Raw genomic sequence first — 72,089 nt, forward strand, 5'->3', positions numbered from 1 at the left:
ATATGGTAATGTAAGTTTCCATGTTCCTCTTTCCATACATCTCCCCCTCTCCTCCCCTCTCCCCATGTCCATAAGTCTGTTCTCTATGTCTGTTTCTCCACTGCTGCCCTGGAAGTAAATTCTTTGGTACCATTTTTCTAGATTCTGTATATATGCATTAGAATACAATATTTATCTTTCTCTTTCTGACTTCACTCTGTATAATAGCTTCTAGGTTCATCCACCTCATTAGAACTGACTCAAACAGGTTCCTTTTTATGGCTGAGTAATATTCCACTGTGTATATGTACCACAGCTTCTTTATCCGTTCATCTGTAGATGGAGATCTAGGTTGCTTTTGTGTCCTAGCTACTGTAAATAGTACTGTAATGAACAATGGGATACATGTGTCTTTTTCAATTTTGGTTGCCTCAGGGTATATGCCTAGGAGTGGGATTGCTGGGTCATCAGTTCAGTTCAGTTCAGTGGCTCAGTCGTGTCCGACTCTTCGCGACCCCATGAATCGCAGCACGCCAGGCCTCCCTGTCCATCACCAACTCCCAGAGTTCACTCAGACTCACGTCCATCGAGTCAGTGATGCCATCCAGCCATCTCATCCTCTGTCGTCCCCTTCTCCTCCTGCCCCCAATCCCTCCCAGCATCAGAGTCGGCTACTCCATTTCTTCTGAGTCATATGATGGTTTTATTCCTAGCTTTTTAAGGAATCTCCATACTGTCTTCCATAGTGGCTGTATCAATTTACATTCCCACCAACAGTGAAAGAGGGTTCCCTTTTCTTCACACTCTCTCCAGCATTTATTGTTTGTAGACTTTTTAATGATGGCCATTCTGACCGGTGTGAGCTGATGTCTCACTGCAGTTTTGACAATCAGACATTTTTATCTGAAAAATTATTCCCCTCTATAAAATCTTGATTTATTTCTTGCTTATTTTGAAAACTAGCTGAAGTTGAAATTATAATAGAAATGTCACTAGGTGTAATATTAAAAACATTTATTTAATTTCATTTTCCAGATAAAATTTCAACCCAAACCTTTTTTTCCCCATTATTTCCTTGGTACCAATAATCCTCAGACAACAAGGACTATTTTCCATGATGTTGGGATGGGAAAAATCTTTCTAACCAAGACACAAAATGCCAAAGAAAAAGACTGTCAGAGTTGACTGCTAAAAATGTGATATTTTATATGACAGACTAATAACAAAACCAACTAAAAATAGAAAAATCTTTGTGACATGTAATCTGCAGATGATTAATAGCCATTATATAAATTATGTTGGACAAAAAATTCATTTGGGGTTTATAAGATGGTATGGAAAGACTCAAATGAACTTTTTGGTCAACCCAATAGAAAGCAAATACAAATCAATAAGAAAAAGAAAAGTGACCCACTGGAAAACAGGCAAAAACCATAGCTGGTGGATTCATGGGAGAAGAAACAGGGGATAGGGTGAGACAAATCTGTGAAAGAATTCTTGCCGTTAATGGTAACTGCTGCTGCTGCTAAGTCGCTTCAGTCGTGTCCGACTCTGTGCGACCCCATAAACGGCAGCCCACCAGGCCCCCTTGTCCCTGGGATTCTCCAGGCAAGAACACTGGAGTGGGTTGCCATTTCCTCCTCCAATGCATGAAAGTGAAAAGTGAAAGTGAAGTTTCTTAGTCGTGTCTGACTCTTAGCGACCCCATGCACTGCAGCCTAACAGGCTCCTCCGTCCATGGGATTTTCCAGGCAATAGTACTGGAGTGGGATGCCGTTGCCTTCTAGCAAGATGCAAATAAAACATCAAAACTCCACTTCAACCATGGATTGCCAAAGTCTCAGAAATAACATGCAATATTGGTACGTGCATGCTAAACAGCTTCAGTCATGTCCGACTTTTTGCGACCCTGTGGATAGTAGCCCTCCAGGCTCCTCTGTCCATGGGATTCTCCAGGCAAGAATACCGGAGTGGGTTGTCATGCCCTCCTCCAGGGAATCTTCTTGACCCAGGGATTGAACCCCAATCTCTTACGTTTCCTGCATTGGCAGGCAGGTTCTTTACCACTAGCACTGCCTGGGAAGCCCTTTGCAGGTGCAAATAAATACCCCCTCTTGCATATATTTTCTCCCGTTTGGAGACACAATTTAGTAGAGTCAAACAAAATTATTATGTGTCTGTCTTTAAACATAGCAATTGCTCTTCTAGAAGAGAAATCTGTCCCCTAGAAATATACAGAATGGTCTACAAGTTGTTTGCAGGACTTAACTGGCAGTTAAGATTCTGTGCTTTCATTGCAGAGAGCACGGGTTTGATTCCTGGTCAGGGAACTAAGATTCCACATGCCATACAGCATAGTTAACAATATCAATAAACACATTAATTAAAATACAAGTCATTTGCTAAAATATTATCATTGCAAAATTGGAAATATTGTAGTTACTGGGTATAACGGCTAATACTTAGATAAGGCTCACTTTGGGCTGGTGGTTTTCTAAGCACTTTACATAAACCTCCGTGACACCCCACTAAGTGCTCTTATTACCCCCATTATATGGATGAAGGACCAGAGACACACACAGTGAGGAAGCCCCACAGCTTCCAGGAGGCAGAATTGTGGTGTGATCTGACTCCAGGTGGTCTGGCATGAGTCTGCTCAACATCACTTGCTATTCAACCTGCATTCCATGGAGGATTGATTAACTAAATTACGGGACATCCTTCCAAGGAACACGGAGACATACTGTAAGATGAAATGAATGGGTGGCCATGTACTCCATTTATGAAATACACAAACCGTGGATGTGTGTGTGTGTGGTGTGCGTAGCGTGTGTGTTGTGTGTAGTATGTGTGGTATGTGTGAAGTGTGTGTTTATGTGTGGTCTGCGTAGGTGTGTTGTGCATGAGTAAATGCATGGATGAGAACAGACTGGAAGGAACACCCAGACCCGTCTCAGAAGTGGCATCTGTGAAGGGACATGCGACTAGGGGCAGGTGATGAGGGGGTGCTGGTGTAGGGAGACTTTTCATTTCTACTCCACAAGTCTTTGAGTCATTGATTTTGTAGGAGAATATATTTAGGACTTGGATAGCTTTGAGATGTAGAAAGCAGACACTGAGGGGTTGCAGGTACGTCTGACTGGCCCATGAGTGGCTGAGATGGTGACCGCTGGCCAGCTTGCCGGGAGGCTGGGGCGGCGGGCAGGGAGTGACGCCTCCGAGGCTGGGGAGGAGGGCTGGGGGTGCGGTGGGCTGAGGGGTGTGGTGGGCTGGCGGCTGTCTGCCCCACGGGGCCCCCAGCCCAGGGCCTGGGGTGAGAAGGGACAGAGGGGCGTCTCTCACCTGTCACGTCCACACCACTGCTTATGAGAGGCCTTTCCTAACCATAACATTCTCACAGCCGGCCGTGCCACTGGGCTTGTTCTTCACTGATTTCTTGCTCATTTTGAAAATTAGCTGAAGTTGAAATTATAACGGAAATGTTGTCATGTGCGTCAAGTAAGGTCCCTATTGATTTAAGCAACTGTTTAGGATTTATTTTGTTTTATTTTTTAAAACATTTATTGGCCTACATCCGCTTTACCATGTTGTGTTAGTTTCTGCTGTTCAGCAAAGTGAGTCGTTTATGTGCACACGCGTTGCTGTTCGTCACTCAGTCGTGTTCGACTCTTTGTGACCCCATGGATTGTAGCCCGCCAGGTTCCCCTGTCCATGGAATTTCCCAAGCAAGAATAGTGGGAAGTATACATATATCCCCTCTTCTTTGGATTTCCTTCCCATTTGGGTCACCAAAGAATATTGAGAACCGTTCCCTGTGCTACTCAGGAGGTTCTCATCAGCGATCTATTTTATACATTGTGTGTGCTTAGTCACTCAGTTGTGTCTGATTCTTTGGGGCCCCGCCAGGCTCCTCTGTTCATGGAATTCTCCAGGCAAGAGTACTGGAGTGGGTTGCCATGCCTTCCTCCAGGGGATCTTCCCAACCCAGGGATCAAATCCAGGTCTTCCTCATTGCAGGTGGATTCTTTATTGTCTGAGCCACCAGGGAAGCATTTTATACATAGTAGTGTGTATGTGTCAATCCCAGTCTCCCAATTCATCCTCCCCCAGCCCCATGTAGGATTTATTTTGGTTGCAAATAAACTATCCCGAATGGATATATTCCTAGTTATATGGAATATATGGTCATTCATGACCAAATATATGGTCATTCAAAAAATAGCCATATCTATTCATTTGTGTATCCATCCATCCATCCATAATCCATCTTGACAACCAATTTTTGGAAAGTACCTATAGTATTCTGGGCAGGGAGCCAGGTGATGTCTTACTCAGAGTTGGATCTGGCACAGAGAGTGCACAGTAATTATTAGGTGCATGCTTGGAAGACGGGTTCCTTGCTTTCACGCACCTCAGAGTTTAGAGGACACACAAAAATAGTCAGTGGCCATGCAGAGGCAGACTCGATGGCGGGGCTTGTTCCTGGCTCTGGCGCGGGACACAAAGGAGGCTTCCTGGTGACAAAGGTGGTGGGAGACGCATGGATGCTGAAGAGAGTGTGATACATTGAAGAAAGTGAGAAGAGGTTTACCGTGACTGACCCCTGCAGGGTGGTGCTGAAGGGGGAGGGACGCAGAGAGGGAGAAGGAGAGACTCGTGTGCATGCGTGCGCGTGTGTGTGTGCGTGTGTGTGTGTGCACGTGTGTGTGTGTGTGTGAAGGGCAGTGTGGCTACAGTCATGAGTGGGAACACTTGGGACCACCCTTTCAGATTGGAACCTGTGTTGCTAAGATCAGTGGTCTGCAGTCTTTGGCGCCAGGGACTGGTTTCATGGAAGACAATTTTTCCACGAACTGGGGGTAGGGGCATGCTTTGGGGATGATTCAAGAGCATTACATGTATTGTGCATGTTCTTTCTATTATTATTATTACATCAGCTCCCCTCAGATCATCAAGCATTAGATCCTGGAAGCTGGGGACCCCTGGCTAAGATGGTGAATGTGGAAGGTGACCTTACCTACTTCCATGTTTTGGGAGGCGAGGGTCCGTCAGTGGGATGCCTTTTAATTTTCATGTGTGTCGCCAGTCAGAATGGCTGCTATCGAAAAGTCTACAAACAATAAATGCTGGAGAGGGTGTGGAGAAGAGGGGCCCCTCTTACACTGTTGGTGGGAATGCAAACTAGTACAGCCACTATGGAGAACAGTGTGGAGATTCCTTAAAAAACTGAAAATGGAACTGCCATGCGACACAGCAATCCCACTGTTGGGTATACACACTGAGGAAACCAGAAGGGAAAGAGACACATGTACCCCAGTGTTCATCGCAGCACTGTTTATAATAGCCAGGACATGGAAGCAACCTAGATGTCCATTGGCAGACAAATGGATAAGAAAGCTGTGGTACATATACACAATGGAGTATTACTCAGCCATTAAAAAGAATGCATTTCAATCCATTCTAATGAGGTGGATGAAACTGGAGCCTATTATACAGAGTGAAGTAAGTCAGAAAGAAAAAAAATACAGTATATTAGTGCATGTATATGGAATTTAGAAAGATGGTAACGATGACCCTATATGTGAGACAGCGAAAGAGACACAGATGTATAGAACAGACTTTTGGACTCTGGGAGAAGGTGAGGGTGGGATGATTTGAGAGAATAGCACTGAAACATGTATATTATCACATGTGAAATAGATCCCCAGTCCAAGTTCGATGCATGAGACAGGGTGCTCAGGGCTGGTGCACTGGGATGACCCAGAGGGATGAGATGGGGAGGGAGATAGGAGCGGGTTCAGGATGGGGAACACATGTACACCCATGGCTGACTCATGTCAGTGTACAGCAAAACCCACCACAATATTGTAAAGTAATTAGCCTCCAATTAAAGTAAATTAATTAAATAAAAAATTTTCATGGGTGTTTTAAATTAAATTTATTTATTTTATTTCTGGCTGCACCGAGTCTGCATTGCTTTGCACAGGCTTTCTCTGTGCGGCGCTTAGCCTTCTCACTGCAGTGGTTTCTGTGGTGGTGGAGCCCTGGCTCTAGGCACATGGGCTTTAGTAGCTGCCGCTGGCGAGCTCTAGAGAGCGGCCTTAGTAGTCATGGTGCATGGGCTTCATTGAACCTCGGCAAGTGGGATCTTCCCGGACCAGGGATAAAACCCATGTCCCCTGTATTGGTAGGTGGATTCTTATTCACTGCGTCAGCAGGGAAATCCCGTTTTTCACTTTTTAAGTTACCTGACTGATATGACAATATGTATAATGCATAGCAGAGGACACAGGACCTTAGGATGCAAACATTATCTGTTGTGTAGCTCGGCCCCACTCTGGTAGACTCTTGTGTGTTGGGTCAGTAGAGGATGAACGCTCCTGTTCCACAATGTCTGTGGCTCATGTTAACACTTCAGGGACGTTTCCAGTAGGTCTTGCCTTCACATCGTCCTTGTGCATCTGTGTTTTCTGGATGAGACCGTGGAGGTCTGGGTTATGCCAAATGCTCATTCCCAGCACCCAGATTCTCATCTTATGTCTTGTTTACCAAGACAACAGGCAGAAACAGCTTTCGCTTTCATGGGCTTCTTTTCCGGCATCGCTAAAACTGACCTTCCAAAAACTTCATCAAAAAACAAAAATAAAATCAGTGATGCCTTGCACATGGCAAACAGCTATTGGAGAAGGGGATCCTCCTGGGGAAGACACCTTCCTGTGATGCCAGGCCCTGAGAAAGCAGATCAGAATCAAAGCGTCTTGAGATGGAGGGAATAGAACATGATTACCTTGAGCTGGCAAGTCAGTAATGACTGTGGTTGTCTGGCTTCGGATGCTTTGAGGGGAAAAAACGTCAGGAGGGCTTCCCTGGTGGCTCAGTGGTAAAGCATCCACCTGCTGGAGCAGGGGACATGGGTTCGTTCCTGATCCAGGGAGATCTCTCACGTTGCAGGGCAGTTAAGCCCGGTAGCACAGCTATTGAGCCTGTGCTCCACAACTATTGAGCCCACACTCCACAACAAGAGAAGCTCCCACAATGAGCAGCTCGGGAAAGGCAACTAGAGAGGAGCCCTCTCTCGCCATAACTTAGAGAAAAGCCCATGCGGCAGTGAAGACCCAGCACAGGCAACTGGAAAAAGAAAAACAAAAGCTTAAAGAATTAACTTCAGTTCAGTTCAGTTCAGTCGCTCAGTCATGTCCGACTCTTTGCGACCCCATGAATCGCAGCACGCCAGGCCTCCCTGTACATCACCAACTCCCGGAGTTCACTCAGACTCACGTCCATTGAGTCAGTGATGCCATCCAGCCATCTCATCCTCTGTCGTCCCCTTCTCCTCCTGCCCCCAATCCCTCCCAGCATCAGACTCTTTTCTAATGAGTCAACTCTTCGCATGAGGTGGCCAAAGCTTTAGCATCATTCCTTCCAAAGAAATCCCAGGGCTGATCTCCTTCAGAATGGACTGGTTGGATCTCCTTGCAGTCCAAGGGACTCTCAAGAGTCTTCTCCAACACCACAGTTCAAAAGCATCAATTCTTCTGCGCTCAGCTTTCTTCACAGTCCAACTCTCACATCCATACATGACCACTGGAAAAACCATAGCCTTGACTAGACGAACCTTTGTTGGCAAAGTAATGTCTCTGCTTTTGAATATGCTATCTAGGTTCGTCATAACTTTTCTTCCAAGGAGTAAGTGTCTTTTAATTTCATGGCTACAGTCACCATCTGCAGTGATTTTGGAGCCCCAAAAATAAAGTCTGACATTGTTTCCACTGTTTCCCCATCTATTTCCCATGAAGTGATGGGACCAGATGCCATGATCTTCGTTTTCTGAATGTTGAGTTTTAAGCCAACTTTTTCACTCTCCTTATTCACTTTCATCAAGAGGCTTTTTAGTTCCTCTTCACTTTCTGCCATAAGGGTGGTGTCATCTGCATATCTGAGGTTATTGGTATTTCTCCCGGCAATCTTGATTCCAGCTTGTGCTTCTTCCAGCCCAGCATTTCTCGTGATGTACTCTGCATAGAAGTTCAATAAGCAGGTTGACAATATACAGCCTTGACAGTACTCCTTTTCCTATTTGGAACCAGTCTGTTGTTCCATGTCCAGTTCTAACTGTTGCTTCCTGACCTGCATACAGATTTCTCAAGAGGCAGGTCAGGTGGTCTGGTATTCCCATCTCTTTCAGAATTTTCCACAATTTATTGTGATCCACACAGTCAAAGGCTTTGGCATAGTCAATAAAGCAGAAATAGATGTTTTTCTGGAACTCTCTTGCTTTTTCCATGATCCAGCGGATGTTGGCAATTTGGTCTCTGGTTCCTCTGCCTTTTCTAAAACCAGCTTGAACAACTGGAAATTCACGTTTCACGTATTGCTGAAGCCTGGCTTAGAGAATTTTGAGCATTACTTTACTAGCGTGTAAATTGTATCATAAATAGGATCCTGAGAGCATTATGTACTTGCAGCATTCAATATGTTCTTTTAAAAAAAAAATTTGTTTTATTTCTGGCTGTGCTGGGTCTCAGTTACAGTATGTGGGATTTAGTTCCCTGACCAGGGATTGAACCTGGGCCCCCTGCACTGGGAGCATGGTGTCTTAGCCACTGGACCACCAGGGAAGTCCCTCAATATGTTCTTAATGACAGTCTACGAAATGATGGTGTGCAAGAAAGGAGGTGCTTTCTGCACCCAAGAGATGCTTCCAGCTTCAGCACAAGGCGGTTCGAACGGACTTTGCCATCTCATCCTCAGTGGTAATCTTTTTCCAGTTAATTCTCAGGAAGACAGATGTTCTCAATTTAGCCTTGAAAAGTACACAGTAATAAAATAATCTTCAAATTAGCATGGCGGTAGGGCCCACTGTTTACAACCTGTTTTGAAAAAAAAAGACTCTGGCTTTGCTTGAGTTTGTTCTAGTTCTCTGGCTTTGTTCGCGTTTCCGTCAGGAAGATGGGATTGCCAAGAGAGCATTATCATGCTGTCTTCTGAACTTTCATGTTGAGACTGTGATTTAGACGTGGCATTCTTTCTTTGAAGCGCTCTGCAGAATCTGACCCAGTATTTATATATTTGTCAAACATGAAGTTCCTTGTACTTTTATTTTTTTTGTGGTCAAAAAATCTGCCTTTCTGATGAGACCTCATTACATCTTTTTTGAATATTGGGCAAGATTTTTTGAAGACACTGGAGACCTGCTCCACTGGTTAAGCCTCTAAGGGATGAAAGATTCCAGGAGTGAGTCATGATTTAACTCAGAGAGAATTTGAATGAGCAGTGAGAAATGACAGACGCAGCACAAGGATAAGAATCTGCCTGATCATTTACTTTTAATTCTTGACTGATGTGGAGTTGGGTTACAGTGATCCAGGTGTCCGTCAAAGTGATTCAGAGATAGATAGATAACAGATTCTTTTTCAGAGTCTTTCCCATTATAGGTTATTAAAGGATATGAAGTGTAGTTCCCTGTGCTATACAGTAGGTCTTTGTTGTTTACCTATTTTATGTATAGTAGTGTATAGCTGTTAACCCCAAATTCCTAATTTATCCACCGCCCAACCTTTCCTCTTTGGCAATCATAAGTTTGTTTTCTATGTGACTCTATCTCTGTTTTGCAAATAAGTTTATTTGTATCATTTTTTAAATTCCACATATGAGGGATATGATACGATATTTGTCTTTGTCGGACTTATTTCACTTTGTATGATAATCTCTAGGTCCATTCGTGTTGCTGCAAATGGCATAGTTCATTCTTTGTAAAGACGGAGTCATGTTGCTTTGTACACATGTGTGTGTGCACATACACGCCGCGTCTTTACCCATGCCTCTGCTGGTGGACACTTGGGTTGCTCCCACCTCCTGGCTTTTGTAAACAGTGCTGCAGTGAGCTCTGGGGCGCATGTGATGTTTGAATTAAGAGTTTTCTCCTGATACCTGCCCGGGAATAGGATCGCTGGGTCATATGATAATTCTAGTTTTCGTTTTTTTAAGGACTGGCCATACTGCTCTCCACAGTGGCTGCACCAATTTACCTCCCACCCATAGTACAGGGGGGTCCGCTTTCCCCACACCCTGCTCAGCATTTGCTCTCTGTAGACGTCTTTCATGATGGCCATTCTGACTGGTGGGGGGTGGCGCCTCACTGTTGCTTGGATCATTCAGAGTATGTGACCGAGAGCCACAGACCTGGCTGAGGTCAGCCACCCTGGCTTCTCAGGGAAAGATCGAGCTCAGTTTTCGCCCCATCCCTGGTAACCCTGAGCTTGGATTTGCTTGCGCTCAGTCTTCATCCAGTCTCCCGGTCGTGCTGTGCAGCGAGGGAGAGAGTTGTGACAGGTGCCGTTTCTTCGGGACTTCTATCGGGGCGCAGCATCCAGTTCCCCCCGCTCCTCCAATCTGGGCTGGCCTGTGGCTGCTCCCACAGCCGAGGATGGTAGGGGTGAGGCCTCCGCAGCCCCCAGGTCTGGGCTTTGAAAGGGGGCAGCGTCCACTCTGGTTCCGCGGGAGCAGAGCTGCCAGGTGAGAAGTCCCCCCATTCTGTGGGAAGAACCACAAGGAAAGGCCCTGGGGCTCCCTGGAAGGCAGAGGGATCCGGCTGAGCCCAGGCTTTCGGACATTTCTAGCAAGACACCAGGCATATGAGTGATGCCTTCTCAGGCCTTCCAGACCCAGACCAGCCCCCAGCTGAACAGCATCTCTTGACCCAAGGCAGCAGCACAAGAATGTAAAAGAATTGCCCAGCTGAGTCCTGCGCACATTCCTAACTCACAGAATTGTGAGCAACCATTAGCTGATTCAATAATTAATTCAAGCCACCACATTTTGGATAGTTTATTGATATGGCAACGGAAAACTTGGGGTAGCGCAATTGTGTGTATTTGTTGTCCAGTTGTATCCAGCTCTTTGCGACCCCATGGACCACAGCCTGCCAGGCTCCTCTGTCCATGGGGATTCTCCAGGCAACAATACTGGAGTGGGTTGCCATTCCCTTCTCCAGGCGGTCTTCCTGACCCAGGGATTGAACACGGGTCTCCTGCACTGCAGGCAGATTCTTTCCTGCCTGAGCCAGGCAGAAAATTCAGACATGGTCCTGGTGCATCTTGACGGAATCTATTCCTGGGGGTTGCACTGTAAGAAAAACCCAGGAAGAAGGATCCTCTAAACATTTCTTCTTTCTCCAGAGGGGAATCACAGACACTCCGAGAGGCCCAAATTTGACCAGTGCCGGGTTACCTCTCTTCCTAAGTCTCTGTGCTTTTTGCTAAGTCTCAGCACCTGCTGAAAAAGGTTTCCAATGGCGAGGCTCTACCAGTCCATCCCCTGTGCAGGTTTGAATCTTCCTGGTCATGCGGCCTTGGCTCAAGGCAGGACCTGCTGCCAGAACAGTGTCTTTTACTTGTGTGCGTGCTTTCTCAGTCGCTCAGTCACATCTGACTCTCTGCAGCTCCCTGGACTTAGCCCACCAGGCTTCTCTGTCCATGGAATTTTCCAGGCAAGAATACTGGATTTGTTTGGGTTGCCATTTCCACCTCCAAGGGGTCTTCTCGACCCAGGGATTGAACCTAAGTCTCTTGCATCTCTGGCATCAACAAGCAAATCCTTGACCACTGTGCCACCTATATAATGGGGTTCCCTGATGGCTCAGCAGTAAAGAACCTGCTTGTCAATGCAGGAGACATGAGTTCTATCTCTAGGTTGGGAAGCTCCCCTGGAGAAGGAATGGTAACCCACTCCAGTATTCTTGCCTGGAGAATCCCATGGACAGAGGAGCCTGGCGGGTTATAGCCCATGGGTTCACAAACGAGTCAGACATGACTTAGTGACTAAACAACAATGACGTCTGTATAACATCATCTTACTTGTACCCCAGGTCACACCTCAATGCTCCTAAATGATTACATCTCTCCTTCTCCCTTACAATGTGGATAAATGAGTGACGGGTGAGGTTTCTGCTGCTGCTAAGTCACTTCATTCATGTCCGACTCTGTGCGACCCCATAGACGGTAGCCCACCAGGCTCCTCAGTCTTTGGGATTTTCCAGGCAAGAGTACTGGAGTGGGTTGCCATTTCCTTCTCCAGATGGGTGAGGTTGGTCTCCCATCAAATGTCAACCTAATCTATATCACAATTGTTTTAAACTGGGCGTTTTCACCAGGAGACTTCTCATAACAAGTACAACTATAGTTGGGGAAAAAAAACACAGCGGAATGCAGCTTTGTAGACAAGGATAAAAATATCATAGGTTACAGAATTTACCAGCTGCTCGAGCCTCAGTATATAGCACACAGGTGATTAAATAAAACAGCATTATTTACTCAGCATGAATAACTCCTGGCTGTAGAACTGTAGACTATCACTGAATTCAATTCAACCATCATTGAATTTAAGCTGCCTCTGGCTGAACTGTGTTGGCCACATAGTCCTCTGAACGTAATGGCTTATTATGAAACTATGTGAAAAAAATCTAAAACGCCAATTTTATTTCGTATCTTACAAAGGAAAATGGCTATTAAATTGATTAGTATAATGAATTCTATTTAAGGATTTTCACAACTCTTTTTCTGTTTTTAGGAGATGTACCCTGAAATTGAATATTCTCTCAATCGATATTTTGAAGTTCACTTTTTTGAGACTTTTTCTGTACTAAATTTTGATATGGGTAATTTCTGGATAGAAATTTAAAAATCCAACTGGTTTAATTTCCCCAGAACCAATTTCGAATCACATTTGTTATGCTTCTTCATTCAGTAGGAATGCCCTCGATGTGTATTGAATTGACATTTTGGTTTCTGTTAGGGTCATGTGTATGTTCTAGGAGACACATGAGTTCTTGATGAAGATTTTGTGTTTTCTGTTTTAATTTCTATGACATTTTAAGACAATATTAACATATTTTAGATCGTCTGAATGGCCACATTGTAATTAAATACTGTCACACAATTTCAATTTCTCTGCTTGATTCAAATTTAATTTATGAGCTTGTGTTTAATTTATAGTTGCATAGGAACTGTATCTATCACTTCGGTTCTAGCTTTGTGTTTACATACATGTTACTTTGTTAAGCTTGTTTCTTTGTGCCAGGCACTGATCAAAAAACTGCATGAATTATTGCCTTTGCTCCCCACAGATCAGTGAGTTATGCCCATACTGTATATGGGGAAACGGAGGCACAGGGGATAAAACTGAAGTAACAGAAGAGTCAATTCAAAAAACTTTAAGTAATATTAGAGATTTGTCAACTTACATAATTGAAAAATCCGGAGGACACAACTTAGTGACTAAACAACAAGGACACAAAAAGATCAAGCTTGCTTCAGGCATGGTTTGGTCAGGGTGCCGACTCAGTGCCTCTGTAATCTCTTTGGCTCAACCCTTTCTGTGTGTTGGCTTCATTTTCTGGTTGGCTTCTCTAAGGATCACCAGAGGGCTGCCTTCTTCTGCCAGGGCCACAAGTTTCCTCATTTATGTCTGGGGAGAAAGACTCATTTCCACCACACTGCCACAGCAAGAATGAAAAATCCCATATCATAACATTAGTTACAAAAAACAAAGAAAAAATTTTGCATGCTCATTATCTGTCATAAAGAAAACAACAAGTATTTCCCTAAAACCGGAAAAAAGGATATTGTGAAAGAGCTAGAGAGCGATGAATGAAACTTCATAGTAGGAAACCATTACTGAAGATTTCATATGTATACAATGTCATCAGTAAATTACAAAGAAAACTACCACGCCTGCCTGCCTGCTAAGTTGCTTCAGGCGTGTCCAGCTCTTTGCAACCCCATGGACTGTAGCCCACCCGGCTCCTTTTCCATGGGATTCTCCAGACAAGAATACTGGAGTGGGTAGCCATGCCTTCCTCCAAGGAATCTTCCCATCCCAGGATCAAACCTCCGTCTCCTGCATTGCAGGTGGATTCTTTACCGAAGAGCCACCAGAGAAGTCCAAAACTACCCTAGGATCCAGCAATCCCGCTTCAGGGTATTTCTCCAAAAGAACTGAAATCAGGATCTGGGAAAGACTGTTTCATTCCCATGGGTATTGTAGCATTAGTCACTATAGCTAAGAGGTGGAAACATCAGGAGCTGAATGGATTAAAAAAATTCTGATATATACACACTTTGGAATATTACTCATCTTCAAAAAGGAAGAAAATTCTGATACATGGTTCAACATATATGAATCTTGTTGAACCGTGTAAAACCATAATAATTATGCTACGTGAAATAAGCCAGTTACATAAGAATAAATAGTGTCTGATTCCACTTGCATGGAGTTCCTGAAAGTAGTCAAATTCAGAGAGACAGAAAGTGGAACGGTGGTTTCCAGGGACTGGGGCAGGGGGATCAGGGAAATGGGAAGTTGCTGTTCAGTGGATGCAGAGTTTCAGATTCTCGAGACAAAGTGTTTAGAGCTCTGCTCTACCACCATGATGCCCATAGTTAACAATACCGTATACTTAAAAATTTATTCAGAGGGTAGATCTCATGTGATGGGTTTTTAGCCACAGTAAAAAATACCATCATCACCATTGGTAATTAATTTACTTCTAATGTTGTTGCTTGGCTTAAATTTTGTGAATATAAATTAAAAAAAAATTTAAATTTATGTATATGTTTTTGTCTGTGCTGGGTCTTTGTTGCTGCCCAGGGCCTTCTCTAGTTGCGGTGTGTGGGTTCTCATCACAGTCGCTTCTCCTGTTGTGGGGCATGGGCTCTAGGTTTTTGGGCGTCAGTAGCTGGGCACACAGGCTTAGCTGCCCTGCAGCACGGGAGATCTTCCTGGACCAGGGAGGGAACCTGCGTCCCCTGCACTGGCAGGTGGATTCTTAACTACCGGGCCACCACGGAAATCCTACAAAATGTGATTATAATGGCATTCATATATTTACTAGCAGTTTCTGTCTTCCCACCTTATGTTTGCCGTTAGCGTCTCTCCAAATTAAAATGTGCCCTGGACTCTTAGAAAACTAGCTCTCACGGGTGGGGGTGAGGCGCGGCGTGATGCCAGCATCTTAGGGTAACTCTCTGTGGTTGCAGTTTTCTTAAATTAAGATTTAACTAATGGTGCCTCTGAGTTCATAATGTGAGCAATTTTCCAAACGTGTTTTCCTGTAGGAAATGTGCAACTAAATGGGAAGTCTCTTAATGAATTGCTTTCACGGTTGGTTACCCCTCCGTGGCTTGTGTTTACAACCAATTCTCAGAAATAATTTTTGCACTTCCAAATGAGCACTCAAGGTTGGAGAGTGACTCAAGCTATAAGCTTGTAAGGACCAGCTATCCATATCATTCTAATCATTTCACGTCTTACAGGAAGTTGGTTTTTTTTTCTACTTTTTAAATTTAAATATATATCTTTTAAAGTTTTACAATGTTTTGTTGGTTTCTGCCATACAACAAGGCAAATAAGCAGTATTTATACACACATCCTCTCCCTCCTCGCCTCCCTCCCCTCCCCCCATTCCATTCTGTGGACACAGTCAGGGGGCGAGAGGGGGGCAAATGGAGAAAGTGGCATCAACGTATACACACCCCCCGGAGCAAGATGGACAGCTGGTTAAAGGAAGACTTTTAACTAAAGTGATTTGTTCATGCCTTAGTAGTTAATGAATTATTTTTTTAAATCAACCTCCCACTTCTCCATAATAGAATAAAAAACATCCTTTTGGAATCTAAGGTAGTATTTTGATAGGTTCTGAAAAGACCAGGGACCAGCAACTTTCTGAACCAGGAGGTTGTGTCTCTAATTTTATAGGTTTTTCTTTTTCCATGAAAATGGATCTTGTCTATAGCAATGTTTCTTATTTTTTTATAAATCTAATTTCTCACGTTATTATCTGGGTCAAGAATTATTGATAAGAAGGCCCTGAGGACTCAGAGTTCTATACAGATGTGTCTCAGGGTTCTACAAAGACCTTCCCAGGTGACCACGTTCAGACCCTCAAGGACAGTCCATCTGCATCTGCTTCCTTTCTGACATGAAGAAGAGGGGGCGTGTAGCCTGGGTGTCACCTGACAACGTGAAAACGCAGCCTCCTGGAGTACAGACTGGACGTTAGGGAACCTGGGACATACAGTTGCCCTGTGACCTTGACCCCTGTGTTTGTCAGCCTCGCCACCGAAGAGAGTCCCAGACAGGGTGGCTCAAACAGCAGACATTTACATCTTGCAGTTCTGGGGGCTGGAAGTCCCAAATCAAAGTGCCAGTCAACCAAGTTCCTGATGAGAACTCTCCAGCTTGCAGATAGGAGGCCTTGTTGGATTGTCCTTAGACTGCAGAGAGAGGGGGCAAGAGAGAAAGAGGGATATTTACTTCCTGTTCTTAGTCACTTTAGTTGTGTCCAACTCTTTGCAGCCTCATGGACGGTAGCCCTCCAGGCTCATCTGTCCGTGGGGATTCTCCAGCAAGAATACGTCACTGGGTTACCATGTCCTTCTTTCTTACAAGGGCACTAATCCCATAGTGAAGGCTCCAGCCTCATAACCTCCTTTAACCCTAGATACATCCCAAAGGGGCTTCCCTGGTGGCTCAGTTTGTAAAGAATCCACCTGCAATGCAGGAGACTCAGGTTCAGTCCCTGGTTCAGGAAGATCCCCTGGAGAAGGGAATGGCAACCCACTCCCGTATTCTTGCCTGAAGAATCCCATGGACAGAGGAGCCTGACCGGCTCAAGTCCATGGAGTTGCAAGAGTCAGACATGACTTACCAACTAAACCCTCACCATCACTCCCCAAAACCCCATTTCCACATACCATCATGTTGGGGGTTATGGTTTCAGCACACAAATTTGGGGAGGGGCATAACTCAGTCCACAGTAGCCTCCCTCTTGACCTTTCTTCTGTAATAGAATCTGAGCTCTGATTTTCTGGGACACATTCAAGAAGAGACTGGTATCTTGATTTTAATATGTAAAAGGCAATTCTTATTAGCAAGTTCTCAGGAATGTCAAATTTTACTGCACTGATAATTGCGTGTTATAAAACTCAAAATCTACTCTGATGCCTTCAATGTAGAAAGTTAACCTGAAGTATATGTTAAGATTGTTATCACTTTCTCGGAGAAATTATTACTGTAAACACACATTCTCATTACTACCCAAAATTCCTTTGTACTTGTGGGGTCCACTGGGGTCACGGAAAGAGTTCTAGTCTAGACATCCCAAAGCTTGTATTCTAATTCTGCCTCTGGAGCCTGAAGATGTAAACTGCCCATTTTTCTATCTTTAAAAAGTCTCTTCCCTCCATAATATTTGGGAGAGGTGGATGTCTCCCACCTGCTCCCAAGGGGTTCATTTGACTTTTTAAAGCTACCTTGCCATCTTTTCTACTTTAGGCTCTAGTTACTTCACTACTGGTCTCAGATAATCCATTGCCTGTCGTGTGCCTGTGTGTGTGTGCATGCAGGCACGCAAGCATGAGTACATGTCATGTAAAGGACACTGATTGAACAAGATCTTTACTTTCAAGTGATAATTATTCAAGACCAACCAGCCGAGGAAAAGGAGACTGTACCGACTCATATAAGCAAATGATAGAAAGAGCAGGGATGCCCAGAACGAGGGCATGCTCTCTTTCTTGCCTCTTTCTACATTGCTTCATTCTCCTAAATTATTTTGCTCCTTAGGGTTAGAATCACAGTTGCTGTGATCCCAGGGCACACATCTTCCCATCTTTTCCCTCTGAGAGGAAAGGGCTTCTTGTAGCTTCTGCTGATCAAAACTGGAGGAGATTCCTGATTGGCCTGGCTTGCACCCTGGGCCAGCTGCAAGAGACTCAATGGGGCCCAGGGCTTCCCCTGGACTCCTGCGACTTGGAGGTGATGCCCTGCAACCCACACACGGACCACCTGTTAGAGTAAAGCAACACCCCCAAAGAAGAAAGGAGGGCCAACATGCCCACGGTGGGAACCGGGAGCTGGGCACTGATCTCATTTCTCCTGTTTCTACTCTAGTGAGGCAGGCTCACCCCTCTCTTTGCAGCTCCAGGGAGCATCTCTTTACTTCCACACATTGCTATCTGGGGAGATCAACTTTCATTGAACAACTGCAGAAAACAAAAGGGAATGACAACATGCAGTGAAGAGAATAGCAGACCGTGTGCGGACGTTGCTCAGGGTCTAAGGACAAGCTTGCAAGGTAGTCAGCCTCTCACGGGGGACGCTGTTCTGATGCGTCCAGTTTCTGCCCTCAGGCCCCCAAGCCCTCTGGGTCTCCTTCCTCCAAGCTCCACCTTGACTTTCTGCCTGATATTTGGGAAACCCTTTTGATAGTAGGGCTTATTACACCCCCAGGGTATAGCTTTCTCCTCCCCCAGTACTTTCCCAAAGTCTTATTAAGTCAGTCTAGAAATAGCATCCGAGGAGCACTGGCTCTTCACTACTCCAAGTTCCCCAGACTTGTCCAGGCTATAGCCTTTGGTACCATGGTTTCAAAATACCCTGTGTCAGACTCTTCCATGAGGCTGTCCTGGCAGACTATCCAGGGCTGTTCTTTATGCCCTGCTGCCGATGTGAGTTGCAGCAGTGTGTATTTATTTTCCTAATTGTCTTGTAGAAAGAGAGAGATGAATACTGACCTCAAGGTTTTGTAATTGCAAGGCCTCCTTATTCACAGGGGAGTTATGTTCACTTCGGATTTCAGATTGTCTCCTAGGGCGTCTGCTGGCGATAATAAACAGGCCCATTACTCAGCTGTGCTCAGTGGCCGCTCCCTTGGCTACTAAAAAGACCTTGCCAATATGATGAATTTTCTGCTTAGAGAGGCTGGATTAACTCCTTAGATAAGGATCACGCTTCCTAACCTCTGTCCGGGAAAAAGGATTTTTTTTTCTCTCTCCATTATGCAAGTTATTTTCCTTTGAGTACTCACAGCAAGCTTGAAAATGTCTTTGACATGTTATCAGTTCAGTCACTCAGTCCTGTCCGACTCTTTGCGACCACATGGACCGCAGTACGCCTGGCTTCCCTGTCCATCACCAGCTTTTGAAGCTTGCTCAAACTCATGTCCATTGAGTTGGTGATGCTGATGTTATATTATGTTATGACATGTTATGGGTGATCTAAAAATGAACGTAAAATTTGCATTCTCCTCCTTTATATATCTGTTTATTACATAAGTAATGCTTTAAATTGTTTTCCATTGAGCAAAATGTATTTTCTGAAAAGATGTGTCGTATTCTCTGTATTATGTTGTTCTCTAGCTTTGGGTAATTCTTAGCAACGAGTTAGAGAAGTCAGGGGAAGTGGAAGTACAGCCTTTCCAACCCCCTCACCTCCAATCCCCAATCTTCTGAGCAACTTTGAGGAGCCCAGCCTTCACAAAACTGAGCCTTAGGGACATCTAACCTGAACCAGATCTCAGGAGGTGATGAGTGAAACACTGTCCAGACAAGCTCAGGATAGAAGGCAGGCCCTCTGGAATTTGAAAAGCCCACACCTTCTTTCAACAACTTCTTGACTTGGGAGTTGAGCTTCATGTACTTCCTGGCCTCTTATGAATCACTGACTCAGATCTTTCTCGGCACACCACTGATCCCCGACCGCTCCTGGAGACCCTGGGCTGGGTGTGCACGTGAGTTGGGACCTCCATACTCCTCTGCATCCGGGGACGAGCGCTGTCGCTCAGTCTCCATTCACTCTTCTCCGACAGCCACGCCCCAGGACCACTCTGGGGAGTCCCGTAATCCACTCTCATTCCATCGGCTTCTGGTGGTTTTGGCCCCTTTGAGGTACAGAACATATGACTCAAGTCTGGCCAATCAGGGTGGCTCTGTTCCCTGGCTGGGGACCCGATATGACTCAATCAAAGTAAATAAAATGAAATCCTATTGGGCTGAGCGCCTGGAAGATATACAGTCTAGATCTTCTGTAGACATCGTGTGATCAGGAAGAAAGGGACTGTCTGAAAATAAGGCCAAAACATAGAAGAGACCATGGCCAGTGACCAGGTGATGAAGAGAAACCAGGTCCTGGAAATGCTGGCATTTACTCCACACTTGAGGCCACTGCTGCCCCCGAGCTTTTCAGTTATCTTAGCGAATCAGTTCCTTTTCTTTTCCTCATATGCCTGGGCTGTGCTGTTTAATCGCTCAGCTGTGTCCTACTCTTTGTCACCCCATGGACTGTAGCCCACCAGGCTCCTCTGTCCATGAGGATTCTCCAGGCAAAAATACTGGAGTGGGTTGCCATGCCCTCCTCCATGGGATCTTTCCAACCCAGGGGTCGAACCCAGGTCTCCCGCATTGCAGGCAGATTCTTTATCATCTAAGCCACCAGAAAAGACCAAGAATAGTGGATTGGGTATCCTATCCCTTCTCCAGGGGATCTCCCCGACCCAGGGATTGAACCCATGTCTCCACATTGCAGGCGGAGGATTCTTCACCAGCTGAACTACCAGGGACGCCTACTTGTATACCTATTTGGGTTGAGTTTTTGGCCTTTTAGAACTGAATGAAGTCTAACTATATATTCCATGTAAGCAGGAATCTTGCCTGCCCAACTTTCTGCTGTATCCAAGAGCTGAGAACAGATGGTTGTCACATAATAGGTACTCAAGAAATATTTGTTGATGGGACTTCCCTGGTAGTCCAGTGGTTAAGAACAGCTGCCAATGCAGGGAACATGGGTTTGATCCCTGGTCCAGGAAGATCCCACATGCCGTGGAGTAACCAAGCCCCTGTGCCACAACCACTGAGCCTTAGAGCCTGGGAGCTGCAACAAGAGAAGCCGCTGCGATGAGAAGGCCGTGCATGATCACTAGAGAGTAGCCACCGCTCGGCAACTAGAGAAAGCCCATGCGCAGCAACGAAGACTCAGCACAGCCGAAAGTAAAAGAAAGAAATAAATTCTTTAAAAACAGGAATAGTTATTGAAAAAGTGAGCTTCCCAGGTGGCGCAAATGGTAAAGAATCTGCCTGCCATGCAGGAGTTCGATCCTGCATGCCGACGTGAGTTCGATCCCTGGGTTGGAAAGATCTCCTGGAGAAGGGAATGGCAACCCACTCCAGTATTCTTGCCTGGGAAACCCCATGGACAGAGGAGCCTGGGGGACTACAGTCCGTGGGGTCACAAAGAGTTGGACATTACTGAATGACTAAGCACACGAAGCTGAAGAATCGTGAGGGAGGGAGGGGACCTTGTGCTCAGGTAGGGCAAGTGCCTGGTCCCAGCTCCCTATTTCCTGACGCCCCAGCCCTCAGCTTCCACCCTGGTCTTTTCATGGAAGCAGAGAGACGATGGAGGAGAGAAACCGCAGACCCTCCTCCAACCCTAGAATGACAACTGCAGGCTCAGAGCCAGCCTAGACAAGGCTAGTATGATTACTGTGATATCAGAAAAAAACCCTCAAAAAAACAAAATCCCTCCCCATCATCTGAGACTTAGAGTCCAACACAACCGAGTACATGGCACATCAGATTATGAGGTAGGATATTCTGCTTAGCTGATAAGATGGCATGTCTTCCAGAGATCCTAGGCTTGGGGCAGGATTCGATTTAGAGAATCTTCTTGTGAAGAAGTGGTGAATGCATTTTAAGTTGACGGGGCAACTTTTCTAGGTGTGGGAGGAAGGGTGTGTGTGTGTGTGTGTGTGTGTGTGTGTGTGGTGGGCAGCCCAGAGGAGTGAACTGCAATAGATTTTGGTTGCTCTTTGCCAGCCGGTGACCATGTCTCTTTATTCTGACGGCCACGTGTGACTGCCTCCTGGGAGGGCACCCCTGCCCCGTTCCCTTGATCACACACCCACATTCAGAGTTGGGGTGTCAGTTTCCCATGTACCCACGACCCAGGCAAAGCAAAGGAAGCGCGTTGAGACTTCTGAAATCTGTGGGAAAGATATTCTTGCTGTGTCCAGCTGGAATTGAAGCTTAAATACAAGAAAGCCTGGAACTGTGATAGCCACCTTCTGACCACGGAAGGAGAGCTTATCTGAGGATAAAGCCAACACACAGAGGACAGCAGAACCGAGCAAAAAGCTAGCGATGCCGGACCTTAATGTTGTACTTTTAATCTGCATCACAGTGCCTGAAGTCAACTCTAGCCATAGTTTTCAGGTAAATGAGCCAATACGTTCCAATCTATCAAAATATATGTTTTGTTGGATTTCCTGCCAATTTCAGCCAGAGGAGTCTCAGCTGATACCCTGAACAATTGCCACACTCCGGGAGATGTCTGGAGGTGAAGACTCAAAAGACAACCTGAGTCAAGGACTTGCTTGGGCGTATGTCGTTTATTCAGGAGCGGATTCCTGGAAGCAGAAATGAGGGAGTGAGGTGGGTGAGACAGGAAGGGTCAATCCCACCGGGGACAGCTGAGGAATTGTGTGAAACAACTCAAAGCTGTCCCACCAGGAGACGGTGGTGGGGGTGGTCTGGGCCATTGAGATACTGGTCCCAGTCCTCTCTTATTTGGCAATGTGACTGTTCCTGCATCTGTCTAATGCCTCACCTGGTTGAAGGGCACCAGAGCAATAAGGACTTGCTCTCAAGAGAGTGTCTGGGAGTCACATACAAATCTATGCTCACCTTCCTGAGGATTCCTGAAGGATGAACTGATAAAGTCCTCATTCTCCACTTGGAAGCAGCTCATTCTGCATCATGTGACAAGGACTCTAGATTGGTCAAGCTCTTTGTTTAAAATGTATTTTATTGAAGCACAGTTTACAATGTTGTGTTAATTTCTGCTGTAAAGTGACTCGCATACATATATATGTATTCTTTTTCATGTTCCTTCCATTATGGTTTATTGCAGGATACTGAATATAGCTCCCTGTGCTCTACAGTGGGACCTTGTTTATCCATCATATATATAATAGTTTGCATCCGCTCCTCCCAAACTCCCAACCCACCGCCACCCCACCCCCCGCTCTTCCCCTTGGCAGCCACAAGCCTTTCTCCATGTCTGTGAGTCTTTCTATTTCACAGAGAAGCTTGTGCCTTATTTTAGACTCCACATGTAAGTGCTGTCATATGAGCTTTGTCTTTCTCTTTTTGACTTCACTTAGTGTGATAATCTCTAGTTGCATCCATGTTGCTGCAAATGGCGTTATTTTATTCTTTTTTATGGCTGAATAGTATTCCATTACATATGGACCACATCTTCTTTATCCATGCATCTGTCAATGGCTTGGCTATTGTGACGGGTGCTGCTAAGAACAAAGGGGGAGCATGTATCTTTCTGGATTACAGTTTTGTCCACATATATGCTCAGGAGTGGGATTGCTGAATCATATGGCAACTCTCATGTTTGGAGGACCCTCCCTACTGCTCTCCATAGTGACTGGACCAATTTACACTCTCACAGATGGGTCATGTCTTTGATCCACACCCAGAAAAGCTCCAGAAAATTCTCCTGAAGGACCACAGCTGCTTAATTTCACTTCAAGGCTTCACTTTGGAGTTTATCCTAATCTCTTCTGGTTCTAGGGATTGGAAATAGAGAAAGGGGTTGAAAATGGAGCTGTTCCCAGGACCAAGTCTAATCTGTATGGAGCTTGGGCTGGAGTCTTGGACCCTCTTGGTCAGGGCCAAATTCAGGGCATGGGGTGCTAGTCTCCATTTTTACATTTTGTCCTTCCATAGGCACCCAAGATTGGACTGCTGTTGACCAGATTGGCTGCGTTTTATGGGGGGAAAAAAGATCTTCACTTTGTCAGGATTTTAAAAAAATGCCCCAAACTAATGAAAACTTAAGGAACCCAATGCTTATTATATGTGATTATCAAAGTGAAGCATTGTTTTAGAATGTTGTTGACACAGGTCTTGGGACTGTGTGTTCATAAACATAGCACTCTCATGGGTGGAAGAAAATTCCAATCTAGGTTATTTTTAGAGAAAATTGTAGCTCTTTGTTATGCCTAAAATAGAAAGATCACATTTTCAACACCTTTGTGGCTGTATCACATTAATGAGAACCGTCAGACTACGTGGCCCTCGTTGAGTTTAGGTACAGTCCTCACACAAGGAGGTAGGTGGTAAGCACACACACACGGTTCCTTTCCAAAGGATTTGCTGCTGCTGCTGCTGCTGCTGCTAAGTCACTTCAGTCGTGTCCGACTCTGTGCGACCCCACAGACAGTAGCCCACCAGGCTCCCCCGTCCCTGGGATTCTCCAGGCAAGAAGACTGGAGTGGGTTGCCATTTCCTGCTCCAATGCATGAAAGTGAAAAGTGAAAGGGAAGTCACTCAGTTGTGTCCGACTCTTAGCATCCCCATGGACTGTAGCCCACCAGGCTCCTCCATCCATGGGATTTTCCAGGCAAGAGTACTGGAGTGGGGTGCCATTGCCTTCTCCGTTCCAAAGGATTTAACACTTACTTTTTGAATATGTGGACTTCCCCAGTGGCTCAGATGGTAAAGAATCTGTCTGTAATGCAGGAGACCTGGGTTCAGTCCCTGGGTTGGGAAGATCTCCTGGAGAAGGGAGTGACAACCCACTCTAGTATTCTTGCCTGGAGAATTCCATGGGCAGAGGAGCCTGGACAGCTACAGTCCACGGGGTCACAAAGAATCTGACACGACTGAGCAACTAACGCTTTCATTTTTTTTTTCTTATTGAGTACGTACTAGGGCTTCCCAGGTGGCGCTAGTGGTAAAGAACCCGCCTGCCAGTGCAGGAGATGTGAGAGACTCAGTTTGATCCCTGGGTTGTGAAGATCCCCTGGAGGAGGGCATGGCAACCCACTCCTAACCACTGGACTGCCAAGGCATTCCCGGATTAACCATTTTTCATTCAAGATTCCTAGTCATAATAAGCATGTACTGGGGCCTCCAGTGGTTAAGCATCTGCCTGCTCATGCAGGAGACACAGGTTCAATCCCTGGTTCAGGGAAGATCCCACATGCTGTGGAGCAACTAAGCCCGTGTGCCCCAACTAGGGAACCCACGTGCTGTAACTACCAAAGCCTGTGTGCCTAGAGCCTATACTCCACAACAAGACAAACCACCGCAATGAGAAGGCCACGTACTGCAATTCGAGGGTAACCCCACTCACGACAACTAGAGAAAAAGCCTGCCCAGCAGTGAAGACCCAGCACAGCCAAAAACCAAGATAAGCGTTGATTGAATGGTACTTCTGGGTAACCATGCAGCGCTGGGAGTTACAAGGATGACTTGGTGGGTCTCCACCCTTCCAGGGTTCCTGGCTAGACCAGTGACTCTCAGCCTGGCTGTCTGACAGAGTCTTTGAGCAAGTTTTAAAAACATATAGATGTCTCCTTCCCAGACCAGTTGAATATGACTCTCTAGGAATGGGACCCAGACATCATTTTATTTTACTTCATTATTTTTTTAAACTGTATGATCTCACCTGTATGTGGAATCTTAAAAAAAACAAAACAGCCCAACTCACAGTCGGAGAGAACAGACTGGCGGCTGCCAGAGGCGGAGGGTGTGGGGGTGGGAGAAATGCATGAAGAGGTCAGAAGGTACTCACTTATCAGATAAGGAAGTCCTGGGAATGTGACGCAGCATGGTGACTATGTTAATAGTATTGTCCTGGGGCTTCCCGGGTGGCGCAGAGGGTAAGAATCCGCCTGCAGGGGGTGTGGGTTCCACCCCTGGTCTGGGAAGATCTCACATGCTGCAGAGCAGCTAAGCCTAGGCACCGCAACTGCTAAGCCCTCAGCTACAACTACTGAAGCCCGTGTGCCTAGAGCCCCATAGCAAGAGAAGCCACCTCAGTGAGAAGCCCAAGGACTGCGGGGAAGAGTAGCCCGTGCTCACCGCAACCACAGCAAAGCCCGTGCAGCCACAGAGACAGGGTGCAACCAACAATAAATAAATAATATTAAAAAAAATACTGTCCCGTGTATCTGAAAGTTGCTAAGAGAGTAGATCTTAAAAGTTCTCATCACAAGAAAAAAACCTGTATGTGCAGTGATGGATGTTAACTAGACTTGTTCTGGTAATCCTTTCCCAATATATGCATACGTCAAATCACCATGATGCCAACCACTGCAGCATCCTTGCCTGGAGAATCCCATGGACAGAGGAGCCTGGCAGGCTACAGACCATGGGGTCACAAAGAGTCGGACACGACTGAAGCGACTTAGCACACATCTAAAACTAACACAGTGTTATATGTCAATTATATCTCAATTAAAAGGTCTTTATTTTTCATTGCATTTTTTAAAGTAAACAGCTCCTTAGGTGATTGTAATGGACATTGGGGATACTAATCTAGACCAACAGCCCCAAACAATAACAACTGGATAAATATTATAGTGGAGATAGATAAAATGTCAGGAAAGGCTGGAAGAGGAGACCGGTTTCAAATGGGAAAACTGAAGATCTCTTTTTGGAGAATGCAAGTTTGGAGCTAGGTTGGATGGCTGAAATTTTTAAGTTCTTATATCTGCCTCTCATAACTTTCCCTCCAGTTCCCTGTTGTATTAATAAGCTGTTAGCTGCCCCACTCACAGCTGTGAGTGTATGTCTCTAGCAGCCCATTTCTAATGTAATATTTCTAAGCATCTGGGGCTAGGAAATCTAATTCCTAAGTCTGTTGGGATGGAGTATAAATTGAGAATAAATAGGCTCCACTTCCCACTAAAGGACCGAGAACTCCTTGGAGAAATGGCTGACTCCAGGTCCGGGGCAGGAGCTGCACCCGGTGATCCTGGGGCATCTTGTTATGCCAGGGGCAAGAAGGCTCTCAAGACCGATGGGGTCAAGTCACAAGGACACGACCCAACTGGAGGAGGCTGCTGAGGGCCAAAGAAGGAACAGTGGGAGCATCAGTATGGACCGTAACAGCAGAAGATTGAAATATATTAAACCTGCTAATGTCCAAGGGCTCACAATGACACTAAAAAAATAAAAACAATGAAAGCCAAGCCCCACGAACCTCAGTGGTCAACTGAAACTACGGGGCACAATGACAGTTCAGAAGTGAAGAGAAGCATCAGATGTTTGTCCTCCCTTTATTATATTTATCTTTTCAGGGAAAATAAATGGTTTTGGGGAAAAAGGTCTCCCTTTTTTTTTCTTTTTTAAATCATATTTCCAGTTACTCAGTGAAGAAGACATGAGAAAATCTCATTTTGCAACCCTGACTGAGTCCAGGCAATAGTCATCAATGGGTGATACTAAAGTCTTTAGCTGAAAAGTTGGTAAACGATTTCATGCTGGAGAGTTCAGACCGACACCTCTGTGAGTCTAATAACCAGTATGGGTGGGTCTCGAGGTGGGATAACTGGAATTCTGAGCCCTGTGATGTGTCCTGGGAAGCACGGCACTGCAGATGTTCAGCAAGTATTCCTTTCCAAAAGTTGATGCTGAATCTCTTTCAACACCTAGACCTAATTTATAGGAAACAGGAGAGCTAGAGGAACAAGTTAAAGGAGCAGTTAGCCAGATCTAGAATGAATGACATTCTACAGGATAAAAGAGCTTGTTTCCTCATCAAATCAATGACACTAAAAATAGAGGGGCTGTTAGAGAATAAAACAGCATTAAGAGGCGTAGCAATCAAATGTAACGTGTTGCCCTTCTTCAAATCCTGATTCACACAAAACAACTTCAAAATCATAACCTTAAGACTATTAGCAAACTTAAGAGTCAGGTTACTGTGTGATATTAAAGGATTATTGCTAATTCTATTAGATGTGATAATGGCAAGGTTGTTATGTCAAAAAGAAATCCTATCTGTTGGAGGTGCATACTGAGCTGTTTACAAGCAAAGCACCATAAAGCCTTGGATTTGCTTGAAAATATTCCAGACAAAATAAATGAGGCAGAGTGGGAGAGGGGCAAATAAAATAAATAGGTAGAATGTTGATGATTATTGAAGATGGAAAGACGGGAGTTCGTTACACTTCTGTGCATGTTTGAGCATTCGCATAATAAGAGTTGAAAAAGGGACAGAACGTTTTCTGAATCTGAGAGTGAATTTGAGACTTCCCTAAATAAATAAACGAAGCGCTCGTGCTCTGGTGCAGGTTTTGGGGTCCTGGCAATGACCCAGGGCCCTGAATCTGGTTTGTTTCTTTTCTTTTTATAGATGATTTTCCCCCCATTTTATTTATTTTTGGCTGCGCTGGGTCTTCATTGCTGCGTAAGGACTTTCTCTAATTGCAACGTGGGGTGGTACTCTCTGGTTGCCGGGAGAGGGTTTCTCACCGAGCTGGCCTCTCTTGTTGCGGAGCACAGGCTCCAGGCTCACAGGGCTTTAGTAGTTGTGGTGCTCGGACTTGGTTGTTCGAGGCACGTGGGATCCTCCCAGAGCAGGGATCGAACCTGTGTCCCCTGCATTGGCAGGTAGATTCTTTACCACTGTACCACCAGGGAAAGCCAAATTTGGCTGGTTTCTGGTTTTTGGCTGGGTGAGGGTGGATGGAGTCTGTGGTTAACACAGGAGGAGACAAGCTCTGAGTTTGTTTAAGAGCTCCAATCCGCCTTTTATTCCTGGCACTTTTTATTGAAAATCAAATAATCCATCGGCTCACATTGGACCAACTCGTCAATCAATCAATCAAGGATCAAATCAAGGATTTATGGGGTTCCCTTACTTTGAAATCAAGTAATCAATCAAATCAAATCAAGGATTTATGGGGTTCCCTTACTTTGAAAAGTCTTCCCAGGTGGAGCAAGTAGGAAAGAACCCTCCTGCCGATGCAGGAGATGTAAGAGACAGTAGTTTGGTCCCTGGGTTGGGAAGATTCCCCTGGAGGAAGGCATGGCAACCCACTCAAGTATTCTTGCCTGGAGAATCCCACGGACAGAGGAGCCTAGCGGGCTACAGTCCACAGAATAGCAAAGAGTCGGACACAACTGAAACGACTTCTAAAATTCGTAGACGCTTACTTTGAAAAAGTTACTATTTATTATTTTAAAGTAACACATGCACATAGTTTTAAGAAGTCAAACAGTTCTACATAATTTACAGGGAAAAAGAACCAGCAGCTCCGTGTTCTGCTTGTGCCCTCGTGGCTTCCTCTAGCCAGAGCTGTGACTTCCAGCTCTTCCAGTTCTTTCTCGTGTTGTTTATTTCCGTATGTCAGTATCATCTGCCTACCCTATTTCTCTCTGTGATTTTCCAATTTTAGATCTCCCCCTTTGGCCCCTAACTAAAGAAGGTGAGGAATTAGCTCACCTGCCTCATCCTCTCCACATCCCAACTCGTGTCTTTTCCTATTTTCCCAAGAGCCTCATTTTTTGTTGTTAAATCAATATTCCGTGTTTGCACTGTGAGAACCAGGTAAATATTGTTCACAGCCCAGCCAAAGGGTGAACTCAGAGTCTATTTTCTTTCTTATGAAATGTCTTGGTTTCTCAGGTGTTAATCATGGTCTCATTTGGTCATCTATTTGTTGACTTCATTTCCTGGGACCTGTGTCTCTGACCTCCTACTGCCGTTGTGAAAGTCCAGTATATTTTCAATATACGCACATCTGTTGGTGTTTGAGTCCATATTTTTTTTTCTTTATAGAGACATCTCTCCTGGACACCTCTGTCCTGCAGCCCCAGAGTGAGCTGGCCGCTCTGCAGGCCCACACTGCAATGGCAGGTGGAGTTTCCTTTCAGCTTTCTCCTTTGCTGGGTCCTTGCTTCTTGGATTTGCTCCCATGTGTAGGTGGAGCACACTCTCCTGTAGTTTCCTGAGAGAAGGGATGTGGTGAGGGGTCATGAGTATTAAGAGTATTTTGTTTGTATTACACATAAGAGAAAACGAAGAAGCAGGTCTGTCTTATCAGTGGTCAGGTTCCCTGTGAAGCAGATTCTGAGAAGGAGCTTTGAGACCTCTGATCTGTTTTCCACCCTGTGGATTTGCCTATTTTGGACATGTGGTCCTTTGCAACTGGCTTCTTTAAAATATCTTTTAATATTTATTTTTATTTATTTATTTGTGTCTCAGTTGTGGCTCATGGGATCTTTAATTGCAGTGTGCAAACTCCCAGTTGCACCACGTGGGATCAAGTTCCCTGACCAGGGATTGAACCCAAGCCCTTGGGAGCGTGGAGTCTTAGCCACTGAACCCCCAGGGAAGTCCTTGGTTTCTTTCATCTCATACAGTGCTTTCAAGGCTCATCCATGTCGCAGCATGTATCAACGCTTCATTTCTTTTCTTTTCATTGTCAAATAAGTTGTATAGGTATACCACAATTTGTTTTTCCTTCATCAGTTAACAGACATGTGTTTCCAGTTTTTGGCTATAAATGAACAATATTGCTGTTAACATTCATGTGCAAGTTTTATGAGGACACGTTTTCATTTCTCTTAGGTATAGACCAGAGAGTAGAATTGCTGAATCATGCGGTAATTCTATGTTTAAAAATTTTAAGAACTGCCAAACTGATTTCCACAGCAGCTGCCCTATTTAGTTTACATTTCCACCAGTATGTAGGAGGGTTTTGGTCTCTCCACATCCTTGCCAACATTTGTTATCATCTGCCTTTTAATTACGACCATCTTCATGAACGTAAAGTGGTATCTATGGTTTTGATTTTCATTTTCCTACTAACTAATAACATTGAGCATATTTTCATGTGCTTATTAGCCATTTGTATATCTACTTTGGAGAAATGTCTATTTAATTCTTTGCCTGTTTCAAAATTTGGGTGATTTGTCTTTTTGTTCTTGAATTATGAAAAGTTCTTTATGTATTCTAAATACGAGCTCCCTAACTGCTTTGCAGGTACGTGTTCCCATTTTGTGGGTTGCTTTTTCCTTTTCTCGAGGGAATCATTTGCATCATAAGCGTCTTTCATTTTACTGTAGCCAATTTATTTCTTCTTTTGTCACGTGCCCTTTCGGTGTCATACCTAAGAAACTAGTGTCAAGCTTGCAAATATTGTTTGTTTTGTTTTGTTTTCCTTTACAAGTTTTGTAGTTTTAGGTCTTACATTTAAATCTGTGATCCTTTCTGAGTTAATTTTTGTGTATAGTGTGGGGTAAGAGTTCATCTTCATTCTTCTGCGTGTATGGAAAAGGCTACTCTTTTTTTAAAAAAATTAATTGATTGTTTCATTTGGGGCTGCACTGGCCCTTTGCTTGCTTGTACGGGCTTTCTCTAGTTCTCTAGCTGTGGAGCGCAGGGGCTCCTCTTCACTGTGGGGCTTCTCACTGCAGTGGCGCCTCTCGCTGCAGAGCAGAGGCTCCAGGGCTCGCGGGCTTCCGAAACAGCAGCACAGCCTCAGTCCCCGTGGTGCTCAGACTCCAGAGCGCAGGCTCAGTAGCTGTGGTGCCTGGGCTGAGTTGCTCTGCAGCACGTGGAATCTTCCCGGACCAGGGATCGAACCTGTGTCCCCTGCATTTGCAGGCTGATTCTTATCCACTGTGCCACCAGAGAAGTACTATTCTCTCTCTTTTTTTAATTGAAGTGAGTTGATTAACAATATTGTGTTAGTTTCAGGTGTATAACAAAGTTATTCAATTATATATTGTTTTTCAGATTCATTTCCTTATAGATTATTGTAAGATATTGAATATAGTTTCCTGTGTCATGCAGTAGGTCCTTATTGTTTATCTATTATATGTAGCAGTGTGTATCTGTTAATCCCAAACTCCTAATTTGCCCCTCCCAACCCTTTCCCCTTTGGTAACCATAAAACTGTTCTCTATGCTGTGACTCTGTTTCCATTTTGTAAATAAATTCATTTGTATCCTATTTTAGATTCCACATATAAGGGATATCATATGCTATTTGTCTTTCTCTGTCTGACTTACTCCGCTTACCATGGTTATCTCTAGGCCCATCCGTGTTTCTGCAGGGGGCATTGGTTCATTCTTTTTTATGGCTGAGTACTACTCCACTGTGTGTGTGTACCACATCTTCTTTATCCATTCATCAGTCTATGGGCATTTCGGTTGCTTCCATGTCTTGGCTGTTATAAATAAGCCCTGGACATCTTAATTACAGAGAGGAGTCAATTTTGTGAGTTGAAGTGATCAGAGGACATTTTATGACTTGGGAGGGACGAGATAACTCCTGAAGCCCATCCTGGATTTTGTCCTAGAGAGCAGGGAGGAGCTAAGCCTAGAGAGGAGCTAGTAGGAGACCAGAAAAGCAATCGTTTTACCAGTGCTGCCCTCCCCCATCGTGGGTCCACGGATGTCCCCATACTTGGGTTAATGTATGTGACATCATTTCACAGTATTCTTGCCCACGGCTCCCTGGGCTCCAGCCACAGGAGCCTCTTCCTGCAAGGGCCTGCCCCAGGGCTGTCGTGTGCGCTGTGCCCGGTGTTGAGTAATTTCTCCCTGCTCACTTGTTTCACGTCCTTCAAGTCCCAGCTGTTTCCTCTGCAGAGGGATTCAGCCTGACCACCCAGCCTCAATTAGGTCTTTTCAGTTATTTCCTCAGAAATGTTACCCTTTCCCTTTGTATTTTTACACAATGCCCTGTTGCACATTCATCTGGGTGAGTGCTGGTCAGCCACCTCCCCAGCTGGGGCTCGTGGCCCCTGAGTGTGGGAAGCATGTCTGTTTCACTCCCAGCATCCAGCACGGAGCCTGGCATAGAGCAGGTGCCCAAAAAAGAGGTTGGGAATGAACAGAAGTGCCAGCGGCAGGAAACAGAGCAAGAAAACGCCCATGCAGATTCATGTCTACTGTGCCCCCGGGGTGGGTTTTCCCCCCTCAGCACTACTGACATCTGGGGCCACGCTGTCCTTCATGGAAGGGCCTCCTGCGTCCTGCGGGACATTTAGCAACATCCGTGGCTTCGGCCCACTGGACGCCAGTAGCCTGTCTGACCTCCCTCCCTCCCCCACAGTTGTAGAAATCGACATTATCGCCAGTCATTGCCAGACGTCCCCCAGGAATAAACCTGTCCTTCATTGAACACCGATGTTTTAAAGACACTGAGCTGCATAATGGGAGGGGGTGTCTTTACCTTGAACTCCACATACTTTGGTAGCATATACAGTTTCCACAGAAAGCAAGTGCTCCTTCCGTTAAAAAAAAAATCAGGGAAAAATTTGGGGGTGATGAGATGTCAACTGCTATAGAGATGAGGATGGTCATTGAGGAAGCATTTAGAAGTGGCTTTGATAGCTCAGTTGGTAAAGAATTTGTCTGCAATGCAGGAGACCCCAGTTTAATTCCTGGGTCAGGAAGATCCCCTGGAGAAGGGATAGGCTACCCACTCCAGTGTTCTTGGGCTTCCCTTATGGCTCAGCTGGTGAAGAATCCACCTGCAATGCGGGAGACCTGGTTTCTATCCCTGGATTGGGAAGATTCCCCTGGAGAAGGGGAAGGTTACCCACTCCAGTATTCTGGCCTGGAGAATTCCATGGACTAACAGAAGCAGAAGATATTAAGAAGAGGTGGCAAGAACACACAGAAGAACTGTACAGAAAAGATCTTCACGACCCAGGTAATCACAATGGTGTGATCACTGACCTAGAGCCAGATATCCTGGAATGTGAAGTCAAGTGGGCCTTAGAAAGCATCACTACAAACAAAGCTAGTGGAGGTGATGGAATTTCGGTTGAGCTATTTCAAATCCTGAAAGATGATGCTGTGAAAGTGCTGCTCTCAATATGCCAGCAAATTTGGAAAACTCAGCAGTGGCCACAGGACTGGAAAAGGTCAGTTTTCATTCCAATCCCAAAGAAAGGCAATGCCAAAGAATGCTCAAACTACCGCACAATTGCACTCATCTCACACGCTAGTAAAGTAATGCTCAAAATTCTCCAAGCCAGGCTTCAGCAATACATGAACTGTGAAATTCCAGTTGTTCAAGCTGGTTTTAGAAAAGGCAGAGGAACCAGAGACCAAATTGCCAACATAAGCTGGATCATGGAAAAAGCAAGAGAGTTCCAGAAAAACATCTATTTCTGCTTTATTGACTATGCCAAAGCCTTTGACTGTGTGGATCACAATAAACTGTGGAAAATTCTGAAAGAGATGGGAATACCAGACCACCTGACCTGCCTCTTGAGAAATTTGTATGCAGGTAAGAAAGCAACAGTTAGAACTGGACATAGAACAACAGACTGGTTCCAAATAGGAAAAGGAGCATGTCAAGGCTGTATATTGTCACCCTGCTTATTGAACTTCTATGCAGAGTACATCATGAGAAATGCTGGGCTGGAAGAAACACAAGCTGGAATCAAGATTGCCGGGAGAAATATCAATAACCTCAGATATGCAGATGACACCACCCTTAAGGCAGAAAGTGAAGAGGAACTAAAAAGCCTCTTGATGAAGGTGAAAGAGGAGAGTGAAAAAGTTGGCTTAAAACTCAACATTCAGAAAACAAAGATCATGGCAGCTGGTCCCATCACTTCATGGGAAATAGATGGGGAAACAGTGGAAACAGTGTCAGACTTTATTTTTTTGGGCTCCAAAATCACTGCAGATGGTGACTGCAGCCATGAAATTAAAAGATGCTTACTCCTTGGAAGGAAAGTTATGACCAACCTAGATAGCATATTCAAAAGCAGAGACATTACTTTGCCAACAAAGGTCCGTCTAGTCAAGGCTATGGTTTTTCCAGTGGCTATGTATGGGTGTGAGAGTTTGACTGTGAAGAAGGCTGAGTGCCGAAGAATTGATGCTTTTGAACTGTGGTGTTGGAGAAGACTCTTGAGAGTCCCTTGGACTGCAAGGAGATCCAACCAGTCAATTCTGAAGGAGATCAGCCCTGGGATTTCTTTGGAGGGAATGATGCTGAAGCTGAAACTCCAGTACTTTGGCCACCTCATGCGAAGAGTTGACTCATTGGAAAAGACTCTGATGCTGGGAGGGATTGGGGGCAGGAGAAGGGGATGACAGAGGATGAGATGGCTGGATGGCATCACTGACTCGATGGACGTGAGTCTGAGTGAACTCTGGGAGTTGGTGATGGACAGGGAGGCCTGGCGTGCTGCGATTCATGGGGTCGCAAAGAGTCAGACACGACTGAGCAACTGAACTGAACTGACAGCCCATGGGGTCGTAAAGAGCTGGACATGAATGAGCAACTTTCACTTTTAGACCAGATAACCAACAGGAAACTGCTGTATAGCACAGGGAACTATACTCAATATTTTATAATAACCTGTAAGGAAAAAGAATCTGAAAAGGAATACATATATATGTATGTATAATTGAATCACTGTGGTGTACAGTTCAGTTCAGTTGCTCAGTCGTGTCCAACTCTTTGTGACCCCATGGACTGTAGCACGCCAGGCTTCCCTGTTCATCACCAACTCCTGGAGCTTGCTCAAACTCATGTCCATCAAGTTGTGATGACATCCAACCATCTCATCCTCTGTCGTCCCCTTCTCTTCCTGTCTTCAATCTTTCCCAGCATCAGGGTCTTTTCCAATGAGTCAGCTCTTCGCATCAGGTGGCCAAAGTATTGGGAGTTTCAGCTTCAGCATCAGTCCTTCCAGTGAATATTCAGGAATGATTTCCTTTAGGGTTGACTGGCTGGATCTCCTTGCAGTCCAAGAGACTCTCAAGAGTCTTCTCCCATGCCAGAGTTCAAAAGCATCAGTTCTTCAATGCTCAGTCTTTATGGTCCAACTCTCAAATCCATACATGACTACTGGAAAATCCATAGCTTTGACTAGATGGATCTTTATTGGCAAAGTAATGTCTCTGCTTCTTAATATGCTGTCTAGTTTGGTCATAACTTTCTTCCAAGAAGCAAGCGTCTTTTAATTTCATGGCTGTAGTCACCATCTGGAGTGATTTTGGAACCCAAGAAAATAAAGTCTCTCACTGTTTCCATCGTTTCCCCATTCTATTTGCCATGAAATGATGGGACAGGATGACATGATCTTAGTCTTTTACTGTTGAGTTTTAAGCCAGCTTTTACATTCTCCTCTTTCACTTTCTGGAGAAGGCAATGGCACCCCGCTCCAGTACTCTTGCCTGGAAAACCCCATGGACAGAGGAGCCTGGTAGGCTGCAGTCCATGGGGTCGCTAGGAGTTGAACATGACTGAGCAACTTCACTTTCACTTATCACTTTCATGCATTGGAGAAGGACATGGCAACCCACTCCAGTATTCTTGCCTGGAGAATCCAGGGACGGGGGAGCCTGGTGGGCTGCCGTCCATGGGGTCGCACAGAGTCGGACACGACTGAAGCGACTCAGCAGCAGCAGCAGCAGCTTTCACCTTCATCAAGAGGCTCTTTAGTTCCTCTTCACTTTCTGCCATAAGGGTGGTGTCATCTGCATATCTGAGGTTATTGATGTTTCTCCCGGCAATCTTGATTGCAGCTTGTGCGTCACCCAGCCCAGCGTTCCTCATGATGCACTCTGCATAGAAGTTAAATAGCAGGCTGACAGCACACAGCCCTGACGCGCTCCTGTCCCATTTGGAACCAGTGCTCTACATGTGAAACTAACATGATATTGTAAATCAACTTCATTTCAATTTAAAAAATGGATGGAATTACTATTGTTCTGCATCCCATCAACATTTTTTTTTTTTTAAAGAAGTGGCTTAGATGTATAGAACAGTCTTATGGACTCTGTGGGAGAGGGAGAGGGTGGGAAGATTTGGGAGGATGGTGTTGAAACATGTAAAATATCATGTGTGAGATGGGTTGCCAGTCCAGGTTCGATGCACGATGCTGCATGCTTGGGGCTGGTGCACTGGGACGGCCCAGGGGGATGGAGTGGGGAGGGAGGAGGGAGGAGGGTTCGGGATGGGGAGCACATGTATGCCTGTGGCGGATTCATTTTGATATTTGGCAAATCTAATACAGTTATGTAAAGTTTAAAAATAAAATAAAATAAAATTAAAAAAAATAAATAAATAAAAAATAAAAATGTTAAAAAAAAAAAAAAAACAGAAACATACTCACCAACATAGAAAACAAACTTATGGTTACCAAAGGGAAAGAGATGGGGGAGGGAGGGGAGGAAGAAGGGCGGCAATTTAGGAATTTGAGATTAGCAGATACACTCTACTATTAATACAAATAAAATAAACAACAAAGTCACACTGTATAGCATAGGGAACTATATTCAATATCTTATAATAACCTATAATGGAAAAGAATCTGAATAAGAGTATATATATGTGTTGACATGCATAAATAAATCAGTTTGCTGTACACTTAAAACTAACACAATATTGTATCCAACTATACTTCAATTAAAAAAACTTTATGTGTATGTAAAATGACAAAATAAATAATTTAACCATCAAAAAAAAAAAAAAAAAAGAAGTGGCTTAGAGATGCTGTTGGTGGTGGGGATGGTGTGGCAGGGTGGATGAAGCCATGTGACTGCGGGTTTAAAGGGCCTGGGGAAAGAGAGGTGGGGAACATCCAGCATTTGACAATGAAAAGAGTGAGGAAAATAGAAATAGATTAGAGGCTGTGGTCACTAACACGTCTCAGAGGTTATTCATTGTTGTTTAGTCAGTAAGTCCTGTCCAACTCTTTGTGACCCCATGGACTGCAGCACACCAGGCTCCTCTGTCCTCAACTGTCTCCCGGAATTTGCTCTAACTCATGTCCATTGAGTCAGTGATGCCATCCAACCATTTCATCCTCTGTTGCCCCCCGAGGCTAATGTTTTTCCTGATTTTTTTTTTCTTGAATAAATTTATTATTGGAATATAATTGCTCTACAATGTTGTATTAGTTGCCATATATATATATACATATCCCCTCCTTCTTGAGCCTCCATTCCACCCCACCCTGAACTTTTCCTAATTTTAAAATCCCAAAGAAAGACTTTTTTGAATTTGCTTAATCTGAGATAATTTTGGAAATACATGAAGTTTGGCAGCAACTCCAGAATACTTTCATTTTAGAGAACCCAGTCGATAGCTCAGCCCAGGCTCAGCAGTTGTAGCATACTGGCTTAGTTGCTCTGCAGCCTGTGGGATCTTCCTGGACCAGGGGTTGAACCCATGTCTCCTGCACTGGCAGGTGGATTCTTTACCACTGAACCACCAGAGAAACCCCTTAACTGCCTCTTTAAAGGTCCTTTCTGCAAACACAGTCTCATTCTCAAATAGTTGGGGTTAGAATGTCAATGTATGAATTTTGAGGGGGAGGACACCGTTTGGCTCTTAACACTAGTGACCATCACATGTGGGTTGCAGAGCCAGCTGGTGCCCTAAAGCAGCGCTGCCCACCTCCACTGCGAGAGTGGTCCAGGGGGCACTGCTGATCTCTGCCCTCAGCCCTCTCCCTTTCATCCTCTCCATGGTGACACAGGCCTTACGCTCCTGGAGCCTACATGTGAGCTGACTGCTCATTTATCCTGGGTGGACTCAGCCTATCTGAATCATCTCAGGGCCACTCCTGTTTCTTTCCTTGCTCACTGGTCACTTGAACTTAAAGACATTGAGTAAACTGAGAGCTCAAAGCCACGGTGTATATAATAATGTTTGGGGTGTGGGAGGCAGACAGGGAACCTCCCTGAAAGTCACAGTCTCCGTGGTCCTCTGGGTGAACCAAGGCCTGGCTGGGATGGAAAATGCAGGCCAGAGGGAGCCTTTCCCTGGGAGAGCTGCGCTCCTAGAGAGACATCCTGCTGATTCTGAGTCGTTTCTGAGATAGTGTGTCAGCTCAAGTTTTTTGGGGAATTTGCTAATGACACGGTATCTCTATTAAATAGGTCTATAGAAAGGTAAAAATAGGTTGAACATCTTCTAAATAGCTCTGGCTCCCAGAAAAGTGGTCACAGAGCAGTCAGTTCATTTTAAGGCAAAATAAAACGACTCTTCATCACCCCAACCACCCTGGTAATTCATCCCAGGACAAACAAGACATCCCCCCACGAAAGAAAAGGCAAACGCTGTTCTTGCCTGGATGGCTTCAGAAATATGCTTGGATCGGAGAGTTCCAACTTTTCCGGGACTGATTCTTACAGAGCCTAACCCTTGTGGTTTTTTGGTAGGAGGTAATTTCTGAGCTGGTTATGATTTGAAGGCGCTGGCCCACAGCTCAACTCTGCTTAAATTGGAACAAGATGTCACCAGTGGTCTCGCTTCCACAGCAGACACTTGAAAATAGACTCTCGTCGGACAGACGGGGTCAGGCCATTCCATGGAACTCTTGTTAGTTTCCATGGCTGGAAATGACACCCGCCTCCTGTCACTGCGCTTCAGGCGCCCTGCACCGTGGAGGAGTGTGAGTTGTTGTGGGTGTTTTTCTTTTCTTTTTTTTTAAGCCATGAAGGCAAAGGCAAAGAATTTTTCATAAAAACAAGTGACAAATTTCACTCAACTTTCTGACACATAAAAGGAAAAAATTAGTTTCTGCTTTGAAGCTAACCAGAAACAAATGGGACGGGTTCTCCGAAGGAAAAGCTGGAGTTTAGTTATGATACATCTCCTCCCAGAAATCTAGGAAATTATACATACTGTACCCTCTGTTTATAAGAATATGAATAACATGATTGTGTTCACAGGGTCAAGTGCAGTTCAGACGAGAATTTACTGCTTCGAAGCAGCAACAGCATGAGAGGCGGGCAGAGCTGCTGTTAACCCCTTCTGCACCCGATCCAAATACCTTTCTCTTATGGGGCACAGATGGAAAGCTCCTTGAAGCCAGGAAACATGTCTTCAATGTCTTTGAATGACCCCTCCTCACATCCAGCACGGGACACGGGAGTCCCATGCTGTAGATATTCCAGGGAATGAGTGACTCCCATTTGATCAAGGAGAGAAGTTGTGTTTGCTTTTGGAGAAACACGAGTGGTTTTACTAGAGCTACGTTGTTCTGAGGCCCCTGCGGGCTGAGCGATTGAGGGCCATAAGAATCATGGACTTATATATGTGCGTGTGTGTGTGTGCTCATGTGTGCGTGCTAAGTCACCTCAGTCATGTCTGACTCTTTGCAACCCTCTGGACTGTAGCCCACCAGGCTCCTCTGTCCATGGGGATTCTCCAGTCAAGTACTGGAGTGGGTTGCCATTGCCTCCTTGAGGGGATCTTCCCGACCCAGGGATGGAACTCACGTCTCTTACGTCTCCCGCACGGCAGGCAGGTTCCTTACCGCTAGTGCCGCCTGGGAAACATATATGCATATGTAAGCATATATAGCGGGCTTCCCTGATAGCTCAGTTGGTAAAGAAGCCGCCTGCCACGCAGGAGAAATTTTCCATTACGATCTAGCCCGGGAAGTCCGTCATGGTTTCCTGCGCGATGCGGCAGGACGTTGCTGTCCATCCATCAGATTTTTAAACTGGTTATAGTCGCTTTGAAACGTTGTGCTAGTTTCTACTGGGCAGCAAAGTGAATCAGCCTCACATGCACATATAGCCCCGCTTTTTTGGATTTCCTTCCCATTTGGGTCAGGACAGAGCACTGAGTAGAGCTCCCTGAGCGATACACTGTGGTCTCAGTTATCTATTTTATATGATATTTTATGCTGTATTTTATATACAGCACTGTATATATGTCAACCTCAATCTCCCAACTCATCCCACCCTCCTTCTCCCCCCTTGGTGTGTTTATCCATTCTAGATGTGATAGTTTACATTTACTAACCCCAAACTAAAAAGTAATAATAATATTTTTATTTTTATAACTATTTTTAAAACGTATAAGTTATATATATATGCATAACTGAGCCATCTTGTTGTACAGCAGAAATGAGCACAGCGTTTTTCATAAATCAACTGTGTGTGTGCCTGGTCTCTCAGTCGTGTCTGACTCTTTGTGACACTTTGGACCGTAGCCCACCAGGCTGTCCGTGGAGTTTTCCAGGCAAGAATACTGGAGTGGGTTGCCATTTCCTTCTCCAGGGGATCTTCCTGACCCAAGGATCAAACCCGTGTTTCCTGTGTCTCCTGCATTGCAGGCGGATTCTTTACCAGCTGAACCATTGGGGGAAGCCCCTACATCAACTATACTTCAATTAAAAAAAAAATAAGAAAAGAACCACGAGCTTGCTCTAAGTCCAGCCACTCCCTTCCACATCTCCCAGTGGGTTGGCATAGGAGCAACTGTCCCAGCATCCCCACCACCGTGCCTGCTGTGTGCCCGGCTCCACACTAAGGCTTCCCAGGCCTCCTTCCCACCCACCCTGCCAACCACCCAAGCATGGGCACGGCGTTCATCTTGGAGATGAGGAAGGAAGGGCCCAGACAAGCGAGGCAGCTGGCCTGAGATGGCAGAGTAGGAGCCACGACCGGGAGAACACACACTCGGTCTGGTCTGCGTCCAAAGGCCACCTCATCGAGCCGCCCTCCGAGATCCTCCCAAAGGGATGGACCTCTGATCCTAAAGCCAAGAGGTCTGAGACATCAGGTGGTCACAGCTGGGGACCCTGGGAATGAAGTCAAGCCAGCGCAGGGGCAATGGGGATGTGGGGCAAATCCCAGCCTGTGACCCACTCCTCACTTCCCTGGAGGGCTCTGTTTCAAACAAGGGCATCCAGGGCAGCCCCCAGCAGCAGACCCACCCAAACCCGCCGAGGCATTAGGAGATGTGGGCCAGAGGTAGATGCGGAAGGAGCGGGGGCGGCTGCTGCGCCCAGAGCCGCCCCAGGGTGGGGAGGACGGGGTGGGGAGAAGGGAGGAGGAGGTGCTGGAGTCCAGCCCTGGCCCCGCCCTTGGGCCTTGGTGGGAGGAGGGTGGGGTCAGCCAGGGAGGACTGTTTACGGGCACCCCGGGCCTTTAAAGAGCTCCAGATGATGGCGCTCTTCTTTCTCCCCTAGTTTGAGGCCCCTCTGAGTCACTGGGCCAGTCCAGCCAGCTGCAGTCCCCAGGCTGCGGTGGGGAGGGGACTTGGGGGCCAGCGGAATGAGCCTGCAACTGGAGTCAGAGGAATCCAGCTGTGGGCTGCACCAGCTGTGGGCAGATTACTTAACAGCCCTGGTCCTCCTAGAGGGTAAATCCTGCCCACCTGCCAGAACTCTAGCTAGAGGGGTCCAAGGAGCGGAGGTGTTGAGAGCTACACCTGTCATCTATGAAACATTTGCTGAATGTTAGCTCCTCTTTGAAACTCACACGCTCTCTGCCCCCTAGTTAGGGGACTGCTCCGTGTGCGACCTGTTTGGGAGGCTGGGGACACCTGCCTTTGGACTGGAGAGCTAGAGGGGAGGCGGAAACATTTTCTGTCCTTCTCTGCCTGTGCTTTTAATGAGGATCTTTGTTTGAGGGCACGCGTGCTGAGTCGCTCAGTTGTGTCTAACTCTTTGCGACCCCATGAACTGTAGCCTGCCAGGCTCCTCTGTCCGTGGGATTCTCCAGGCGAGAATACTGGAGTGGGTTGCCATTTCCTTCTCTAGGGAATCTTCCCGAGCCAGGGATCGAACCCGCATCTCCTGCATTGCAGGAACATTCTTTATTATCTGAGCCTCCAGGGAAGTCAAGTGTACTTCAATTTTTAAAAAATGAATAGATGATAGCCCGTGTGGTGAGCTCGTACTGGTCCGCTTGGCTAAGGTGGAATGACATTCCTCAGGACCCCCTTTCCTGCAGGGTTCTGGGCTAGGACGGACCCCAGGAGACACTTACGTGGGGTCAGAAAGGTGGGAGAGGAGCTGCAACCGTGTTTGTGTCCAGATGTCCATCTGTACAGGGCCAGTGGGGGCCCGCATGGCCCCACCTTGCAGGAAGGAGGACTTTGTCCCCACTGGCCTCCCTCCTTCAGCCTCTCTGGCTCCTGGACCAGGGGAGTGGGCATCTCTCTGATGAAGAAGGCCAGCCTCCTGGAGGCATCCCCAGAGGCAGGGCTGTGAGAGGCCAGCCTGGGCTCCACTCAGCCTTCTGCGCTCCCAGCGGACCCCACTCCATGCCCACCTTTCTTTGCCACCTGCCCGCCCTCGGGACTTTGGCCGCGATTACACTGTGCGTCCAGCTCCTGCTGGTTGCTTGTGGAATGGATCCCTTGTTCTGTGTCACTCCCATGGTTCTCCACCTCTTCTTGAAAATCAACAGGTGACTAGTCAAAGAAGTCGAGGAAAATGGTCTAGGAGGAAAAGAAAGAGCAGAGTCGTGAGATGGCAGAGTCTATGCGAGGAACACGGGTGGCTTGGTGTCTCCGGAAATAAGATGAGAGGCCAGGAGAAGACGAGACTAAACTGGCCAGGCCATGGGAGGGACTCCAATGCTACGCAGGGAATTTGGCCAATACGAGAAACAAGGAGGGAGGCTTCTCCTCGGGTGATAAACGGGCTTTGGTCAGTTTCTGTAATCCACTCTATGTGTTGGTCTCTGAATAATGTTCCCTGTGACACGTCTGCTTTAGCATATGCTACTCGCTTTAAGGAATGCTGTTATTTACTGTCAGATCACAAGACTAAGGGAACACGTATTCTGTGGGGCTAGGGAAGGTCACGATGTCTAACAGATAAACCGAGGATTTCAGGGGCTTTACAGCACAAAGGAGTCTTCTTGTTCACATCACGCTGGTCAATGGCTTTCCTTGGTGGCTCCTTATCACACAGTATCTCAGGATTCCAGAACCCTTTGATCTCCTGACACTGCAATCTTCAATGTGTGGTCTGCGAGATGGCCAAAAGAGAGGACAAGATTATGGACAGCCTTGCTGGGGACGGGGGTGGGGCAGTGGGTCAGTGGCCGGGCGTGAGCTTCCGAAACGTGGGCCGGGGGAGGAAATAAGATGCGACCCGCTCAACGGGTAGCATTGTATCTGCTGTCCTTATCAGCCGGGAGATTTTATTTACGGCTCCATCCCAGTAACAGAGTAACTATGTTAGCGCATAGTTGGGATCTGTGAGCTTTTTTTCCATTACCCAGTTTAGATTTTCTATTCTTATTTCCTTGTCTCTGTATATTCATAGAAAAAAAATAAATTAACTCCAGTGTTCACATCACAACTGAATGCTATTATTTGAGCCTTTAAAATGATTCCTTTTATGTAGATGGCCTAGCCCTCTCTTTTTTTTTTTTTAATTATTTATTATTTTAGGCTGTGCTGGGTCTTCGTTGCTGCGTGGATTTTCTCCGGTTGCAGCAATCAGAGCCTACTTTTCATTGTGGTGCACAGAGTCCAGGGCGCACGGGCTTCTGTAGCTTCGACATACGGACTCAGATCCTCCCAGACCAGGGATTGAACCTGTGTACCCTGCATAGCAATGGCACCCCACTCCAGTACTCTTGCCTGGAAAGTCCATGGGTGGAGGAGCCTGGTGGGCTGCAGTCCATGGGGTCGCTAAGAGTCGGACACGACTGAGCGACTTCACTTTCACTTTTCTCTTTTATGCATTGGAGAAGGAAATGGCACCCCACTCCAGTGTTCTTGCCTGGAGAATCCCAGGGACGGCGGAGCCTGGTGGGCTGCCGTCTATGGGGTTGCACAGAGTTGGACACAACTGAAGCGACTTAGCTTAGCTTACCCTGCATTAGCTGACAGATTCTTAGCCACTGGACCACCATGGAGATCCTGAGCTGACCCTCTCTTCATAAACAGCCTTTTTATGGGAACACGTATGGAAGGATTGCTCTCTAGAACGTGCTTCCTTTGTTCTCTGGAATGAACACCTGGGTCCTGGGGATTGTCGGGGTTAGAGAATATCAGCTAACAAAAGTGTGTCGTGAATGATTTTGATGATTAGGGAAATAAGGAGAAAATAAGCTACCAGGATCCAAGAACATCGTCATCCCTTCTGCTCGAAAACACAGGCAGGATATCACTGGTGTTTGGATTTACACGTTTGAATGTGTTTCCCTGTAGACACAGTGTTACAAATGGTGGTGAGGTGTACCCCCAAGAGAACCACCAGTCTTACACTTTTCAGGCATGTGATGGATAAAGTAAGTGAAATCAAACCATTTGTAACACTGATTGTTGTATGACAACTTCCAGACACAGGACTTACACTGTTGAAAAAGGTCCTATTCTTTCTGATACTCAAGTGGTCCCAACTGACAGATTGTCATGGCATGCTGTCTTTAAGGCCAGAATGATCAAGCACTGGGAAAACTAGAAGATACCGCACAAAATACCATAATGTTCTAATTTTCCTGTAGAGAATTAAATTTCCCTGTCACATGCTCAGTCTGATGGCTAATTTTATGTGTCAACTTGATTGGACCATGGTATCCAGATATTAGGTCAGCACCAGGCTTAGATGTTGCTGTGAAGGTGTTTTTTAGGTGAGTTCACCATTTAAACCAGTAAACTCTGAATAAAGTGGATATCTCTCCGCCATGTGGGTGGGCCTCGTCCAAACAGTCGAAGGCCTTAGGAGAAAGGGACTAGTCCCTGAGAAAGAAGGAATTCTGCCTCTAGATGCCTTTAGACTCAAGCTGCCACATCAGCTCTCCTGTGGGTCTCCAGCCTGCTGCCCTGCCCTGCCAATATCAGACTTAGCAGCCCACATAGTTGTATGAGCCAATTCTTTAAAATAAATCTCTGTGTGTGTATACCCTATGGGTTCTGTTTCTCTGCAGAACACTGACTAATAGAGATATATTTTCCAAGCAAAGGAAAACAAATAGTATTTACTAATTTGCATCTAAAATATTTGGGATTACACATCCACAGAATGTTCTCTGAGAGATACTGACCCAGTTGATGAAGGAACCTGATGCTTCTTGTTGATATCTGTGGTCATCTTCAGACTTCTAATTTCTTTAAGTCCCTTACAGGGTGCCCCACTTCTGCATTCTCTCCTGCCCAAACGCTCTCAGGCAGGAGAACTGATAATCCAATGGTAAAGCCGAGACCATTCACTCTTAAATCTATGCGGAGGATTGTTCACACTTTGTGCAAACTCTTTTTTCAACTCTAATAAGGGATTACACTCAGGTTAGGTACACATGAGATCTCTCCTCAGAAACAAAGGAAATTACTACTGCTGCTGCTGCTGCTGCTAAGTCGCTTCAGTCGTGTCCGACCCTGTGTGACCCCATAGACGGCAGCCCACCAGGCTCCCCCATCCCTGGGATTCTCCAGGCAAGAACACTGGAGTGGGTTGCCATTTCCTTCTCCAATGCATGAACGTGAAAAGTGAAAGGGAAGTCGCTCAGTCGTGTCTGACTCTTTGCGACCCCATGGACTACAGCCTACCAGGTTTCTCCATCCATGGGATTTTCTAGGCAAGAGTACTTGAGTGGAGTGCCATCGCCTTCTCCAGAAATTACCACTAACTACTGTTAAATGGCATTTGGCACACAAGCCAGTAGAAGAAATGAATATTTAAAATACGATGGAGACTGCCTCTGACCTACCCTTCTCGGTCCAGGCTTGGCTGGCGTTCTGACACTCTGTGTGATGTCCCATGGATGGAAAACGGCTTGGTACTTGAACAAGAAGGCTCACGCAAAGAACAAAATGTCAGCTTTAGGAAGGTGATTTGTATTGCATAAGATACTGCTGCTGCTGCTGCTAAGTCGCTTCAATTGTGTCCGACTCTGTGTGACCCCATAGACGGCAGCCCACCAGGCTCCCCCGTCCCTGGGATTCTCCAGGCAAGAACACTGGAGTGGGTTGCCATTTCCTGCATGAGATACTAGTTCCTAAGTAATGTGGCAGAAGGAAAGAGATCCTGTCAAAGAACTCAGGCTGTTTAGGGAGCGGAGCTGGTGACAAGTCTCAAATCATTCACCTCTGTCAAAGGAATTAACATGAAACAGAAGCGAGAAGCCGTGAAGAAATACATGAAACAGAGGCTAATTTCCAGATGTCCTATCTAAGATACATCCTAAGAAGCATCTCATTCTTTTCTGTATTATGTTAGAAGGCAGTGAGTTGGAAAAGAGTAAAAAAGAAAAGGGCGATTAAAAAGGTGGCGGAGGGGTGGCAAAGAAGGGCCAAGTTAGGAGTTAACATCGTTCAGATCATTCTACGACCCTCTTTTTCTTTCCTTCTTTTGGAAGCTGGGAAAGTGGTGTGCATCTCCCAGGTTAGAATGACCTGTGGGAAACCTCTTCGTGCCAGAAATTTGAGTCATAACATTATCCGCGTTAAAGACACAAGCGACAGAGAATGCAGTTGCACCCAGGAGTGATAGCAGAGGAGTAAACGTGAACTCAGACAGAAGCATCAGCGAAGATTCAAAACCAGGACTTTTCTTTGGGAAGGCACAGTTGAGAGCAGAGAGGGAAACAGAAAGGGAATTTGCACATGCAGAGAAACTATGGTGAGTTAAAAACAGAGGGAATCAGGTCTCCCGGTGTGAGAGCTCGCTGTGTGGGATCTCGGCTGAATGACAGTCTACTCTCTGCCTTTCTAAAGACAATGATAACTATTTTCATTTGCAGACTTATAAGGCAATCCTAAAGGAAATCAACCCTGAATATTCATTGGAAGGACTGATGCTGAAGCTAATACTCTAATACTTTGGCCACCTGATGCGAAGAGCCAACTTGTGAGAAAGACCCTGATGCTGGGAAAGATTGAGGGCAACAGAGGATGAGATGGTTGGATGGCATCACCGACTCAATGGACACGAGTTTGAGCAAGGTCTGGGAGATGGTGAAGGGCAGGGAAGCCTGGCCTGCTGCAGTCCGTGGGGTCGCAGAGTTAGCTGCGACTGAGCGACAGCAGCAAGGCGGTGTTCCCTCCCCTGGATATTTAGCACACTGGCTGGGTTGCTGCAGGCTCTCCACATGCAGCTAAGACATCAAACGATTTCCTCAAGAGATGTTCTGAAATTAACATGAATATTGTGCCTTAGGATCCCGTTAGATTGCCAGAATTGCGTTCTGGGCATCTTGTTCTCAGTTGCGGGTGTTTCTTTTTGACTGTGTCCCTGCGCAAATTAAAAACCTTCCCAGGTCCCTGTTTCCTCCTCCGTAGGGTTGACTAGATGGTCTTTCCATTCTTTCTGGCATTAAAAATTCTGTGATTCTGTGAAACTGATTTCTAGGTACCCAAAACTTGAACTACATAAACCTTATTTTACAATTCAATCAAATTCAACCCTGAAGATTCAAACAAATATTTATTAAGTACCTGGTATGTGCAAGGCACCACATGAGCTGCTGGAGGTATGAGTCTGGGAGTATGGAGGCCTGCTTTCGCTTCAGGAGCAGACCTACAGGAAGGGTGGAAGTAAATACCGGAACCTTCCAGAATGCTTTTTAATAGTTTACATTTATTTATTTGCAGGCCTATCTATAACATACCAGGGGCATCAGATTAATTTGTTTTTCAAACTTTAAACCTTTTATTTTATATTGGGCTATAGCTGATTACAAGACTTCACTTGTGACTCAGCTGGTAAAGAATCTGCCTGCAAGGTGAAGATCTGTGTTCGATCCCTGGGTTGGGAAGATCCCCTGGAGAAGGCAACGGCTACCCACTCCAGTGTTCTGGCCTGGAGAATTCCATGGACAGAGAAGCCTGGCGGACTACAGTCCATGGGGTCACAAAGAGTTGGACTCGACTGAGCGACTGAGCACCATAGCGGATTAACAGGCTTGTAGTTCCCGCTGAACAGCGAAGGGACTTAACCACACATACGAATGTCTCCATTCTCCCCCAAAACCCCGCTTCCATCCAGGGCAGCACGTAACACTGAGCAGAGTTCCATGTGCTACACAGTAGGTCCTTGTGGGTTATCCATTTTAAATATAGCAGTGTGTACATGACCATTCCAAACTCCCTAACTATTCTCCCCCTTGGCAACCTAAGTTTGAACTCTAAGCCTGCGAATTTCTTTCTGTTTTGTAAGTAAGTTCATTTGTATCATTTCCAGAACTCTTGAGGGAAGCCTTATACCCTTCTTCTGTAATGGTGAGGGGTTTTTGGAACTGGGGAAGCAGTGGTGTGTTGAAAGGAAAGTAGCGTGGAGGCTCTAGGGGTAGATAATTCACACATCCCCAGAGATGGAGGAGACTTTCCCTGAGCAGGGAGGCTCAGAGAGCTTTTGGAAAAGATAGAGCGTGTATTTTTAAGATTATTATTAATTTTTATTGGACTACAGTCGCTTCTAGCGTGTCTTGAGCAGGATTTCAAGGTATGTATAGAGAAACAGGGACGATCAGGTGGAAGTGGTAAGTGTGGGCCATTTGCAGATGGCATTGAATGCAGAGCACAGAGACTGCACTGAAAGGCCTCTCAGCATTTCTGAGGGAGGGTGCTGGAGGATGCTTTGTGACAGAGAAATCAGAAAACAAGACGAGAGATGGAGGAGCAGGAGCTCAGGAGGGGAGAAGGTGGGGAGGCTACTGGCAGCAGAGCTTCCTTCTGTTTGCCCGCGGCCATTAGGGCATGCGTGGGCATGATGGATGAAGAACCAGCGTGGATGCGAAGTCTTTGGTACCCAGACTCAGGGCTTCTGAGGCTGCCTGCCAGGGTTCAGCCAGGGCCCCCCCTGAAAGCAGCTTTCCAAGCCTGCATTGGACGCAGCAGCCCACAGTTGGGGAATTCCGCTTCCCCCCGGCTGACCCCCCATTGCTGTATTTTTGGGCTGTTTCACAGTAGTTTGGTTCATATCTCGATGAAATAGCTCTGAAGGGAGTGACTGTAGGTGATCCGTTTTTTTCCCATAAGGACGCATTACATCATAACGCAACATTAGAAACAGGAGAACCAGAGGTCCCTCTGGCTTTGATTGTTGACTTGGTTGCCTTTTTTTTTCTTTTTTAAAATGTTGTCTTTTTATATGTTAGGGCTTCCTTGGTGGTTCAGATGGTAAAGAATCCACCTGCAATACAGGAGAACGGAGTTTGATCCCTGGGTTGGGAAGATTTCCTGGAGAAGGGGATGGCTGCACCCACTCCAGTATTCTTGTCTGGAGAATCCCATGGACAGAGGAGCTTGCCGGGCTACAGTCCATGGGGCCGCAAGGAGTCAGACATGACTGAGAGACTAACACTTATCCCTTTATAATTTATGTGTTTTGGCTGTGTTGGGTCTTCGTTGCTGTGCGGCTTTCTCTAGTTGCAGCGAGCAGGGCCTACTCCCTAGTTGCGGGGTGCAGGCTTCTCCATGCGGTGGTGTCTCTCACTGTGGAGCGTGGGCTCTAGGCACACAGGCTCAGTACAGCTCCTGGGTTCAAGAGCACAGGTTCAGGGGTTGCGGTGCATGGGCCTGGCTGCTCCATGACATGGGGATCGAACCCAGGTCTCCTGCAGTGGCAGGTAGATTCTTTACCACTGAGCCACCAGGGAAGCCCTTGACTTAATTGTTTTTTTTTTTTTTTTAATTTTTGGCTAGCCTAGCTGGCAAAACAGATGAGGTTGAAATCTATATTTTTAGCTATTCATCCTAATCATACTAATTGTGTGATCATTGGTGGCTCAAATGGTAAAGAATCTGCTAGTAATGTGGGAGACCCGGGTTATTCTATTAGAAAGACGATCCTGTAAGGCATTCCAATTCTTGTTTTCTTTACTTCTTTTTAACCTACCTGCTCATCTCTTTGGATTGTTGGTTTAAGCAACTCCAAGTATTTGGTGTGCCTGCTTGAAGGGGCAGCCCGGGAAGTTCATACAATAAGGGCGGAGGGTAACAACCCTTAATAAAGAGGCTGAGGACTTGGATCTTGTCTCTGGGATGCTTCTCTGGGTTTGGGCTCTGCTGTCCTCCCCTCGCTCCCCGAGCACCCTCCCTTTGCTCCCCGAGCCCCCATCCCTTCTGACTGCATCTGCATAACTGACCCCTCCTCCATCTAATCTTATTTCAGGCCATTGAGTCACTAACAGGCCTTTTCTCATCTTGCTGCATTCTTCCTCAGGGTTTTGCTCTCTCATCTTTGGGAAAGTTTCTGTGCATTCATTTGTGTGTGTGTGTTTTGCTGATGTCTTAGTGGACATAATCCATTTCTATGGAGCTTTGGTGTATCCCATTGTCATTTTTAAAAAAATTGGAATGTAATTTCTTTACAGTGCTGTGTTGCTGCTGCTGCTGCTAAGTCGCTTCAGTCGTGTCTGACTCTCTGCGACCCCAGAGACGGCAGCCCACCAGGCTCCCCCGTCCCTGGGATTCTCCAGGCAAGAACACTGGAGTGGGTTGCCATTTCCTTCTCCAATGCATGAAAGTGAAAAGTGAAAGTGAAGTCACTCAGTCGTGTCCGACTCTTAGCGCCCCCATGGACTGCAGCCCCCCAGGCTCCCCCGTCCCTGGGGTTTTCCAGGCGAGAGCACTGGGGTGGGCGCCATCGCCTCCTCCGGCAGTGCTGTGTTAGTTTCTAACTAGCATGTGAATCCAACCATGTGAATCAGCTCTACCTGCACATACATCCCCTCCCGCTGGGGCCTCCCACCCCCTACCTGACCCCACCCTCTGGGTCATCACAGAGCACCGAGCTGAGCTCCCTGTGCTACAGGCGTGTACTCAGTTGCGTCCAATGCTTTGAAATCCCATGGACTATAGGCTACCAGGCTCATTTGACCTGGGATTTGAGTTGTCATTTCCTTCTCCAGGGGATCTTCCCTACTCAGGGATTGAACCCATGTCTCCTGAGTCAGCTGCATTGGCAGGCAGGTTCTTTACCAGGCCACCTGGGAAGCTCCATGCTTCCCACTATCTGTCTGTCTATCCATCCAGCTATCCACCTAGCTTCTTATCCCCGCAGCTTCCTACTGCCTTACACATGGTCATATATATATGTCAACACCACTCTCTCCGTTTGTCCCACCCTCTCCTGCATTTGTGTTTTTGCTAGACAGTTTCTATAGGAATCTTTCTTTTCTGTACCGTTTTTTTTCCACCACTTTTATCTTCATTTATACAGTCTTGCCCTTTACAGACTAAACAATGGCTTATTCATTCTCCAGTTTTAGATGTTTGGATCTCTTGATACACATGTCAGAACAGATGTTTTCATGCCAGTGTGACTGTCAAAGGTAATTCAGCTTTGTTGGCAACCCTTATTTTAATGAAGTTTGGATTTTTTTTTGGCTCTCTTTCCCACTTGCGGCCTTTTACTCATTTGGAAATATAATATTCACTCTATGGCAGAATTATAGGTTATCCCCCTGTGGTTGGTATCTTTGCTTCTAAAGCTGACTTTCTAAGTTCTCAGTATGTTTGAATGTGATGTTTCTACAGTGGGTGGGAAAGCTTAGTTTTTGGTAGTTAGTCTTCTAAACAGTTGCCCTAGAAATGATAAACCCAAAGTTTCAGTACAGTTAACATATTGCTCTATCTGGTAGATAACTCAAACACTCACACACACCACAGTGTGAACCTTATGCTCAACAGAGAAAAAATTCTGATGCACCAAAGGGGAAAAACCCAAGCAAAGATAAAAGGCAGACCAAAAGCCTCTTCAAAGCAGGGCATTTGTGCAAAGTTGCTAAATTACATATTTGGGGCCCCAAAAATGTTTGTGAAAAGTGCTCTGAAATTATTAGACCACAATATTCCTTTTGAGTCTGAAAAACAGTTTGAGATCCTGTGACACGGAGCGTGGAGGCTGGGCTTGCTGAGAAAGGAGAACGGCTTGTGGCATTGATGATAGGCGGGGTGACACGGGAGTGACTGAGCTGAGGCTGTGTCTGTGGGTGTGGTGGGGGCCGGGGGTGCCAGAGTGAATGGGATGGGGCTTATGCCAGAGAAAGGAGATGGAGATCATTGCATGCTTCAGGGGAATTCTAGGATTTTGCATGTGACTGTGGGGGATGTGGGAAGGAGAGGGGGAGTGGGCGGGGGGCCCATGAGGTGGGGAGACTTCCAGGTGGTCTCCATGGATGTTACAGAACCGTGAACCAGAAGACTGTCTCTTCTCACGATCCTCTATGCCGAAATGTCGATCCGACATCCATGCAACACTCATTCAAGAGTTCATCTGCCTTAAGTACAATCATAGGCTAGACCCCAGTTACAAAAATATATCAGACATGGATCTGGAGCGTGGTGTGCTTACTGCCTGCTTAGAGGAGGGGCATGTTCCACTTGTGAATGGAGAGTCTCACAGCTCGCCTAAAGGAGCCAGCCATAACTCTGTGTTAGCACTTCTTCTGATTTTTTTCCCCAACTTTAAGATTATAGCAAACAATTAAAAATTAAAAATACCTTGTGGGCCAATGATTTGTGGCCTCTGATTTAAACAATTGGAGCTACGGGTACACTGGGTTCTTCTGGTTCTGCCCCTAACGGGCTAGTGATAAACAACACACTCAACTTCTCTGGACTCCACTGACCTCGTCTATAAGAGCAGTAAGCTGTACAGGAAGGACTCGAGAGTCTTTCCCAGTTCTACAATTCTATGATTTCCATGTTTCAAGTGAAAGTGAAGTCGCTCAGTCATGTCCGACTCTTTGCGACCTCATGGACTGTAGCCCACCTGGCTCCTCTGTCCATGGGATTTTCCAGGCAAGAATACTTGAGTGGGTTGCCATTTCCTTTTCCAGGGGATCTTCTGGACCCAGGGATCAAACCCAGGTCTCCAGGGTTGCAGGCAGACTCTTTACCGTCTGAGCCACCAGGGAAGAATCTATTTAGATTTCCGTGTCTAAATGGACTTCTAACCAATTTCCACCTGCAAAAAAGGGGAGGAAGCACAGAGACCGTATCTCTCATGCTCCTCCTTCTGAAATGTGTGGTGTCAACAGAGGGATGCCAGCTCTGGGGGAGTTCATTATGGCGACCAGTGCTGGCTAACTGGGTCCTAAGACAGGCTCAGGTTTGGGGGCTACCATGATGACCTTTTGTTTCCCTTACCCTCTCCCATGCTGTGGTCAATAAGGGAGGCAGGGTGGTGTCATGGGATTGTTTAGACAGATGTATGCTGGAATCTCAAATCTGTTTCTTTAAAAAAAAAACACCAAAACCAGCAACGTTCATTTATTGATTTATTTGGCTGCTCTGGGTCTTAGCTGTGGCAGGGGGATCTTCAGTCTTCATTAGGCATGGGGGCTCTTTAGTTGCAGCACGCAGGATCTTTAGTTGAGGCACGTGAACCCTTATTCACTTAGTTGCTCATGTGGGATCTAGGTCCCCGACCAGGGATCGAACCAGGGCCCTCTGCTTTGGGAGTCTTAGCCACTGGACTGCCAGGGAGGTCCCTCAGATCTGTTTCTAAACGATGGCTGTGATTGGGAAAGTCATTTCCCCAGAGGACCTGATGTCACCAGCTGTCGAGCTGGAAAAGACAGTGTCCCTCCAGTAAGAGCTTGTAGACTTCCCTCTGCCCCAGGAAAGCATCTTGATTTTTGTATGCATGTCTATTTGTTTTTCTGTTTTGCCTGGAGGGCTACAGAGTTTAGCAGAAACCAAAGTATCTGGACCAAATGCATTTAATTCTCATAAGAATTGCTTTGACTAAGTTGTGATTGAATGCCCCAGCCTCAGCTCTGTTTTTTTTCCCCTCCCCTTCAAAATGACTGTTCAGATGGCGGCTCAGGGGGAGCCCCTGTGAAGTGGGCTGGAGGGCTCACTGTGGGTCACCCCTGGGGTCCTCACTGAACTTTGGCTTTGCTGGACGAGGTGTGCGTGCAAAGGCAAGAGCTGAACTGTTATGACCAATAGAGAGGATGTTTGGAGGCTGTGGGTGAGGAGGTGGGCATTGGAGGGGATGGGAGGAGAGGAAAAGTGAGCTGAAGGGGCACTGGAGAAGAGTCCACAGATCGGATGAGGACAGTGAGAGCTAGCCCACAGTTGGATGAGACATTGCCCTGTGCTCGGTAATGTAATCCCTCCCTTCATCTCCTTGAAAAACCTTCAGGAAAATCAACATCACTTGCTAATGATGTTTTTTTGCTACTTTTTTTTTTTTTTTAAATTTGGCCACATCAGATCTTAGTTGCAACATGCAGGGATCTACTTCCCTGACTAGGGATCAAACCCAGGCCCCCTTGCATTGGGAGTGCAGAGTCTTAACCACTGGACCACCAGGGAAGTCTCTGATTTTTGCTACTTTTTTGATGTGAGGCATCAATTTCAAGCTGTGTGGGGTGAGCGGAGGTCACCTGACCAGTCCAGCCACCCATGGGTTACACTGATAGAAGGTTCCCCATAATATTTTCTCACCAAATATTATCATCAGGAAACAGTACTTCTTGCCAAATAAAAGTGTATGCTTCCTGCTGTGGAATGAGAACTATATGACCCATTGAATGTTTTGTTTATTTGTTCAGCTTTGGCTAAACAAGGTTAAAACAAAATTTAGTGCTCAATTGTGTAATATCACTCATTCCTGGTACATTCCTCTCTCTCTCTCTCTTTAATTTCTGACCTCTGTTTCCTATGTTTATTGTCACTGTTTATCTTGAATGTTTTAAAGACAACTCAGATTAGTGTTTTCAACCCCTCAGATCATCGGTGGAAGCCAAGAAGGGTCTAGCCCACAGCCATCCACTAGAACCTTCTGTGATGATGAAAACGTTCTCCCTCTGTGCTGGACGCTTTGGGTACCCACTAGCTACATGTGGCTCTTGAACATTTGAAATGTGGCTAGTGTGACTGAAAAACTGAATTTTAAATTTTATTTAATTACCTTAAGTTTAATTAGCTACCTGGCTGGTAGCTGCCCTCTTGCACAGTGCAGATCTGTTTATAAATTAACAAATGCTTCTGAACATCTGAAAAGGGGTCCTTCTTAAGTTTAAATGTTCTTTTTTAAAATAAGACTGATATATTTAGAAAAATCTTTTTGTGTAATAAGGAAAAATTACTGTATTGCGCTTATGCAATGTGGAATTATAAGGTTTAAACCCCATTTACTTAAAAAATAACAAAATTAACTAGTACTTTTTTTTTTTTTTTTTTACTGGAGCGTTATTAGTTCCACTATCAATTACATCTAAACTTCTACTAAATGACTGAAAATATGCTTGTCTAACCATCAGAGCTGGCTGATAATTCTTATTTTAAATAGGTAGTTTGTGGGAGACAACTTAAAAAAATAAATTTTACTTCTATTTCTTGACCTGGGTTGTGTTTATACAAGTGTTCTCTTTATAACTATTTATTTAAAAGTTTTTACATACTTTATGTACTTTCCTGTATCTGTTAATTTTCATAGTAAAATACAAAAAAAAAATTGAAGGTTATTTTTTTTCATGTCAAAAGTCATCACATGATGAAACTGTAAAAGAGCCCATTTTGTAGAACGATTAAGAAAAAACCATGGGGAATCTAGAAATAAACCCAAGAACAAATGTGGATTTATTATATAATAAAAGTGACATCTCAAGTCAGTGGAGGGGAAACATGCATTGCATAAGAGGTTGTTGTTGTTTGGTTGCTGAGTTGTGTTCAACTCTTTGTGACTCCATGGACTGTAGTTTGCCAGGCTCTTCTGTCCATGAGGTTTTCCAGGCAAGAATAGTGGAGAGGGTTGCCATTTCCTTCTCCTGGGGCTCTTCCCAACCCAGGGATCGAACCCAGGTCTCCTGCTTGGGAGGCAGATTCTTTACCACTGAGCCACCAGGGAAGCTGACATAAGAACAGTCCCATCCCTCCAATGGCAGCTGAGAGCCCGGGGTGTCCTGTGCTTTGGGCGACAGTTTGGCCCCAGGTATATAACACGATGCATTTGAATTCATATTTACTGGAATCAAATAGTGCCATTTGAATTTACATTTTTTCCAATGGAGTTTTTAAAATAAATGTGTTGGGTGTACGGTTTAGCTATTCAAGATCAAGTTATGTCATTTACATTCCAAATACTTAAGAGCAGACTTTGCTGTCACATTTCCCCAAGAAGTCTCCATCACTTTCATGTTGCATGAAAGTTGAAAAAAGTAAAACTCTCAAAAGGTTGTAAAGCTGGAGTGGGAGGGACATCAAGTGAAAGTGACTTTGCTGTTGTTCAGTCGCTCAGTTGTGTCCGACTCTTTGCGAACCCACGGACTGCAGCGTGCCAGGCTTCCCTGTCCTTCACCATCTCCCAGAGCTTGCTCAAAAAGTGACTAGAGAAACCTAAATTTAAAAATTCACTTCTGGGGCTTCACTGGTAGCTCAGTGGTGAAGAGTGCACACGGGTCCGATCCCTGGTCCAGGAAGATCCCTCATGCTGCGAGCAGCTAAGTCCACGGGCCACAGCCCCTGAGCCTGTGCTCTAGGGCCTGAGCTCGGTACCCAGAGAAGCCCCCGCAATGAGGAGTCCCCACTCTCTGCAACTAGAAAATGCCCGGGTGGCAATGAAGAGCCAGCACAGCTGAAAATAAATAAAAACAAAATCATTAAAAAACACACATCTGGAAAGAAGCGTATTAATCTTAGGAAATTTTTTTCCACCTTTGACCTGCAGATTTTAATTTCTTTTACTTCATTTAAATCTTAGTCTTTGAGATCCTTCCCTTGTCACATCCAAATTAATTCTAGGTGAATTTTGCCCAGGAGAAAATGATGTAAAAAAAATAGAAAACACCGGTCAAGATTAAAAAATAATCTTTGAGTGGAAAAGAGCTTGCTATAAATTCGACTCTAAGCTTAAGAGAATCTCTTTGTAGCCGCAAACTTTGTAAAGAAAGTAAAAGCACAGACTTATCTACAACCTAGTGATAATTGACAGTCTGATTTCCATAAAACACAAAGGGCTCTTTCAGATGAGCTTTTAAAATATTAATATCAAAATGAGAGAACTCCCCAGGTGGTCCAGTGGCTAAGACTCCGTGCTTCTAATGCAGGGGGGCTGGGTTCAATCCCTGATCCGGAGACTAGATCCCCCAGGCTGCAACTAGGAGTTCGCACGTCACACATGAGACCCAGTGCAAATAAATAAATATTAAAAAAATATTAATACAAAAATGAGCAAACTGTCTAAACAGGCCATTCTCATGAAAAAAATACAAATGGCCAGTAAATATAAGCCAATGAATATTTATCAAGTATTAAAGAAATTCATTATGAAAGATCGTTATTTTTAAGGAAGTAAAATACTTTCAATGGCCTGCAGAATTATATTAATGCATACTATTTCTTTCTCAATTTTAAACTTACTACGTGTGCTACTAGTAGAATCTTGGGCAAATATTTTCTGTAAACATGAGCTTTTTACCAGTTAGAATGGCTTTTTACAAAAGACAATAAGAAGTGCTTGCAAGAAGGCAGGACAATGGAATTTTCATTCATCGCTGGTGGCAGTGCCAATGGTACAGGCACGCTGAAAAAAATTTGAGTGTAAAGTTAAGTGTATACTTACTGTGTTGCTGCTTGTTCAGTTGTTAAGGCATGTCCAACTCTTTGCGACCCCACGGACTGCAGCACGCCAGGCTTCCCTGTCCACTATCTCCTGGAGTTTCCTCACATTCATGCCCATTGAATCAGTGATGCTTTGTATTCATCTCATCCTCTGCTGCCCTGTTCTCCTTTTGTCTTCCATCTTGCCCAGCATTGGGGTCTTTTCCAAAGAGTCGGCTCTTTGCGACAAGTGGCCAAAGTATTGGCGCTTCAGTTTCAGCATCAGTCCTTCCGATGAATATTCAGGGTTGATTTTATTTAGGATGGACTGGTTGGATCTCCTTGCAGTCTAAGGGACTCTCAAGAGTCTTCTCCAGCACTGTAGTTTGAAACCATCAGTTCTTTGGTGCTCAGCCTTCTTCTTCTGGTCCATCTCTCACATTTGTATGTGCTGCTAGAAAAACCATAGCTTTGACTATACAGACCTTTGTTGGCAAAGTAATGTCTTTGCTTTTTAATACACTGTCTAGGGTTGTTAATAGCTTTTCTTTCAAGGAGCGAGTGTTTTTTAATTTCATGGCTGCAGTCAATGTCTGCAGTGACCTTGGAGCCCAAGGAAATAAAATATGTCACTGCTTTCGTTTTTTTCCCCATCTATTTGCCATGAAGTGATGGGACTGGATGCCCTGATCTTAGTTTTTTGAATGTTGAGTTTTAAGCCAGCTTTTTCATTCTCCTCCTTCACTCTCATCAAGAGGCTCTTTAGTTCCTCTTCACTTTCTGCCATTTGAGTGGTATCATCTCCATATCTGAGGTTATTGATATTTCTCCTGGCAATCCAGTAATCCCACTCCAAGGTATTGACCCAAGAGAACTGGAAACATTTGTTCACATAAAAACTTGTCCATGAATGCTCCAAACTGGGAACAACCCAAATGTCCTTTTTCTGGTGAATGGATAAAACAACCGTGGTACATCCAAATACTGGAATACTACTCAGAATGGAATAATAGGGAGAAAATTACTGGTTCATGTAACAACATGGATGAATGTCAAATGCCTCTCGCTAAGTGAAAGAAGCCAGAATCAAAAGACTACATTTTATGTGGTTCTAATTATATGACATGCTTGGAAAATGCAAAAATTACAGGAACAGATCAGTGGTTGCTGGGAGTTGAATGGGCGGGATGGGGTCCCCAACTGGGAGTTGAAGGAGCAGTTTGAGGAGTTCTCTGGGGGAGGTGAGAACCGCTCTGCATCTTGATAAAGGGGAGTGCCTGACTTCATGCATTTGTTACACTCATAACAGTGTACACCCAAAATAGTGAATCTCCACATATTAAAAAGGTGAGTAAAAAGCTAATGTGTTTCTAAATTAAATGTTGGATCTAAAATAAAATGACATCTTTTTGTTCATTTTTTGACTTAGATTTAATTACCCAGACTCTTTTCTGAGGGTGAAATAAATGTCTTCTAGGTTGATGTGTAACATATGTATAAAAATGCACAAGTTGTAAACACACAGCTTGATTATGCATGTCAGAACTCTCATGCGTTTAACCACCACCCAGATCAAGAGAAAGAGCGTTACCAGAGGCCCCTCCTCTACCCGCTTCCTCTTTTCCAGAAGGAACCAATATTCTGACTTCTAACACCGTAGATTAGCCTCGCTTGCTTTTGAACTTCATGTAAACAAAATCATACCGTACTGAATATTGCACTCTTAATAGGCTTAGTCATATTTCAAACTAGTTTTCTACCTAATTACGGGTGAAATGAAAGTGATAGTCGCTTCAGTCCTGTCCAACTCTGTGTGACCCCATGGACTGTAGCCTACCAGGCTCCTCTGTCCATGGCATTCTCCAGGCAAGAATACTGGAGAGGGTAGACGTTTCCTTCTTCAGGAGATCTTCCCCACCCAGGGATCGAACCCACGTCTCTTGCATTACAGGCAGATTCTTTACCATCCGAGCCACCAGGGAACATAGGCCAATTAACAACAAGACTGGACTGGGTAATAATTACTATGATTTCTTATAGTATCCAATTTGAGGCTGTGAGTTGAGAAAATAGAGAAATACTTTTTGTTTGAAATACATTTTTGGCCAACCAAAGTAACCATCTTCTTTTTAAAGTGGGAAATGTACATGGTACTATTCCTTATGGTCTCTAGAATTATATTTTTCTCCAGTATTATTTTCCCAAGCATGGACAGACATCAGTCTTAAAATTGGCCTGATATACAGATGCTGTCATGTGATAGCTCCTTGGAACTTTACCAAAGGATGATCTGTGAACCTCTCTTGCTTTGTTCTTTTGCGATCATGCTTGACTTTAGCTCAGCTATATTTAAAGTTGTGGGGAGAAGAGATTTCTTGAAAAGGACGGCACCAAAGTCTGTTCTAAAATTGAATATTTGGAAACCTCCAGTAAAAGTAAATCCATGTGGCAGGTCTGCTCCCAGCTTGATTCTTGCGCGATTGGCTCCAATATCCTTTATGAATTTAATGAGTGCACGCACAATCTTGCATGTGCCCTTTGTGGTGGAAGTCAATTATACTGGTTTTGTTTTTGTTTTTCTTTCCAGTGAGAGAACCTGGAGTATCACTTCTGAGTTTCTGGGTTGGGGCAGGTTTTATTTTCTTAGCAGTAACCACATCACGAAAGGGAGAAACAAAGCAGTCGCTGACAAAAAGAAGTCTTGAAAAATAATATCAGTAACAAATACTAACTTTGAAGAGTTCAATGCGTTCGCCAACCAACTCAAAGCCTGCATTAAATAGCACACTCTTAGATCCTTCTCACAAAGCCTGATGGACCAGTTGCTGTTTCCACTGTTAGAGGTCACCCATAACCACACAGCTCAAGGGAACGGTGTCCCCCAGCTGGGCGTGACCAGCGGGGGCCCAAACCACCCTGGATTCCTTGGTTCTGATAACTCCCAAAATACTCCAAGGGTTGGCCTTTGTGAACAGGACTCAGTCAGAAGACTCTTCAGCTGTATCCCCTCATTTCCTCTCTCCACGATGTTGATGAAAGTTGCTCAGTCATGTCCAACTCTTTGCGACCCCATGGACTGTATCCTGCCAGGCTCCTCTGTCCATGGGATTTCCCAGGCAAGAATATGGGGGTGGGTTGCCATTCCTTCTCCAGGATCCATGAGAGTTTTAATGCAAATAAAATGTTTTGTTGTTGCTGATTTCTGAGTCTTGAGAGTATGGAACAATTCACATATGTAATCATAAATCACTCCCAGAGGATTCAACAAATGTTGGCACTCAGGGTCAACAATTAAAATCAAAGAGTCTTAGTCCTTTCCACCTGGCAAATGAGCAGCTGGGCTCAAAGAAGAGACACACTTGCCCAAGATTCCATTGGTAATCGGTGGCAAGGATGGCTGGTATCTTGGAAGACTCTGGTTTTCCAGGCAAGCCCTCTTTCCTGTTTTCCTTATTCTCCCAGAATATACTGAAGTAGTTTAGGACTATTGCCGTGGAAGTCTGCAGATCTGTGTCTCAGGAATTCTAGTTGAGATGTTTAGTTAAAGGGATTTATGGGGCCATGTCAATGGATAGTCTGAGGGAGGGTGGACTTTGGGAATGGTTTGACTTGGCAGCTCTGTGGTGTCTTCTGAAACAAAGCTTCTTTTCCATCTTTCCATTTAGCTGTCGGGGGTGTCCTCTGTGTGGTCATAACCCGGCTGTCAACAACTCCCTGGTTGGCCTGCTTCTCCATCAGGACCACAGAAATGAGTGAGAGGGTCATCCTGGAAGCTGTCAGAATATTGACCCTCACCTCTCCTTGGGTACTTCCCTGGTGGCTCAGATGGTAAAGAATCTGCCTGCCATGCAGGAGACCCGGGTTCAATTCCTGGGTCAGGAAGATCCCCTGGAGAAGGAAATGGCAACCCACTCCAGTATTCTTGCCTGGAGAATCCCATGGACAGACAAGCCTGGTGGGCTACAGTCTATGGGGTTGCAAGAGTCGGACACGACTGAGCGACTAAACCACCACCACCTCTCCTTGGCCGCAGCGGCTGTTGAGTTCACTCCTAAACCTGTTGTTGTTGTCTGGTCTTCTCTTTGGAACCCCATGGAAGGCAGCACTTCAGGTTCCCCTCTCCTTCACTGTCTCCCGGACTTTGCTCAAACTTGTGTCCATCGAGTCAGTGATGCCATCCAAACATCACATCCTCTGCCACCCTCTTCTTCTTTTGCTTTCAGTCTTTCCCAGCATCAGGGTCTTTTCCAATGAATCAGCTCTTTGCATCAGGTGGCAGCTTCAGCATCAGTCTTTCCAATGAATATTCAGGGTTGGTTTCCTTTAGGATTGACTGGCTTAATCTCCTTGGAGTCCAAGAGTCTTCTCCAGCACCACAATTTGAAAACATCAATTCTTCAGCAGTCAGCCTTCTTTACTGTCCAGCTCTCACATCTGTACATGACCACTGGGAAAACCATAGTTTTGATTATTAGTCACTCAGTTCAGTCACTCAGTTGTGTCCAACTCTTTGCGACCCTATGGACTGCAGCACACCAGGCTTCTAGGTCCATCACCAACTCCCAGAGCTTGCTGAAACTCATGTCCATCAAGTTGGTGATGCCATCCAACCATCTCATCCTCTAGCGTCCCCTTCTCCTCCTGCCTTAAATCTTTCCCAGCATCAGGGTCTTTTCCAATGAGTCAGCTCTTTGTATCAGGTGGCCAAAGTATTGGAGCTTCAGCTTTAGCATCAGTCCTTCCAATGAACATTCAGGACTGATTTCTGTTAGGATTGACTGGTTTGACCTCCTTGTTGTCCAAGGGACTCTCAAGAATCTTCTCCAACTCCATAGTTCAAAAGCATCAATTCTTTGGTGCTCAGCTTTCTTTATAGTCCAACTCTCACATCCATACATGACCACTGGAAAAACCAGAGCCTTGACTAGACAGACGGTTGTCAGCAAGTAATGCCTCTGCTTTTTAATATGCTGTCTAGGTTGGTCACAGGTTTTCTTTCAAAAGCTTGTCATAGCTTTTCTTATAGGACTATACAGACCTGTCTAAACCTGTAGCTGTTGGTTAACTTAAACTTGAGTCATATGTATTGTTTTGAAATCACATCCCCTTAAAGCATGTATGTGGCACTGAAGCAAAGTGGGTGTTGAAAGCAAATGGAGACAGTTGCCAAGAAAAGGAAAGTGCGTGTAAGGAGGCAGCTCTGGGGTCCACTGTAGCTGCAGACATCGGAAATCAACCTGAGTTAGCTGGAATAAAAGGGGAGGGTTAATTCCAGGAATGTGGGGGTATCTCACGGAACCCGGGGACAGGGAAGCCAAAGGGTGTAGGGGCGGGGGAGAGAGTCAGGACCAGAGTCATCAGACCCCAAGACGGGCCCTTCCTCTCTCTCTCTCCTTCCCTCCTGCTGTGTCTCTCTTCCTCTCTCTGGCTCATCTCCTCACAGGACTTTATTGTTTATAGACCATCAGGTCCTATGCATCAGCGCAGATGGCAGAAGATGGCTCTCAACTCATGTACGTTCATATCCCTCCAACTTGCCACCTAAGCAGAAACTGACATGCAGCCTCTGATTTCCAGTTCCTCATTCCTGGGAGATTCTACATGGCAAGTTCGGTTCTGGCACGTGCTCTGAGGTACGCAGGGTGTGCCAGTCCGGATAAGACCCCTGGACCCCTCTGTGTGGGGTGAGGGGTGATGGGGCCCCTGGCAGGCTGATGGTCCTTAGATAGGCCAGGCTAAGAGGCCCCCTGAAGGCCCCCCTGGAGAGGGCGGTACACTCTGCATGGTGTTTGTCCCCTCGGGTGCTGTGGAAATGACCATGCATCTTCTGCCAGTTAACCTGCTTCCAGGCCCCCAGGATGGGCAGGTCTGGAGTGTGGAGGGAGGGATGTCCGGAGGTGAAGGGGCTGATGGCACCGGTAAGAAAGGAGAATCCTTTCTCCTAAACAACTTCAGAAATTTGAGACAATTCTACTTTCCAGCCTCGAAACCAAAAGGAGATGTTTGCTGACTCGCAAGCATTTCTAGTGTTTGAAGCTAAAAACTGGCAACATTAATGCAAGCTGGTTCTCAGTGCTTTCCGTCAAGCCCAGAGCTGCATCCCGACGGTCCCTCCTGGGGTGGGGCCGCTTCCTCCCGGTGTTCGATCCCAAGTCTTCAGTCTTAGGTGTCCTGCTCTCTGTTTACATTTGCCAGCCCCACCCTTTCCTCTGGGAGGGTGAGTCAGCGGCTTGGTGGTGATGTCTGAGGTCTGACCGCAAAGTCAGAAGTGACACTTTGGGGGGCTTAAAACTATCCATTGCAGCGAGGGGTCGTTTAGACCTTACCTTTGAGGATAAACCTATCAGACAGCTTTTCCCCCCTCTGTTTTATTGTTTTACAACTTCCTCCTAAACCTAAAACAATAGCCTTATAAATGGGCAGGAAATCCCTCTGCCTCTATTGTAGGGAAAGAGAAGCGAAAAGAAGACTTGGTGCCTGCCTTATCTCATTTAAAACAGACTGCGGTTGTTCCATTTCAAATGGGTTTTACTCCGAGTGATTTCAAACTTTCCACAGCAGCGAGATCAGTGGCGGGACCTTTAGGGTGGCAATGGGTTTTAGCTGAAGAAGTTTAAGGGGTTAAGAACATGAATAAACTCCAAGGCAGATCTCCTTAAGGAAGCAACACTAAAACCTAAGGAATCTGAGAGTAGAGTTGGCGGGGGGCGGGTAGTGGGGAGGTGGGGACCGGAAAGAATTTGGAGGAAAGGGGCTGAGATCACTGATGGCCATTGTTAAGCCTGAACTGTGAATTTATTGGTTTGGATACTGGTTACCAATCAGGAGAGCTGGGCTGTGACTACGTATATAACACGGAAACTTGACAAAGCTCTCTCTCTTTCTCTCTTTTTCCCCCCACATTTGTGGTATCATTTTATCCCCAAGGGATTCCCGGGTGGCGCTAGTGGTAAAGAACCCGACTGCCAATGCAGGGGGCGTTGGAGATGTGGCTTCCATCCCTGGATCGGGAAAATCCCCTGGAGGAGTAAATGGGAATCCACTCCAGTATTCTTGCCTGGAGAATTCCACAGACCAAGGAGCCTGCTGGGCTAAGTCCTAGTGACAACAGGTTGAAGATTCTGAAAGTGTTACTCACCCAGTCGTGTTGGACTGTTTGTGACCCCAAGGAGCCCACCAGGCTCCTCAGTCTGTGGAGTTCTCCAGGCAAGAATACTGGAGTGGGTTGCCGTTTCCTCCTCTAGGGGATCTTCCCACCCCAGGGACTGAACCTGGTCTCCTGCATTGCAGGCAGATCCTTTACCTTCTGAGCCACAGGGAAGCTTATTTTGTGCTTTTTCTTCTTCTGCTCATTGTCTATTGTGGGTCTGCTCAACCTCCTGTGTTCTCCTTACTTTCATAGCTGCCTTGAACTGATCTGCCCGAACTGACTCTGCAAGGGGACTGACTGGAGAGAGAGAGGAGGGACTTACCTTCATCTCCCCCTCCTCATTCTCCCCCACCTAAGTCTCAAAACATTTTGACAAATCTTAAAAAGCACGTTTTTTTTTTTGGTAAGAATTTTGCTGATGGTTTTTTTTTTTTTCTTGGGTATGTGCATCTGGGCAGATTTAGACAGAAGTAGGTAGGCAAGGAAGAGGATGAAAGCATAGGAAGCTGATTCCTAAGGTGTGGGTTTCTCTGGGTAACGGGACCTCCGGTGGGCTGTTTTGTCTTTTTTTTTTGGCTGTACTGGGTCTTTGCGGCACGCAGGCTTTCTCTAGTTGCGGTGCAAAGGCTCTAGAGCGAGCAGGCTCAGAAGTTGGGGCCCCTAGGTCTAGTTGCCCTGCAGCATGCGGGATCCTAGTTCCCCGACCAGGTGATGAAGCCGCATCCTCGGCATTGCAAGCAGATTCTTAACCACTGGACCCCCTGGGAGGTCCTTTCCTGCAGCGGTGTGATCACGCAGGTTTCTGTGCATTCACACTCGGGAAGGTAGAAGGTGGAGGGTCACCACAGCAGGACTGCTCGCTCGTTTGAGGAAGTCTGAAGGCTCTTTTGCACAAAAGAAGCCCAAACATGAAAAATGCTTTCTGGAAGGAGAGCTACTCCAGTTACGGCTCCGCCACTTGAGAAGCAGGCACCACTCAGGGCTCCTGGGGTTTGCCCCTTGCCTTGGCATCTTCCGCCAGACACTCTGTCTGCAGATGTCCGTGGCCTGAGGCTGCTTGCGTGACTGGCCTGTGGAGGGCCTTGGACCTGTCTTGCCAGAGCACCTCCCCAGTGTTTTGGAAACAGGTGAGTTGAGATGGGCCAAAACGGACATGACTCACGGCGAAGGTTACCAGGGTTTGGGTCAACTTTCTATGACCGTGAAGAGAAGAATGGTTGTCTGTCGCCGCTAGGCAATTGGCCTGTGCCAAGTTTATTCTTAAACGTGTGTTGCTAGGGATATTCCTAGCAATAATTAATAATTACAGCAATGATTCACCTCTGCGTCTCCTGGAGTTTTGTTTTTTGACTCAACCGTGAGTTTATACGACAAACACAAAACTGAAATGTGCTTATGTCACCCGCTACTTACTCAGTACTCAACCTCAGTGGCTTCCTGCTGGTCTTGGGAGAAGGCTTAGAGTGTTTATCGGTGACTTTGAGTCCTACCCAGCTCTCCAGCCCCCTGCTCCAACCCCTGTTCCCTCTGGGCCTCCACCAGCCCTGTTTCTAGTTCTTCAGATGCTCCAAGGAACAATGGTCCACCACCTGGACTGCTCTTTGCCCCCTGGCTGATATCTTTCTTTTTCTTTCTTCCTTTTCTTTTTTGGCTGCGTTGGGTCTTTGTGGTGGCATGTGGGCTCTTCGTTGCAGGTGTCTCTAGCTCTGTTACGTGGTCTTGGTTGCTCCACAGCAGGTGGGATCTAAGTTCCCCGACCAGGAATCGAACCCGCATCACCTGCATTGGAAAGTGGATTCTTAACCACTAGACCACCAGGGAGGTTCCACGATGGGTGTCTTTCTTGACTGTCCTGATTAGGTTCAACTCTCTGGACATTAAGCACTAAAGTGCAAGGCTCTCCTGAAGAGTCCTGGCCGTAACTGTTTTGTCAAACTTATTCTGTGATTCTTTGACTCACATCCCAACTCGATTCCCCCTCGCAAGGACTGATATCACTCACCTCTATATCTAGACACCTAGAGCATAATAGGTGTTTAATAATTTGTTGTTGTTTGGTCGCTCATGATTGACTTTTTTTTTTGCAACCCTGAGAACCGTAGCTTGCCAGGCTCCTCTGTCCATGACATTTCCCAGGAAAGAACACTGGAGTGGGTTGCCATTTCCTTCTCCAGGGGATCTTCCTGAATCAGGGATCGAACCTGCGTCTCCTGCATTGCTGTGTGTTAAATTAATGATGAAGTGAGTGAAAGGAAGGTCAGAGCAAAATAAACCCTAGTGGGGAAATTACAAATAAAATCAGCCCTTGAATATAAAAGTCATTTCTTAGAGCAAAATAGAGTTACCGTTCTCACAGACTTAAATTAGTTATGTAACACACAGTTGATTTTCTCCCTCTCTCTTTTTTTTTTGAGAATCCCATAACTGAGTCCCACATACAAAATGATAGATGGCCATTATGTATTTTTTCCTTCTCTGTATTTTTCTTAATGGAAGTGCATGGAACTTTCCAAATATCACTGTATGATTGGAAAAAGTGAAGCAGTGCCATTTTGGGGGGAGGAGGGGAAGAAAGGGGAAAGATTCTGAAAAGGGTTTATGTTTTCTAATCAAAGTCAGATGTAGAACTGATTTTGTGTCACTTAAGGAACACGCTTCATTTTCTCCATCAGTGGTCTTGTCCAGCATTGGAGGTTCAGTGGAAGTCCCTTGAAGACGAGAGTGTCCATCCAATTCCTGTGTTTTGTACCTTGGCCATCTGCTTTCAGCAGAGCAGAAACAGCACCCTGGGCAGACCCGAGAGAACTCTGAATAAGAACCTGCTTGAGAAAGATTTCCCTTACAAGCTAAATGTTACATTTCCACTCAACAGAAAGGTACTACTGTGTGGCCGTAAAAAGCTGGCCCGAACCCTGTAACCTTTGCAGCTCGCGGTGTTATTTTTGGTTCATGCCAACACGGATCACAGCTGTGACTCAACAGAGCCGCTGAAGCAAGAATTCAAAGAGTTTAAAGAACAGCGGACTCACAAACGACTTTTTTTTCCCCCTTATGGTGTCATTATGCCACATTTCTTGTAGTTTACCTTTTACAAATTTACCAGCTGCATGCAGATGAGCTCAGCTGTTGCTTGGCATCCCGGGTCCTGAGCTGCGTCAGCACGCTTCCTCAAGTCCCACTGCAGGCGACGGACGGTGGAGCTTTCCTTTCTGGGATGTTTGTTTTACGTAAGTAATGACTTACTTTGCAGAGGTTAAAAAAAAATCCTTGTTGATATATTTCTCCCTCAAATAAACCCAAAATAGAGTTGGGGTTTGATGTAAACCTTGGTAATTTCCCATTCAGAGGTGACAGAGAGCCCGTATCGATTGCTTCTGTGCTGGGTCTTGCTTTCTCCCCATCTGTGTTAGACACATGAGGCCATGAACTCAGAGCGAAACAGACATGGACTCCAGTAGACCAGATACGAGTCTGTTTGTCAACATCCTTCAGATGTTTGGCTTCATTCAATTTTTTTTTTTATTTTTAAAATACTTTTATTTATGATTTGGCTGTGCCATGTCTTGGGATCTTAAATTACCGCATGTGGGATCTAGTTCCCTGACCAGGGATTGAACTTGGGCCCCTTGCATTGGGAGTGTGGAATTTTAGCCACTGAACTGCCAGAGAAGTCCCTTGGCTTCATTTTATTGATCACCACTTAAACTTGAAGAACAATCCAGTTTTCCTCTTTGAGGATGCATAGGAAAGGGGATGCAGAAGAAATGACGGAGTTACTCATCTACTAAGTTACTGCATTTTTAAAGAGTTTTTTAAAATTATTAACTTAATTTTTGACTGTGGTGGGTCTCTGTGGGTGCACACAGGCTTTCTCTAGGGGCAGTGAGCGGGGGATGGGGCGCTACTCTTCATTGCGGTCCTGGGCTTCTCCTTGCTGAGGCTGCTCTGGTTTTGGAGCCCTGGCCCTCGGTGCATGGGTCAGTAATGGCAGCAAGCAGGCTCCGTGGTTGCAGCTTGGGGTCTCTAGACCACAAGGCTCAGCAGTTGTGGCATTCGGGCTTAGATGCTCCGTGGCAAAAGGGATCTTCCTGGACCAGGGACTGAACTGGTCTCCCTTCCTTTGCAAGGCAGATTCTTACCACTAGACCACCAGGGAAGCCCAAGTTACTGCATTTTTAAGCTTTGTGGTAGCTTAAAGAATGTAGACTTGAGAATTCTAAGGACTAACATGTTAATATGCTATTTTTTGTTGTTATTTGTGAGAAAGATCATTCATCAAATATTTTACAGAACCAAGGAGACAGGCAGTGCATTTGATCTACTTTCTCTTTGGGAAATAGACCCAGCTTTTTTGTGGTATTGTTCTCATTGCTCAGGCCTGCCACTTTAAAAACGCTCCAGAGCAAAGGCTATGCTGTCTTATGCATGCTGCCACTGCGATCAGACTGAGCTCTGCATTTTTCCACCTCAGTGTGAAAGGTGGAAAAATAATTTTGGAGCTCTTCTTTGAATAGCAAGAGTGTTAGCCCCAAAGAAACTGTATTTCTATGATATTCCTTGGATGTTGGTGGGAGGTACCTCTCTAAGGCAAGTGTACAAATCCTCTTTATGTACTGTCCTCAGGCATCTACTCTACAGAAAGTAGGCACTACTTCGTAAGCCTCTCATCTGAGATTGGTCTTTTAAAGCTGGGATATAATTGACATGACGTTCATTAGTTTTAGGTAATGGGCTTCCCAGGTGGCTCAGTGGTAAAGAATCTGCCTACCAATGCAGGAGATGCGGCTTCCATCCCTGGGTGGGGAAGATCCCCTGGAGGAGGGCATGGCAGCCCACTCCAGTATTCTTACCTGGAGAATCCCATGGACAGAGGAGCCTGGCGGGCTATAGTCCACAGGGTCGCAAAAGAGTTGGGCGTGCCTGTAGTCACTGAGCACAGCATACTGTTTTAGGTGATACAACACAATAAGTCAGCATATGTAAATACTGCAAAATGATGACCATAAGATGAGTCAACATCCATCATAATACAGAGTTACAAAGCTTTTTTCTTGTGATGAGAATTTTTAAGACCTACTTTCTCAACAACTTGCAGATATATGGGGCAGTATTGTTATATGCAGTCACCATGCTGTGCATCACGTCCCAGGACTGATTTGTCTGATAACTGGAAGCTTGTCCCTTTTGCACCCCTTCACCCAATTTCCCCCTCCTCGACTCCCCGCCACCCCTGTCTGGCAACCACCAGTCTCTTCCCTGTATTCCATATCTATGAGCTCAGTTTTGATTTTGTCTTGTTTTTTTAGATTCTGTATGTAAGTGATATCATATAATATTTGTCTTTGATTTCCTTCACTTAGCATAATGCTTTCAAGATCCATTCATGTTGTCACAAATGGAAGGCTTCCTTCTTTTTCATGGATAAATAATATTCCATTGTGGAAATTAGTCCTTATTTTTAATAAAGATTAATAGAATTTTCACACTAGGAGAGTCTCCAGAAATCATGTAGGTTTACTATTTTTTATAAATGCAGAGAGCAGCACAGAGAGGTTATGGAACTTGTTTAAAGTTACACAGCTAAGTGGTGGTAAAATTGGGCTTCACAGGTAAGTTCAGTATGTCCTTGAATCTTCACCTGCTTCAGAACAAATTGGTCCAGAGAACTGAGTGTTCCCAAGAATTTAGATTCACAAATCTGAAAAAAAAATTATTTCAGTCACAAAATGTTGTAAGAGAAAACACTGAGAATATTGAGTAAACATTGAGAATATTCATACAAATGGACATTGTTCCTATTGAAAGAAAAAGTATTTCCTGTATCCTTATGTGTATCTTGATTTTGAGGTTATTTTGGAAGTTGCTGAAATTCAGTTTGGCAAAGCAATTCTCTGTGAAAGACATGTTAGGAAACTAAAATTTTCTCTACTGACTTTCTATCAACAAATGAGCACTGAAATGTTATCTATAGAAATGAAGATTCATTTGTTCCTGGCACACATGAGGAGCTCAACAAATATTTACTGAATGGTTGAATAAGAACTGCAGTGCTGTGGAGGTTAGCCTACGATTATAGACCCATTAATAAGGTGTTTAAACCTCAATGTTGAGCAAAACAAGCCAGACACAAATCAGCGTCTTGCCTGATTCCATTTCTATGAAGTCCAAAACCAGGCAAAGCTACTAAGACTGTTGGAAGTCAGGACTGTGGTTATCTTTGGGAGGAGCAGCTGCTAGAAGGGGGGTTTAAAGGCTGATTGTGTTGTTTCGAGCTGGGAGCTGGTTATACACGTGGGCTCAGCATGTGAAAACTCACCAATAGCACATTAAGACATATGCATGTTCTGAATGTATATTGTTGCTATTGTTCAGTCACTGAGTTGTGTCCAACTCTTTTGCAATCCCATGGACTGTAGCCTGCCAGGCTCCTCTGTCCATGGGATTTCCCACACAAGAATACTAGAGTGGGTTGCCATTTCCTCCTCTAGGGGATCTTCCTGACCCAGGGATCGAACACACGTCTCCTGCATTGGCAGACAGATTCTTTACCACTGAGACCCAGGGAAGCCTGAATGTATATTATACTTCAATAAAAAATAAAGAAATATATGTAACATTTCATCCTAGGAACAGAGCAACTTAGGAAATGCTTAGCCCATGAAAGAAACTTCCATAGGGTAAGTTCAAAACAACGACAACAGAAGGTGGGGTGAGGATTTACCTTCCATAATCCTGTGAAATGTGCACCACGTACACTGTCGAAGAATAAATAGAACTTTGACTCTGGTTTCAAAATGTATGCAGCCGCCTCCATGGATTTTGCACAGCTTTATCATGTAGTTGACAGTTGCAAAGTGTGTTCCAGACCTCAGGATGGTACATGCAGATGGCAGTAGGGCTTGTGTATCTACACGGTCTTGTAAGATTGAAAAATGAATCCACAAAAATAAACTGTGATGCTTTGTCAGCTTTATGAAAGCACTTTCAACATAACTGACTACATATATAGTGATGAAGAATAATGTTTCTAAATTAGTAAATTAGTTTTTGTTTTGAGAAGTCAGATCTAAGTAAATACTCGTTTTAGGAAAGAATATGTTAGTATTAGGGCTTCTCAGGAGGCTCAGTGGTA

The 72,089-nt window shown here is 45.4% G+C and overlaps 2 non-coding genes across 2 annotated transcripts; both read right to left on the reverse strand.

The window, feature by feature from the left end:
• Positions 1-8,524: 8,524 nt before the first annotated feature.
• TRNAW-CCA lies at positions 8,525-8,597 on the reverse strand. The gene has a single exon. It is a non-coding gene; the product is annotated as a tRNA-Trp (tRNA).
• A 45,908-nt stretch (positions 8,598-54,505) lies between these two features.
• On the reverse strand, positions 54,506-54,579 carry TRNAG-CCC. Its single transcript has one exon. It is a non-coding gene; the product is annotated as a tRNA-Gly (tRNA).
• Positions 54,580-72,089: the final 17,510 nt, after the last annotated feature.

Source organism: Bubalus bubalis, chromosome 2 (genome assembly GCF_019923935.1).
Source record: "Bubalus bubalis isolate 160015118507 breed Murrah chromosome 2, NDDB_SH_1, whole genome shotgun sequence".
Classification (NCBI taxonomy): Eukaryota; Metazoa; Chordata; class Mammalia; order Artiodactyla; family Bovidae; genus Bubalus; species Bubalus bubalis.